This window comes from Mustela nivalis (genome assembly GCF_964662115.1).
Source record: "Mustela nivalis genome assembly, chromosome: 7".
In the NCBI taxonomy this organism is placed as follows: domain Eukaryota; kingdom Metazoa; phylum Chordata; class Mammalia; order Carnivora; family Mustelidae; genus Mustela; species Mustela nivalis.
Window position 1 is genome coordinate 120536465 of NC_139026.1, and position 71584 is coordinate 120608048.

Below are 71584 nucleotides of genomic sequence, written 5' to 3' on the forward strand. Positions count from 1 at the left end.
TCCCCTGGCCCTAGGGACCTGCTCCCTCCCATAGTCAGGAAGCCTACTTCCCTGGAGGGAATTCTGAATCTTCCTGGGCATCCATAACTACAGCTCCCTTTGCCTGCTCTCATTTTTGTCATGTCTGTTCCCTACTGTGTAGAATTCAGGAGCTGAGCAAAGCTGGAGGCCCAGGGGCTCCCTCTTTTTTAAGCCTCCATTGATGCAGGAATGCTGGGGAGAGCATTAGCAGGAGGTTCTAGTTCACTTTTTTTTCTAATAAATGTTAAAACAAAAACATCACTATTAAAATAAAATATTGTTTATGTACCCCCTAGGCTCACTCAACTTGCTTCCAATGAACCACCATATTTAGGGACGTGCCAGACCGGGAGGATTTTTTGTTTTGTTTTGTTTTGTTTAACATATAATATATTATTTGTTGCAGGGGTACAGGTCTGTGATTCATCAGTCTTACACAATTCACAGCGCTCACCATAGCACATACCCTCCCCAATGTCCATACCCCACACCCATGTCCCACTCCCCTCCCCTCCAGCAACCCTCGGCTTGTTTCCTGAGATTAAGAGTCTCTTATGGTCTCTCTTCCTTTCTGGTTCCATCTTGTTTCCTTTTTCCCTCCCTTCTGCTATGATCTTCTGTCTTGTTTCTCAAATTCCACATATCAGTGAGGTCATATGATAATTGTCTTTCTCTGACTTATTTCGCTCAGCATAATACCCTCTAGTTCCATCCATGTCATTGCAAATGGCAAGATCTTTGTTTTTTGATGGCTGCATAGTATTCTGTTGTATATATATATATAGATCACATCTTCTTTATCCATTCATGTTGATGGACATCTAGGCTCTCCATAGCTACAAATATGGAATGTTTTATGAATCTGTATGTCATCCTTGCACAGGAGCCATACTACTCTTCTCTGTATTATTCCAATTTTAGTATATGTGCTGCCAAAACGACTATTGGGAGGGTCTTTAGAACCATCAATCTTCCCTGTTTGAGAAATGAGTAAGCTGAGGCCCAGGACAGCAGAAGGGTACTCTTGCAAAACAGGGCCCCACCCAATATTGGCCCGAATGGAATCTTAGTGACCTGCTGATTTCCCACTGCACTGGCCCAGGCCCACCTGAAATTTGTACTTTCTGTCCAGGTTCCCAACTCTCATACCCAGAGGCCTCTCTCCTACTCTCCCCAGTCTCCTGAACGCTGTGCATATGTACTGGCTTGGGTACCTCCTCCTTCATGTCCCTCTGACCATCTTCCTGTGATCCCCTTCCGTCCTACCCCACCCACATTTACAGATGGCTCTCTGAGGCCACCCCGGAGACCCAAAGGAGGAATAAAACCCAGCCCCAGTCTTGCAGCAGCAGCCCTTGGCCACTAGGGTGACCCTCTGACCTCAGCCTCTGACATCACTCTCCCAGGGCTGGTCCAGAATCTTAGGCAGGAAGAATTGGAATTCCAGATGCGAAAGGTCTTGGTGTCTTCTTGTGTTGAGAACCAGACAGCAAGGGCAGATGTCCTCCAGCTTTAGGGATTTTGTTAGAATCTCTGAAGCTGGGGCTCTTTCAGCTGGTCTCAGAAATTGGGATCCATGGAATTCTAAGTGTTCCTTGAGATGTTCAATAAAAAGCAGGCTCTGTCTGTGCTCAAGGAAATTTAAGAAACACTGCAGACAATTTTAAACCTGTCTATCGTCTATCTATCTATCTATCTATCTATCTATCTATCTATCATCTATCTTATTGAGATAGAGAGTGCATATGCAAGTGGGGAAAGGGGCAGAAGGAGAGGGAGAGAATATCCAGGCAGACTCCTGCTGAGCACTGAGCTTGAAGCGGGCCTTTATTCTACAACCTGTGAGATCATGATCTGAGCCAAAACCAAGAGTCAGACACTTAACCAACTGAGCCACTGGGACGCCCCAGCATGGCAGATTATTGGTGACTATTGGAGCATTACAGCTTTATTAGCTTACGTCGACTCTAGGAAATCCTATAGTAGACAAATTCGTGTAGCCCAGCATTTCCTTGACTTCTCTGATCACAGAATCCTATCCTTGAAGAATGCAGCTAGAGATGGTGGAAGACCCTGGATTCTATTAAGGTCCTTCAGCCCCTCATATCTTGTCTCCTCTGGTCTGGTGGTGAGCTCTCAGTCAACATTTGGGACAAATTGAGTGATTTTGTTGGTGAAGGGTAACAATTTCTGATAATTGCATGTTAGAGGCCTTCCTTCCCCCTCTCCCATAAGAAAGTTAACCACAGGGGGAAAAAATAAGTTTCTGGCCTCAAATGGAAGTAAACAGCTGGAGCTGATGAATTCCAGAAGTGAATATTCTTTTCTCCTACAAGCATTTGTGAAAGAGAGAAAGAGAGAGAGAGAGAGACCACAGAGGCTATGTAAATATAATTATTTCTAAGTAGAGTACCTTCAACATTTTCCATTAGGTAGCAGGGAGGTCACTGTGAGGCCAGCTGTCCAAATATGGCTGCTGATTCCCCTGAGTCAGCAAAGTCTATAAAAAAATGATCTTTGGGACAGAAATTTCTTACCACACATTCTAGTAAGTATCTCCAAATGTATGGGATATTAAATTTAGGGCTGTGGTTTTCAAACTTTTTTTCAAAGCATGAAAACCTCTTTTTCAAAGGAAATCTTACTCAAAACTCTTCACACAATCCCAGGCTAGCCCCTGGAATCTAGTCTGGAAAACTGTGGTCTCGAGCCATGCTACTCAAAGCCTGGTGTTCAGACTAGAAACTTCTGCGTCACCTGGCCACTTGTGAGGAAGGAGTCCAGCATCCAGCCCACTTCAGACCTGCCACTCCGAATCTGCATTTTCATACCCTCTCCAGGGGATTTGTGTGCACATTAAAATTTGGGGGGCAGATCTAAAAGGATTTACTCCCAAATATTCTTTCTCTCTTGGGTCATCCCAAATACCTGGGTGAGGCTTTTGACAATGAGTCTGCCACGAACTGAGCCCAGCTATAGCTTCCAGGAGGGCAAGCACAGTGTGGTCAGGTCATCTGCACAATTGAATCTGTGCCCCTCTCCCCCACAGAAACGTTGAGAAAAGCGAGGGCTGCTTAGAAAGAGACAGGAGAAGAGAGCAAAGTGGTGAAATGCAGAGACTATGGACTAGATTTCCTGGGCTTGCGCCAACACTACCTTACCTCTGGGGAGGACTCTGGCTGGTGAATTAAGATTCTGTGCCTCTTTGTCCAGTGTCGGACAGGGGTAAGGGATGATGATGATGGTGAGGGTGATGAGAGTATCCATTGAATGAGCTGATGGGCTGGAAGCACCTAGAATCTCTAGGTGCTTGGTTGGGGCTTTCATTCCCAAGTCTGTGGGAGCTCACCCCAGCAAGGGGCTTCCCTTTAAGGAATGTGCAAAGGAGCACCTGCATAGATCAAGCAGATTAAATATGGGTCACACAAGAGTCACCATCAGGTTCTCTCAAATAATCCCACCACTTAAGTACGATTGAAAGAACAAACACTACAATCTAAACCTTTTGATATATGGGCAACTTCTTTTTAGTCTTAGATTCAGAAAAACTTATGTTTCTATTGGGACTTTTCCATTTATTATCTCAGAGATCTTGGGCAAGCTCCTATAGCATTTTTCTCATTTTCTGGGCCCAGGGTCAGGGAAGTAATCCTACCGTATCAAGCACACAGGAACCCTGGAGTCTCAGGGGTGTGAACTGACACGCCAGGCTGTAAGTCTGAGGAGCTCCCAGCAGAAGAAAATGCAAGAGTCATCTACGCCCTATTCTAGTGTGCACCCCTCCCTCTGCCGTGAACACTTTCTCTTTCTTCTGTAGGATACCAGTGCAAGTCACCTGCACCCCAGCTTTGAAGGTAAAAACGATGCCCCCCCCCCCAGAGCTGAGGGCAGTTTGCTGATGGAGCCCAGAGTGGTGGTTGTCGTGCACCTGAGCTGTGAGCCCTGGTGAGCCGGGGTGCAGGACCGACACCAGTGGTCCCATGGATCTGCATGCCAGGCCACCGCTCAGTGGGGTGATGCTGCCCCTGAAGGCCCTTCTGCAGCGCCCTTGGAGCCTCAGCAGCTTCCCTGGTTTTTTGGCATCATGAACCGCTTGATCTCAGTCCAGCAATTCGCTCTTATAAACAAGAGAGGGGGAAAAAAATAGAAAAGTTGTGAAAAACAGACACAAGGAATTAGGTCACCCTAGAAATTCTAAGACATCAGCAAAACTCTTGTTGGGCATGATTTTAATGCAGCGACCTCTGACCACAGCAGGGTCTGGGATGGATAGGGTAGAAAGAAAAAGTCAAGAGAGAATGGGTGGGCAGAAAAGGAGGTCAAGGTGATCCCTGGCTCTGGAGATCTGCTGAGGACTTTTTCTGCAGCCTGGGGCATACCACAGGGCCTTCTACAGTGGTGAGTGCCTTTGACTTTCCGTTCAATCTGGGAGTTTGGGATCCAGACACACCTTTTCATACTCAACATTGAGCTGCCCACTCCTCCTCATACTCCTGCGTCCTTGCTTTTGATGCCTATTTGGTGTTTGCGTAGAGGGTGGACAGACACTAGTGTCGCCCCACAGAGCCACCTCTCATGATCAAAGCTAGCCTTGCACTCGACAGCAAGGCTTTAAGCCACTTAGAAGACAAGTCTTCCTCTAAATGCATCTTTCCATAGACAGTCACCAACCACGGGGACACACGTGCACCTTAACGCAGCAGAATGCATTTTAACTGAGTGAGTAAGAGTGGAATAGGAGGGCATACAAAAGGTCCACTCCTGTGACATGAAAGGTGGCTGGAAGAGCCGAGGGCAGCAGACAGCCTATCCCCCAGGAGCTGAGGACAGCAAGAACCAGGACACTGCTATGGATCCTGAGTGAGAAGGAAGTTGCCTGTCGTCTAGCTGCTGGAGCTTGCCAGGGAAGGGGGCCCATTGGGGGTATTTGGGTTTAACCAAAAAGGGAACAAAAGAAAACAGAGTCTTGGTGCAATGGAATGAGCCCTAGTCTGGAGACTGGATTTGCAGCAGGCTCTTTTTTTTTTAATCTTGCAATGGTTATCAATTTTTAATGGTTTTCTATATACGATTCTACTTGCAGTTAACACTGACAAAGTGGTGTGTCAGAAATTTGGTTGAGTAGCAGGACAGGTTGCCCAAAGCCGTCCTTTTTCCTTTTCTTAAAATTTATTTATTTATTTTTATTTGCATATAATGCATTATTTGCCCCAGGGGTACAGGTCTGTGAATTATCAGACTTATACTATTCACAGCACTCACCGTAACACATACTCTCCCTATGTCCATACCCCAGCCACCCCATCCCTCCCAGCCCCAGCAACCCTCAGCTTGTTTTCTGAGATTAAAAGTCTCTAATGGTTTGTCTCCCTCCCTGGTCCCATCTTGTCTCATTTGGTACCTCCCTACCCACAGCAACCCCCCTCTGTGCCTCTCAAATTCCTCATATCAAGGATATTATATGATAATTGTCTTTCTCTGATTGACTTATTTTGCTTAACATAATACCCTCTAGTTCCATCCACATCATTGCAAATGGCAAGATTTCATTTTTTTGACCGTGGCATAGTATTCCATTGTGTATATATACCACATCTTCTTTATCCATCCATCTGTTGGTGGACATCTAGGTTCTTTCCATAGTTTGGCTATTGTGGACATTGCTTCTATAAACATTTGGGTGCACGTGCCCCTTTGGATCACTACATTTGTATCTTTCGGGTAAATACCCAGTAGTGTGATTGCTGGGTCATAGGGTAGCTCTACTTTCAACTTTTTGAGGGACCTCCATGCTGTTTTCCAGAGTGGCTGCACCAGCCTGCATTCCTACCAACACTGTAGGAGGGTTCCCTTTTCTCTGCATCCTTGCCAACACCTGTCATTTCCTGACTTGTTAATTTTAGCCATTCTGACTGGTGTGAGGTGGTATCTCATTGTGGTTTTAAATTGTGTTTCCCTGATGCCAAGTATTATTGAGCACTTTTTCATGTGACTATGGCCATTTGGACGTCTTCTTTGCAGAAATGTCTGTTCATGTCTTCTGCCCATTTCTTGATTGGATTATTTGTTCTTTGGGTGTTGAGTTTGATAAGTTCTTTATAGATTTTGTATACTAGCCCTTTATCTGATATGTCATTTGCAATTATCTTCTATAGTGTCCGTTTTCTCTTGGCTTTGTTGACTGTTTCCTTTGCTGTGCGAAAGCTTTTGATCTTGAAGCCCCAATAGTTCACTGTTGCCCTTGCTGCTCTTGCCTTTGACGATGTTTCTAGGAAGAAGTTGCTGTGGCTGAGGTCAAATAGGTAGCTTCCTGTGTTCTCCTCAAGGATTTTGATGGATTCCTGTATCACATTGAGGTCTTTCAACCATTTTGCTCTGTCTTCCTTAATTTCTTTCATGAGTATTCTATGGTTTTCTGAGTATGGATTCTTGTTTATTCCTAGGTATCTTATGGTTTTGGGTACAATTGTAAATGGGATCAACTTCTTAATGTCTCTTTTTTCTGTCTTGCTGTTGGTGTATAGAAATGCAAGTGATTTCTGTGCATTGATTTTATATCCTGCCACTTTACTGAATTCCTGTATGAGTTCCAGCAGTTTTGGAGTGGAATTTTTTGTCTTGTCCACATAAAGTATCATATCATCTGCAAAGAATGAGGAGTTTGACTTCTTCTTTGCCGATTCAGATGCCTTTTGTTTCTTTTTGTTGTCTGATTGCTGAGGCTAGGACTTCTAGGACTATGTTGATTAGCAGCGGTGATAGTGTACAGCCCTGCTGTGTTCCTGAGCTTTATGGAAAAGGTCTCAGTTTTTCCCCATTGAGAATGATATTTGCCATGGGTTTTTCATATATGGCTTTGATGATATTGAGGTATGTACTTTCCATTCCTACATTTTGAAGAGTTTTGATCAAGAAAAAATGCTGTAATTTGTCGAATGCTTTATCAGCATCTGTTGAGAGTTTCATATGACTCTCGTAGTTTCTTTTTTTAATGTATTGTATCACAATGATTGATTTGCAGATGTTGAACCAACCTTGCAGCCCAGGAATAAAACCATCTTGGTTGTGGTGAGTAACCCTTTTAATGTACTGTTGGATCCTACTGGCTAGTACTTTGGTGGGAATTTTTGCATTCATGTCCATTAAGGATATTGGTCTGTAATTCTCCTTTTTGATGGGATCTTTTTCTGGTTTGGGGATCAAGGTAATGCTGGCCTCATAAAATGAATTTTGGAAGTTTTCCTTCCATTTCTATTTTTTTGAACAATTTCTTCTTTAAGTGTTTTGTAGAATTCCCCTGGGAAGCCATCTGGCCCTAGGCTCTTGTTTGCTGGAAGATTTTTGATAACTGCTTCAATCTCCTCACTGGTTATGGGTCTGTTCGGTTTTTGTTTCTTCCTGGTTCAGTTTTGGTAGTTTATATGTCTCTAGGAATCCATTTCTTCCATATTGTCAAATTTGCTGGTGTATAGTTGCTCCTAATATGTTCTTATAATTGTTTGTATTTCTTTGGTGTTGGTTGTAATCTCTCTGCTTTCATTCATGATTTTATTTATTTGGGTTCTCTCTCTTTTCTTTTTGATAAATCTGGCCAGGGGGTTATCAATCTTATTAATTCTTTCAAAGAACCAGCTCCTAAGTTTGTTGATTTGTTCTACTGTTCTTTTGGTTTCTATTTCAGTGATTTCTGCTCTGGTCTTTCTTTCTTTCTTTCTTTCTTTTCTTTTTTAGTTTCCATAAATTGACATTTATTATTTTGTAAACCATATGTATGAGTCATTTAGATTTTATTCCATATTTACATTTTCTTCTCCTGCTGGGTTTAGGTTTCCTTTGCTGTACTTTTCCCAGCTCCTTGAGGTGTAGGTTAGGTTGTGTAGAGACCTTTCTTGTTTCTTGAGAAAGGCTTATATCGCCATATACTTTCCTCTCAGGACCGCCTTTGCTGTGTCCCACATATTTTGAACAGTTGTGTTTTCATTTTCATTAGTTTCCATGAATTTTTAAAATTCTTTAATTTCCTGGTTGACCCATTCATTCTTTACTAGGATGCTCTTTAGCCTCCATATATTTGAGTTCTTTCCAACTTTACTCTTGTGATTGAGTACTAGCTCCAGAGCATTGTGGTCTGAAAATATGCAGGGAATGATCCTAATCTTTTGGTACCAGTTGAGACCTGATTTGTGACCCAGGATGTGATCTATTCTGGAGACTGTTCCATGTACACTAGAGAAGAATGTGTATTCTTTTGCTTTGAGATGGAATGTTCTGAATATATCTGTGATGTCCATCTTTTTTTTCTTTTTTTTAAAGATTATTTATTTATTTATTTGACAGAGAGAAATTACAAGTAGTCAGAGAGGCAGGCAGAGAGAGAGAGAGGGAAGCAGACTTCCTGCTGAGCAGAGAGCCCAATGCGGGACTCGATCCCAGGACCCTGAGATCATGACCTGAGCCGAAGGCAGCGGCTTAACCCACTGAGCCACCCAGGTGCCCCTGTGATGTCCATCTTATCCAGTGTGTCATTTAAAGCCTTTATTTCCTTGTTGATCTTTTGCTTAGATGATCTGTCCATTTCAGGGAGGGTGGTGTTAAAGTCCCCTACTATTATTGTATTATTGTCGATATGTTTCTTTGATTTTTGTTATTAATTGGTTTGTATAATTTGCTGCTCCCATGTTAGGGGCATAGATATTTAAAATTGTTAGATCCTCTTCTTGGACAGACACTTTAAGTATAGTATAGTGTCCTCTGTCATCTCTTATTATAGTCTTTGGCTTAAAATCTAATTTATCTGATGGAAGGATTGCCACCCCGGCTTTCTTTTGATGCCCATTAGCAGAGTAAATTGTTTTCCAACCCCTCATGTTAAATCTGGAGGTGTCTTTGGGTCTAAAATGGGTTTCTTGTAGACAGCATATTGACAGAGCTTGTTTGTTTGTTTGTTTGTTTGTTTTAATCCATTTTGATACCTGTCTTTTGATTGGGGGCATTTAGCCCATTTACATTCAGGGTAACTATTGAAAGATATGAATTTAGTGCCATTGTATTGCCTGTACAGTGTCTATTACTGTATACAGTCTCTGTTCCTTTCTGGTCTGTTACCTTTAGGCTCTCTTTTTGCTTAGAGAACCCCTTTCACTATTTCCAGTAAGGCTGATTTGATGTTTGCAAATTCTTGTAATTTTTGTTTGTCCTGGAAACTTTTTATCTCTCCTTCTCTTTTCAATAACAGCCTAGTTGGATATGGTATTCTTGGATGCATAGTTTTCTCATTTAGTGTTCTGAATATATCATGCCAGTCCTTTCTGGGATGCCTGGTCTCTGTCTATAGGTCTGCTGTCAGTCTAAAATTTCTAGTTGTATGTTACAAGTATCTTCTCCTGAGCTGCTTTCAGGATTTTCTCTTTGTCACTGAGACTTGTAAGTTTTACTATTAGATGAGAGGGTGTGGACTTCTTTTTAGTGATTTTGAGGGGGTTTCTCTGTGCCTCCTGGATTCTGATGCTTGTTCCCTTCACAAATTAGGGAAATACTCTGCTATAATTTGTTCCAATATACCTCTTGCCCCTCTCTCTCTTTCTCCTTCCTCTGAGATCCCGATTATTTTAATATTGTTTCATCTTATGGTGTCACTTATCTCTTAAATTCTACCCTCATGGTCCAGTAGTTGTTTATCTCCCCGCTTTTTTATTCTCCATCATCTGGGCTTCTGTGTCACTAATTCTCTCTTCTGCCTCATTTATCCTAGCAGTAAGAGCCTCCATTTTTTATTGCACCTCATTAATAGCTTCTTTTATTTCAACTTTGTTAGATTTTAGTTCTTTTATTTCTCCAGAAAGAGATTTTATTTCTCCAGGAAGGGATTCTTTAGTATCTTCCATGCTTTTTTTGAGCCCAGCTAACATCTTGATAATTGTTATTCTGACCTCTAGTTCCGATATCTTATTAATGTCCATATTGATTACATCCCTAGCCATTGGTACTGCCTCTTGTTCTTTTTTTTTTTTTTTTTTTGAGGTGAGTTTTTCTTCCTTGTTAATTTGTCCAAATAAGAAGATGATGAGAGAATAAAATACTGAAAGTGTAGCAATGACCCTAGAAAAATATACTAACCAAGGCAGAAGAGACCCAAAAACAGAGGAAGAAGAAAGGAGAACAAAACAAAGAAACAAAGACTATATACATATATTAGATGGGTGAATAAAACAGAGCCACACACTTTGGTTGTATTTTGGTCTGTTAGAAGAAACTGACTCCCACAATTTTAAAGAAAGAAAAATGTATATATACAAAAATAGGATTAAATACAATGAAAGGATGGAATGTGGCATAGAGATGAAAATTTTAAAAGATTCTAAAAAAGGAATTGATAAGAAGTTGGTTGAAAATAGAAAAAAAAAAAAAGAGGAAAGAGTATGATCAGGCTGGAGACTAAAACAAAGCCATGAGCTAGTGTTAGGGTATATTTTGATCTGTTAGAAGAAACTGTGTCCCAAAATTGTAAAGAAAGAAAAACCTATATGTATACAAAAAATAAGATTAAATACAATGAAAGGATAGAATATGAGTATAACAATGAAAATTTAAAAAGATTTTTAAAAAGATATTGATAGGATGAAATAGTTAAAAAAAAAGTTAAAGTAGGAAATAAGAAAAGCTAAAAGAAATAGAACAATAAAAAATAAAATAAAAAGAAATTAACTTTGCAAGACTAAAGGATCATGGAGGGGAAAGCCATGAATTCTATGCATTGCTTTCCCCTAGCTCTGGAGTTCTGCAGTTCTCGTTGATTGGTGAACTTGGTCTTGGCTGGCTGGATATTCTTGTTGATCTTCTGGGGGAGTGGCCTGTTGCAGGGATTCTCAAATGTCTTTGCTCAAGGTGGAATTGCACCACCCTTTCCAGGGGCCAGGCTAAGTAATCTGCTCAGGTTCACTCTCAGTAGCTTTTGTTCCCTGAATGCTTTTCATAGAGCTTTGGAGGATGGGAATGAAAATGGCAGCCTCCCAATTTCTGGCGTGGAGGAGCCAAGAGCTTGGGGCCCCACTCTTCAGTGCACCCTCAGAGAAAAGCAGTCAATCCCTCCCATCACCCTGGTCTCTGGCACTTCGTGCTCACCTGCCCTGTGACTGAGCATTTCTATCTCTGGTGCACAGCCCTTTTTAAAGTCTCCAAACCCAGCAGATTCCTGCAGTGTGCTCCTGCTCTGCTCCTTCCAGAGGAGGAAGGTGAGTCTCCCCAGATCTGTCACTTGTGGGGTCCCCACTCAAAGAACAGTGGCCTATGACTTGGATCACAGTTTAAAGTAACCCTGAGCTGAGAGCCCATTGCTCGGCTCTGTCTCTGTATCCAGCTTCCCCTGTTCCAATACCTGGGAGCTCTACCACACTCAGATACCCCAAGTCTTTCTGTGACCCCACACGTACTGAGACCACACTGTCCCTGTGAGGGCTCCACCCCCTGCTTAACCTCTGGAGCAATGTCCCTCAGTGGAGCAGACTTCAAAAAGTTCCGATTTTGTGCTCTGTTGCTCCACTGCTGCTGGGAGCTGGCCCCTCCTGCTATAGTCTATCTTCCCATCACTTCAGATTCACTTCTTCACAGGTTCTACCTTCCAGAAAGTGGTCACCTTTCTGTTCCTAGAATTACTGCTCTTCATCTCTTTGACCTCCTGTTGAGTTTGTAGGTGTTCAGAATGGTTTGATAACTATCTAACTGAACTCCTGGGACCCAATGATATTTAAGTCTCCTACTCCTCTGGCATCTTGCTCCTCCACATGAAGCAGGTTCTTTAACCTCTCTACTTGCTCATCTGTAAAATGGGTGTCATGGTCTCCATCTCCAAATGTTGTGATGAAGACAAAGGGAGAGGGGGTTTCAGAATTGGTAAAACACTCTGTGGCATGATCTCATTCTATAAAGGCTGCTGCTGCTGGTGCCCTGGCTCAGAGCCAGCATGGTACCAGTACCTGCAGGGTATTGTCTCTCTTCGTGTTTACAGCAAGCCTGAAAGGTTGTCACCCTGTTCTACAGTTGAGGAAGGCAGAAGTTAGTGAACTTGCCTGGGGTTCATGGCTTGGAGGTGCTGGTGCTAAATCTGAAGGTGGGGCTGCCCGGTGACATTCTCACCTGTAGGGGAGGGTGTGTGCCTCTCTGCTTTCACAGTAACCATGTAAAGGGACATGCCCATAGGCCATAGCAACGGTGGCCCATGTCCATGACACAGCCCCCTCCTCTCTGTGGCTACATGCCCACCCCCTTCCCTCCCTCTAGTTCCCACCACCTGGCAATGGCATGGGCCCTGGGCTCACTCCTTGTCTAGCCCTGAGCCAGGGAAGCACTGGGCTTCACTTGCAAAAGTCCTTCTTCCTTCTAGAATCATGCTCCTGGCTTGGTTAGACTTCACATGGTATCAGAGCTCAGAGTAACTCTGAGAGCCAGCAGGAAGTCTCATCCAGTCCCTGAAACCCAGCTAGCTCCTCTGTGGTCCACACTTCCCAAGACAAGAATGCAAACCTCCCTCACATCCATTCCAGGAGTGGAACAACTCTTTGTCCCAGTGACTTCAGTCACTCCTAAAGTACCCATGAAATCTACTTCTTCTAAAGGGACTTAGTAGGAAGAGACTCTCATCCCCATTTCTGTGCAAGGACATTGGGAAGCCACCTCCATCTTTTCTCTAAGTGCAACAACCCTGTCTCCTTATCTGTGGGGCTCATGGGGCCTGGTTCTCAAAAAGCAAAGCTAGTAAATTAACACAAAGGCCACTTTCAGCTTCCTGCACCCAGAGTCCCTCTCCTTACGCTGTCTACTCCCAATCTACTGTCTATCCTTACCACCCACCTGCTTGAGTGACATCAACAACTTCTCTAAGCTTCAACCACCTCTTCTGTAAAATAAGGATATTCACATATGGAAGGAAGGTGGGAGAACTGGGGAGACAGTGGGCAAAGTACCTGCCACAGTGCCTAGCTCTAGGTGAGTTAGGAGATCCTGTCATTGTCATGTTCATTCTTGTATTATTCATTATTATGTCGCCAGTGATGGAGATGGGTTTTTCTATAACTATCCACTTTCTATTGATTCTAGATGGTTCTTCATCTGTATTTGCAGACTCCCAAATTCCTGGAAAGTCTGGACATCCTAAAAATCTGAACTAGAAATGGGTCAGCCATTCCTTTTCCAGGGCCCATGAGCATGGAAGAACAAAGCCACCGGCTGGTCCCCATGCTCCAGGACTGTGTGGGAGGTATGATTCTTGATTGATTGTCTTTTATGGGAAGGGGAAGATGCTGGGCAAGAGGCAGACAGAGAGAGAGAGAATCAGAGACAGACAGAGAGACAGAAAGATTTGCCCATGAACATGTGAATGATGTGGACTCAAATCCAGTGGGACTCAAAAGCCCAAGCCATTTGATCCCTTCTCAGCCCGTCTGGCCTTTGCAATCTGCCCATCTAACCAGGGGCCTCAACCCCATTTCAGGTCAGAGAGGCGAAGGCTCTCCCCACCCCTTCCTCTCCACCACCTTTTTCTTCATGTTTTGTGAAAGTACAATTATATAATTAACATACAATAAATTTCACACATTTAAATTGTTCAGTTTGGTAAGTCCTGTGTAGCACCCAAGGGCCCTCTCCTGGACCATCCGGGTGGCAGGCTTGGTACTGGTTTGGTGTCTGCCCTCTGAGAGCTGTCCTCATGGAGCCTGAGGTCCTGGAGGGAGCTCATGAAGGGCTAAGGCCTGGCTGGGACTCCTTGGGAACAGTTTCAGGGAATGCTCCAGAAGCAACCATATTTTTGCCCTATGTTCATTTTTCTAAGGTTTCTGAAGGAAACCACTCTCAAAATGGAAGCCAAAAGTCAGGGGTCAAGAAGAGACGAAAGCAGAAACCAAGAGAAGGCCAACAAGAAAGCAAGCAAGTGGACGTAATGTGGATTCAATTAAACTCGAGCTTTAGTTTTGGTCAAATTGTAAGTTAATTCCTGCCTCCTAGACTATTTAATTAAAGGCAAGTCCCACAGGCCGCCTGTTATTTTAACCGTTTTTCTTCTCTGGTGGAGACCCTGGGACTATGCAGAGGGAGCAGGGAGCAATAACCTGTGATTGGATTCTCCTGGGGGAAATGAGGGAGAAAATGAATGATAAACATCTTGTCTTCAGAACATCATAAATTTTTCAATAGCAGCCCCCCAAAAGCATTAGATTTTCATCCTTAATTTGAATGCAGGCTACTTGGTAATAGCACACGCTAGTTTACATTCCCCACATGTGTGTTTTATTTTCTTTATGGGGTCAAGAAGGAAAAAGGAAGACAGACCTATCCCTCATTCTGTTTGTGTCTGCACAGTGTTACTGCCGAGCTGACTTCCTTTGATTCCGTCGCAATCTCCCCTCTTTTTGCTCCTCAGCAGGGAGGGCCACGGGTCTGGTGTTTCCTGGTCACCTCTGTGACGTCCCAGTGACAGTTTGCATGTCTATTCTGCTGTTTGTCCTCCAGCAGCTGGAGGCCTGGAAGGCAGGTCACCAAACCAGGACGTCCAGGAACAGGCTCGTGGGCTGATGCCCATCCGGCCTCCCTGGGACTTGGGGACCAGGACAAGTGGCCACAACATTGGTGTTTGCACTACTTCGCTTTGGGTTGTTTGTATTATCATGTTAGGAATGAGCAGCTACTGAAAACCCCAAGTGGTAAAAGTTCTGATCCCAAATGACAGGGACTTACCAGTCCAGGTGTGTCCAGGAGGGGCAGCCTGTTGGGCCATTTTATAAAGGCAGCCCTCCTGGTCAGCAACCACAGTGAGCTATAAGACCAGCCAGTCAGGTCCTCTGTCCTGGCCTCTCTGGAAGGAGCTGGGCCAGCCCCTTGACTTGGACTCTGGGACTCCCCGTCCATCAGAAGCTTTGCCCACTCCGCTCCTTCGTGGATGATTCTTTGCGCCATGGCCCCACACCACGATGTACTCTCTTAATCATGTTTGCCATAACCACATACCTCCTGTAGTCTGCTATCTGCTCCATCTTGTTTCCCTCAATGGACTCAGTTTTACTTCTGTTAATGAGTTTATAAGGAAATGTCTTAGTGCAATCCTAAATGTGAAAAATAGTATCATTCATGAGACATAGAAGATAACCATACTACGGGAACCTGGGTGGCTCAGTGGTTTAAGCATCCGACTTTTGATTTCAGCTCAGGGCATGATTGCAGGGTTGTGAGATCAAGCCCCGTGCTGGGCTCTGCCCTGGACGTGGCACCTGTTTCAGTGTCTCTCTCTCCCTCTGCCCCTCCCCGTCACAAGTTCGCTCACTCTCTAAAGAAAAAGAAAAGGAAGAAGAAATAGAAGAGGAAGAGGAAGGAGAAGGAGAAGACCGTACTAATGCAATGAAAACAAAACAGGGTCATCCAAATTTAGCTGTTGCCTGCGGATGTCTGTAAGACTGGGCCCGCTCTCTATTCCAAAGGGAAGATCAGCCAGCAGGGAAGGGGCGCTGGGGGCCCATGGGTGTGAGACAGAAGTGCTCTCTGGCATCACTAGGTGGAATGGAAGGGAATGGAAAAGGGAACTGTTTCTTACCGGGAACTCAGGGTTACAGGGGGGCAGCTGGTCTTTCTGGATGGCTAGTGCTGGGACACTGTCTGAAGGTCCTCCTCCCGGGCCTTCCTGTCCTCCTCAGATCAGCTTCTGTCCCTTCCCGCCACCAAGACCTCTGTGTCATCCAGTTCTGTAGCCTCATCATGGTCCTCATCATACTGTACCTCCTCACAGCATTCAACTCCTCTCTCCCCTAGAAATCCCTTTTCTTGGTTCTGGCCTTGTTTCCCTGCCTTCCAGACTGTTCCTCCCATTCACATACACTTAGAATTCCTCTCTCTCCCCTTCATCTGTGTGCTGGTGCAGTAAGGGTTCAGAGCCAGTTAGACACCTCTAGTCGCAAGAGACTTCCTGACCTCTGTCCTTGGATGTCACCTGTAGGTCTGTGCTCCAGGTAGACAAGCTGGATCAGAGACCGCAGAAGTGGTGTCACTTTGCTGGGATCTGCTCCCTGGTGTCAGTCAGTGGCCTTTCCGCTCAGACAAGTAGGAAAGCCCAAACCCATGTCCTGTGTCTTTCAGGGTGGGAGATTTGCAAAAGTAAAGCTCCCCAAGGACCCCTGTGAAGGATACTGGAGTGATTGTCAGACCACAGATAGACGGTCCCATGGTGCTGTGCCCTGAGCCCCCCACCTGCATCCCCTCACCGCTATCCCATGAGGGAGCCTCATCCCGCTTGGTGTGAAGACAGTGGGCCCCGGGTCACCCCACATGACTCTGCAGGCCTGGCTGTGTCACTGTGGTACACATAGATGAGCTCAACACCGAGGTCCTGTTGTCACACCTACTTAAATGTGAACACCTGAGATTAGCTTACAATGCTAAGGATTAGCTGAACTCCATTGTTCCTAGGCCAGCGAGTTCTTGGGTGAGGCTCTCCTTGGCTCACGGGGCTCAGGCTTCCCTCACAAAAGAGAAGAACAAAGGCCAGGCCTAGAGACGCAACTCTCCTCTTTGAAATTGAGACTTGGAAAAAAACAAAAACCAAAAAGATAATGACTTCTCCCACCAGATGTAGGTCAACCACAGGCAGAGAGCTGGTGTGGGGGGTCAGGGGGCTCCAGGAAATGTCGGCGTCCGGACATCTAGCAGACAGCTGTAGGGCCCTGTAGAAGGGCCATTGTGGCCACCCCTGCCCTCTGTGCGCTCACCTCCGCCTCAGCAGTGTGTGCCCTCAGTTTACCCCAGAGAGACTCCAGGGGCACCCTGCGCCACCCCTAGCCCCTGAGGCTTGACTGTGTCCCCCGGCACACAGACGGGGAGGGAAGACGCGCTGTGGGAGAGCCTGATTTACCCTGGTAAGACTTGAACGAAGCAGCCCTTTGACACAAAACACAGTCATGGTTCCTTGGATCTGTTTCAATCTATCGTGTCACTCTCTGCTCTTGGAGATGTTACAAAGCTGTTGTGGATGGGGTCCAGAGTCTAGTTTTACTAGTTTGTTGCTTAGAAATGCAACTGTGTGTTGGCTCAGCTAATGCTCAAATCTTTGGAGGAGTTTCGGGGAAAAAAAGATTAAAGCGACTATAAAACCACGAACTATGTTAAAAATGTATTATGAACTTTAATTTGTGGGTTGTTCCTCTTCTTCTTCTTTTTTCTTCTTTTCCTTTCTTTCCTTTTCTTGTTTTGCCTCATACAGCTTGAGGCAGTGGTTTCCAGAAGGGTTTCTTGTTTGTGTTTAAAGCTGCTTTGTGGAAAGACTCCATTTTCAAAGGTTCTGTGGGTCATAAAACAATTAGTGTTCATCCTGCCTGGGCCCCCAGAGGCTGGCTCCCTGGGTGATCCAGGCAGGGCCGGAGGCTGGACTGGGGGCTGGCAGACTCGGGCCTGGGTGGGGACAGGTCTGTCAGTGTCAGCCAGGAAGCGGAAAACCTGTAGAGCCCCAAATCCTCATGCATGCCTCACCTGCCTCCCTAACTTGCAGTTAGGGAAACTGAGTCCTAGGGGCTTACTGACGGCCTTGTTTCATCCTAAAGAGTTGGCATTTCGCTATGGCCTTCAGGCACAAACCTCATCAACTACCCGCCTCTTCTGAGTCTCCAGGTGGTTCTGAGCGTGGACTGGAGTGTTGTGAGGGTAGACAAGGACGGGGGTCTCTGTCGTCTGCTGTTGGTGACAACAACTCACGCTTCTCGATGTATCGTCCTCTGTGTTTCGTGGGTGGGGAGACCACTGTTGCCCACCTTCCTGGGAATACGTCGTGCTCTACGCACAGAGGGTAACCTCTACCAAGCCAGACACCAGCCTGTACAGCTCCTCTCTTTGCCCTAACGGTAAGCATACTTGGTACATAATCTGGATTGAATTAAAAGTCCCGGACTCTGTGTTCTGGCCTCAGACATCTGTGCCTGGAGGAGGAATGTATGAAGAGCCGCCAAGCGCCTGGGATAAAGGTGCTCGTCCCAAACTTGCCATTTTAGTCTTAATTAGAAACTCATATAGTCGAGGACAACACAAAGCCTTTCAAGCCTGCATCCTGTGGTCCAGGTTCTGCCATCTGTCAGGCCTCACACTCGGGTAAGGGGATCGTCAGCACCCCTTTCCAGCCACATGTGGACCCCAGAGGTATAAGGTCCTCATGACCCTTCAAGTTCAGCTCAACTTCCAACCTCAAAGCGTGGAATTCAAAACAAGTTCCGTCCTGAGCATGAAGATCGGAAAACCCTCCACACAAGAGAGGGTCCAAGAGTTCACTGAGTCGGGAAACTTCTCCTAGATACGATGCAGTATGTTTAAAAGCTTCGCACTGGGCTGGGAGTTAGCACTCCTGAGTTCTAGGCCTGCCTCCCACCTGCAGTAGTTCACTAAGGCTGCTCTAACCGAGTAGCAGCTAACGTAACAGCAATGGATTGTCTCGCAGATCTGGAGGCTACAGTCCAATATGGCGGTGTGGGCGCAGGATTTTTTCCTTCCATGGGCTGTGAGAAAGACTCTGGCTCAGGCCTCTCCTCCAGCTTTGGGTGGTTTGCTGGCAATCTTTGGTCAATCCTTGGCAAGAATCCTTGGCTTCTGGAAGCATTATGCCAATCTCTACCTTTCATACTTACGTGGTTTTTCTCTGTGCGCATGTCTGTGTTCATGTTTAAGATTTCTTTCTTTTCTTTTTAAGATTTCTTTTCTTCCAAGATTTTATTTTTAGGTAATCCCTTTACCCAATGTGGAGTTCAAACTCACAACCCAGAGATCAGGAGTCACATGCCCCACCAATTGAGCCAGCCAGGTGCCCTCAATTTCCCCTTTTAATAAGAACATCAGCCACATTGGACGAGGGCCCAACTGAATAACCTCATCTTCACTTAATCAATTATATCTACAATGACCTTATTTCCGAATAAGGCTATGTCCTGTGGAACCAGGGGTTAGGAATTCAATATATGAATTTGGGTAAGGAGACACAATTCAACCGTAACACTACCCTGACTTTTGGACCTTAGGTGAGTGGATGAATACTTCTGAACCTTATTTTCTCCATCTGTGATATTGCTAATCTCTAAGACTCCTTTCAGACTTAAGCTCAGTGATTGCAAGCATCTATCAAATATGATAGCCTATTTCCTTTCTTTTGTTAACAGTTTTCAAGTAATTCTTTTCAAAGCACTTTACATAGACTTTAAGAAATGTGTCACTTTCTGCCTTTGACCATAGTTATTTGCATGATATTAAATATTTTATTTTAAAGGATATTAAATGTTTTTAATGATCCATATATCAAGGCCCTAACCAATCAAAAGGCCATGAGACATAATAGCTGCACATACTGGAGTGTACTGGTGTGTACTGGTGTGTACTGGTGTGTAATGACTGTACAGCCCTGGGCCTTCCTGTATGTGTCTTCATGCTCCTCTTAAATTTAATATTCTTCTTCCAATTATTTTTTTCTGATTTTGAAATAAACTTGTAATCATTATTAAAAATTTTAAGGGATAAAATTTTTGAAACCGAAGTAACCCTTCTTAGTGATGCGCCGTAGTATTAAAACAGGTTTTCGTGAGTATTCTCCTTTTCTCGTATTTTATCCTAGATACTTCCAGTACCTTAAATATGTTTTGAAAACGTGATTTTTATTTTTGCAAAATATTCTGTTCTGTGGATGTGCTATTTCCTTATAAATCACCCTGTCTCTAACATAATGATGTTAAGTTACAGTAATATGTAATCTTGGTGCGTGTCCTAATTGCTTCCTTAGGTGAAACTCCTTAGCAGGGAATTCCTTAGTGTGGAATTACTGAACCAAAGGTGATACATATTTTAAATGTGTTTTGTTAAACTGTGCCCCGGAACAGTGGTGACTGGCTATTCTCAGCAACAGCATCTGAAATTACCTTCGTTTCCTATAGGGATGTTCATTCTTTTCTCATTGATCTGTAAGAGCTCTTATTATGCTTAAGATATTAGATCTCTTTCTACCACACATATTGAGAGTATGGACTTGAAACTTCTTAACGTCAAGATCTATGCCTTATTAAATCTGAATCTCATAATATTGAGTTCTGTGACTTGTGCACAGTATGACCCAATCAATATCCAAAGGACATAGAGGAATGATATCTGCCATCAGGAAGCATCTATTATAGGCTAAGGAATATAAACAAATACAAAAGCCAAAATGAAATAAATGCTAGAATGGAGGCACTAGATAACTACTGGGGGATCAAAGAAGAACATGTGATCAATTCCAATCAGGAGAACCGGGAGGCCCAATGTCATTTAGATTTTGAGTGTGAGTTCTTTACCAGAGAAGACATTCTAGGCTGAAGAATCAGCATAAATGCAACACATGGCATGAAAATGGCTGGCCTGTTTGAGAAAAGGATGCGTTTACTGCCTACCGATGCTAAGAGCGCCCTGAAGGCTACAGGGCTTTATATGGACAATAGGGCCAAATGGAAAACTTGTGACTCTTTCTTGTGTTTAGGGAAGATGGTGCCAGTAGCCGTATGAGTGAGAGACGGGAGAAGAGAGAGACTGCTAACTTGCTTTATTTATTTTTTTAAGATTTTATTTATTTATTTATTTGAGGAAAAGATAGGGAGAAAGAGAGAAAGAACATGAGAGTGGGGAGGGGCAGAGAGAGAGGGAGAAACAGGCCCCCCCACTGAGCAGGGAGCCCCATGGAGGGCTCAATGCCAGGACCCTGAGATCATGACCTGAGCTGACAACAGACGCTTAACTGACTGAGCCACCAAGGTGCCCCTGCTAACTTGCTTTAAAAGAGGGTTTGTGGGACTAGCCAGGATGGTGAAACAGTAGACTCCTGAATTCCCCTCCTCCCATGGATTCATCAAATTTATAGCTACACAGGAAGCAATTCACTCTGAGAGAGATCCAGAAACCAGTTGAGTGACTCCTACATATTGGGCAATTGAGAAAATACCCATATTAAAATGAACAGAAAGTGGAGTTTTCCTTGGACAGGGCTTTTTCCTACTGCATACTTTATAAGCTGCTGCCAGGGAGTCCCAAGTAGCATGCATCTAGGTGTTTACTGTGATCATCCCTGGAGCCTGAGAGACCCAATAAGAACTTCCCATGCCTTCTTTTTCTGCCTCACTTCAAAATAAAACCAAGTCACCAATATCTCCCTGGAAAGAGCTTTTCTATACATCTAGCACCCCCAACTTTTATGGCTACTATCCAAAGGATGGGCCTCCAAATCACCTAGTTTGATGGGTGATTTACTTACATTCATGAGTCCCATAGGGTTATAGAAAACAAAGAAGCAGTTGCTATTGTTGTTGTTTTTTTAAAAGATTTTATTTGTTTATTTGTCAGAGAGAGAGAGAGAGCACACAAGCAGAGGTGGCAGGCAGAGGGAGAAGCAGGCTCCCTCCTGAGCAAGGAGTCTGATGTGGGACTTGATCCCAGGGCCCTGGGATCATGACCTGAGCTGAAGACTGACACTTAACTGACTGAGCCACCCAGGTGTCTCCAGAGAAGCAGTTTTTAAATGGACACAGGAAGACCCCCTCTGGCTATACACCCAGACTCAGCACAGATGGTGCAGGCAAAAAATGTCCATCTTGTGGTATCTCCCTGAAATGGGTTTGCATTCACAGTTTTTCAGCTGTTACCTGAGAGTCCATTCTGTAATCATCTTTCCTCTAGGTTGGATGACTGTGATCCTCCCCTTCAGGGTCACTAACAAGTCTTGGTACTCTCTCAACTACTAGAAGCAACTAGGAACAAAGTCAGCAACTTGAACAATCACAAAGATTTGATAGGCAATCAGGAGCTCAAGCCAAGTGGACTGATAAGATTCTTTCCCTACGTGAGACCAGTCTGTCAAGACTGGGGATAGAAGGCTGCTTTACCTACTGCACAAAAACAAACGCAGGGAGTCAAGGAAAATGAAGAAATGGAGGAATACATTTAAAAAAGATGACATGATAAATGTTCAGAAACTGATCTTAAAGAAGTGAAGATAAGTGATTAACCTCAAAGACAAGGCAGTAGAACTCATCAAATCAGAGGACAAAAGAAACAAGAGTGAAAAAGAATAAAGATATCTTAAGGACTTACACAGCACTGTGAACAGACAAATATATACATTACAGAGTAAGAAAATGAGAGATAGAAAGGCACAGACAGGTTTAAATATAATAATGGCTGGGGTGACTAGGTGGCTCAGTTGTTTAAGCATCTGGCTTTTGATTTCAGCTCAGGTTATGATCTCATGGTTGTGAAATCGAGCCCCGCCATGGGCTTTAAGCTTGGCATAGTGTCTGCTTGAGATTCTCTCTCTCCCTCTTCCTCTGCCCCTCCCCCTAAACTCTCTCTCTCAAAATGAATAAATAAAATCTTAAAAAAAAATTCCCCCTAGTCTGGGGGGAAGAAACAAACATCCAGATCCAGAAACCCTAGAGATTTTCAAATAAAGGGAATTCAAACAGAGGCATATCAAGACACATTATAATTAAACTGTCAAAAGTTAAAGACAAAGAATCTTAAAAGCAGCAAAAGAAAAGCAACTTGTTACATACGAGGGGAAACCCTATAAAGAATATCAATGGATTTTTTTTTTTTTTAGCAGAAATCTTCAGGCCAGAGGAAGTGGGATGATATAGTCAAAGTTTTGAAAGGAAAAAAAAAAATAAGCATGCCAGCCAAGAATCTTTATCTAACAAAGTTTTTCTTTACAACTGAAGGAGAGATAAAGAGCTTCTCAAACAAAAATTGAAGGAGTCCATCACCACTAGATTGGCCTAAAGAAATGCAAAAGGGAGTTCTTCAATATGAATTAAAAACACTTATTGGTAACATAAAAATATATGAAAGTATAAAACTGGTAAATTCAGAATACTCTAATATTATAATAGAGATGGATAAATCACTTATAACTCTAATATAAAGATTAAAAGACAAAAGAATTAAAAGTAACTCTAATTACAATAATTCATTAATGGATATACAATATAAAGATGTAAGTCATGACACCAAAAACACAAAATGTGGGTGGGGAGTATATAAAAATGTAAAGCTTTATATATATATATATATTTGAAGTTAACTTGTTATCAACTTAAAATATACTGTTATAAATATAAGATGCTACATGTAAGCCTTCTGGTGAGAAAAAGGCAAAAAATTATAGTAACTACAGTTGAAGAGATAAAGAGGTAAGAATCAAAGCATACACTACAGAAAATCAACAAATTACAAAGGAAGAGAAAAAGAGAGGAAGAAAAGAACAAAGGAATTATAAAACAGCCAAAACCAAAAGCAACAACAATTAGTATCTGAATGCATAAAAGAAAAACAAGACCCAATTATATGCTGCCTACAAGAGATTCACTTTAGCTTTAAGGACAATATAGGTTCAAAATAATAGATGGGGAAAAAAATATCCCATGCAAAAGAAACAAAAGAAAGCAGGGGAAGCTGTATTTATAGCAGACAAAATACACCACAAACTAAAAACTGTAACAAGAGGCAAAGAAGGGGTCTCTGGATGGCTCAGTTGGTTAGGTGTCTGCCTTTGGCTGGTTATGATCTCCAGGTCCTGGGATCAAGCCCATGTCAGGCTCCCAGCTTGGCAGGGAGTCTTCTTCTCCTTCTCCCTCTGCCTCTCCCCCTGCTTCCACTCTCTCTCTCTCTCCCCCAAATGAATAAATTTAAAAAATTAAAACAAAAGAAGCAAAGAAAATCATTAAATAATGTTAAAGTGGTCAATTCATTTGGTGGATATAACATTTGTACTATTTATGTACCCAACATCAGAGCACCTACACATAGAAAGAAAATATTAACAGAGCTGAAGGGAGAAATGGACAGCAATACACTAATACTTCAATACACCACTTTCAACAATGGATAGATGATCCAGACAAAAAATCAATAAAGAAACATTGGATTTAAAGTACACATTAGGCCAGATATACTTACAGACCTATCGGACATTCCATCCAAAAGCAGCAGAATACACATTCTTTTCAAGTGCAACGTGGGACATTCTCCAAGGTAGATCAGATGTTAGGCCACAGAACAATTCTTAATAAACTTAAGAAGACTGAAAGCTCATCAATATCCTTTCAGAGCACAATGGTAGGATACCAGAGTTCAATTAAGAAAGAAAACTGGAGGGGCGCCTGGGTGGCTCAGGGGGTTAAGCCTCTGCCTTCAGCTCAGGTCATGATCTCAGGGTCCTAGGATCAAGCCCCGCATGGGCTCTCTGCTAAGCAGGGAGCATGCTTCCCTGCCCTCTCTCTGCCTGCCTCTCTGCCTGCTTGTGATCTCTGTGTGTCAAATAAATAAATAAAATCTTTAAAAAAAAAAAAAGAAAGAAAACTGGAAAATTTGCAAATATGTGGAGATTAAACCACACGCTCCTGAATAACCACTATATGAAAGAAGAAATCAAGAATAAAATAAAATAAAATCTTGAAGCAAACGAAAAATGGAAACACGAGACATCAAAACTTACCATATGCAGCCAAAACGAGTTTAAGAGGGAAGTTTATAATAATAAATACATTAAGAAAAAAAGAGATATTTTAAATAAACAACCTAACTTTACACAGCAAGGGACTAGAAATACAAGAACAAACTCAGCCTAAATTAGTAGGAGGAAGGAAATAACAAATATCAGAATAGAGATAAATGAACTAGATACTAGAAAGACAATCGAAGAGATCAATGAAATTAAGTTCTGGAAAGATAAACAACATTCACAATCCTCTAGCTAGACTAAGAAAAAAAGAGAGAAGACAAATCAGAAATGAAAGAGAAGGTATTACAAATGATAACACAGAAATACTAAGCACAAAAGAAATTACAATGAACAATCACATGCCATCTAATTAGATAACTTAGAAGAAATGGATAAATTCTTAAAAACAACTTACCAAGACTGAAACATGAAGACTGAATATCTGAATAGACCAAATTGCTAAGAAGACTGAATCAGTAATCAAGACCTGCCAACAACGTCCAGGACCAGATGACTTCACTAGTGAATTCTACCAAACTTGTAAAGAAGAATTATTCCCAATCCTTTTCAAATGCTTCCAAAAAACTGAAGAGGAGGAAACACTTCCAAACTCATTTAACAAGGCCAGCATTATCCTGATATCAAAACCAAACAAGAACACTACAGAAAAGAATATTAAAGGCCAATACCCCTGATGAAAAACAAAGTATTAGCAAAGAAAATTCAATAGTACATTAAAAGGATGAAACACCATGATCAAGTGGGATTTATTCCAGGGATGCAAGGATGATCCACAAATCAATGAATTTGATGTACCACATTAACAAAGAAAAGTATAAAAATCATACGTGCAGCCCAGCATGTGCAGAAAAAGCTTTTGATAGAACTCAATACCCTTTCATAATAAAAGTTCTCAGCAAATTGAGTAGAAGGAATGTACCTCAACATTTCAAGCCCACATTAACATCATACTCATGGGTGAAAAGCTAAAAGCTTTTCCTCTAAGGTCAGGAACAAGACAAGGATGCTGAATTCTTGCCACTTTTATTCAACATAGTATGAAAGTCCTGGACAGAGCAATTAGGCAAGAAAAAGAAATAAAAGTCATCCAAATTATAAAGGAATAAATAAAATTGTCTCTGTTTGCAGAGGACATGCTATAACATGTAGAAAACCCTAAAGACTTCACCAAAAAACCTGTTAGAACTAGTAAATCCACTAAAGTTACAGTATAAAAAATCAATATAGAAAAATCAGTTACATTTTTATGTATTAATAACATATTATCAGATAGATATTAAGAAAACAATCCCATTTATAATTGCATCAAAGAATAAAATCCTTAGAAATAAATTTAACCAAAGAGGTGGAAGATCTGTACAATAAAAGCTACTGAATCTTGATCTAAGAAATTGAAGAAGACACAAACAAATAGAAAGACAATCTATTGTCCACAGATTAGAAGAATTAACACTATAAAAATATTCACAGTACACAAGATGATCTACAAATTCTGTAATATCCCTATCAAATTCCAGTGGCATTTTTCATAAAAATATGAGAAACAATCCTAAAATTCCTGTGAAATAGCAAAGGACCTATATAGCCAAAGAAATCTTGAGAAGGAAGAACAATGTGGAAGGCATCATGCTTCCTGATTTCAAACTATATTACAAATCTACAGTGATCAAAACAGTATGGTATCAGCATAAAGATAGACAATAAATCAGTAGAACAGAATAGAAAGCCCAGAATAGAAAGCCCAACCATGCATATATGATCAATTAATTTTCAACAACAGAGCCAAGAATATACAATGGAGAAAAGATAGTTTCTTCAATAATGGTGTTAGGAAAGCTTAAGAAGGAAGTTGGACCCCTGTCTTAACCATATAAAAAATCAACTCAAAATGGATTAGTGAGTTGAATGTAAGAATGAAACTACGAAACTCCTAGAAGAAAACATAGGGTTGAAGTTCCTTAACATTGGTCTTGGCAATGATTTTTTGAATTTTACACCAAAAGCAAAGGTAATAAGAGCAAAAATAAACAAGTGTGACTAAGCCAAACTAAACTAAACTAAACTAAACTAAACTAAACTCCTTCTGCATAGCTAAGGAAATCATGAATGACAGAAAATGCAAACTACAGAATGGGGGAAAGTATTTGCAAGCCATATATATATATACATATTTTTAAAGATTTTATTTTTTTATTTGACAGAGAGATATGGAACACAAGCACGAGGAGGGGCAGAAGGAGAGGGAGAAGCAGGCTTCCCGCCCAAGCAGGGAGCCTGATGCAGGGCTCGATCCCAGGACTATGGGATCATGACCTGAGCCAAAGGCAGAGCTTAACAACTGACCCACCCAGGAACCCCAAAAAGCCATATATTTGATAAAGGTTAAATATCCAAAATATACAATTAACTCATATAACGCAATAGAAAAAAAAAAAAAACCCAAGTAATCCAATGTAAAAATGGGCAGAGGATCTGAATAGATATTTTTCCAGAGAAGACATACAAATGGCCAACAGGTGCATGAAAAGTTGCTCAACATCGTTCATCATCAGGAAAATGCAAATTGAAACTACAATGAGCTATTACCTCACAGCTGCTAGGATGGCTGTTATCACAGGAGATGACAAATGCTGTCAAGGATATAAAAAAATGGGAACCAGGGTACATTGTTGGTGGAAATGTAAGCTGGTATAGCCACTATGAAAACAGTATGAAGGTTCCTGAAGAAGTTAAAAATAGAACTAACATATGATTCAGCAAGCTACATTCTGAGTATATACATCCAAAGGAAAGAAATCATTATCTTAAAGAGGTGTCTTCACTCCCATGTTCACTGAAGTATTCTTCACAGTAGCCAATGTATGGAAACAACCCAAGAGTTCATTGGTGGATGCATGGAGAAAGAAAATATTATATCTATAATAGAATGTCATTGCACCTTGAGAAAGAAAGAAATCCTGACATTTGTGACAACACAGATGAACCTGGCGGACATTGTACTAAGTGAAATAAGACAGACAGAAAAAGACAAATACTGCATGGTATCACCTAGATGTAGAATCTAAACAAACAAACAAAAAAACCATTAAACTCATAGAAACAGAGAATGGCCTGGTAGTAGCCAGGGAGGGGAATAGGGAGAGATGGCTTAAAGGATATGAATCTTCAGTTACAAGAGCAATGTGGTCTGAGGATCTAATGTATAACGTGGTGACTACAGTTGATAATGCAGGTGATGTCGTTGAAATTTGCTAAGAAAGTAAAACCTAAGTGTCCTCCCCAAAACCAGATCATCTGTGAGGTGATGGATGTGTTAATTAACTGGATAGGGGAAGTCCTCTCGTAATATATATGTATATATGTATATATGTATATCCAATCACCACACTGTGCCCTTCAGATAAACTACATTTTTTATCTGTCAATTGTACCTCAGTAGAGCTGCTGGAAAAAATCGAAAGAAGCTTCGTGACATCCAGGGCTTGCCTCAGTCACCTGCTGTAGCACTTACTCATAAGCCCCGTGCTTCTGGATGCGAGAATGCGTGGGTCTACCATCATGGCTCCTCGGCTCAGACCTAAAGGTGGATTTCCTGTGCACAGCGCTAATAAGACCTCCATGGATTTGCAGTCTAATCTCCAAAGCTCATCTCAAACATCTTCTCCTTTAAAAAAAAAAAATAGTTTCATTGAGATTGAAATCACCATACAATTCTCCTGCTCAAAGTAGATCATTCAGTCCCACGATTCAGAGCTGGGCAACCATCACCATGATCTATTTTAGAACACTTCCATCACGGCTCATGAGGAACCCGGCCCTTAGCCATCACCCCTCTCCAACCTCCCCACCTCTCCTGGTCCTACACAACCTCCACTCGAGTTTCTGTCTCAAAGGATTTGCCAATTTTAGACCTATTGTATAACCGGGTCATACAATATGTGGTCTTTTGCGAATGGTTTCTTTCACTTATTGTGCTGTCTTCAAGGCTCACCCCTGTTGTAGCACGTGTCAACACTTCATTCCTATCCATGGCTGAGTAATATTCTGTTGTGTGACTATGCCACATTTTACTTCTCCATTCATCAGTCGATGGACACATGGGCTGTTTGCACCTTGGGCTCTTCTGAATAGTGCTGCTATAAAACATTCAAAACACCATCTCCTTTTGAGGGTTTTTTGGGTTTCTTACCCTTCAACCAAATGTGATTCTCCATTATGTGTCCCCCATGGCCCGGTCCCTCTCCCATGATGCTTAGCACCGCCATACTTACACCACAGTTATTCGTGGGCTCTTTCTAAGCCTGTGCTGGAGGCTCAGTCCCATGAAAGAGTGCATTGTATCTCACTCCTCTTGACTCTTAGCTTGTCTTACTCCTTTTGCCCACTTAGCTTGGCAGCTGGGGATTACCAGAGGATCCTTTCTCAGGGGCTATGGGAGGGCAGCGTTGTCTCTCTAGCTTTGTCTTTGGGAGAGGCAAGTGGCAATGTCTATATGGAAAAACAAAAGCGAGCTGTGTTGCAAGTTACTCTATTCATTATTTCAAGTTCTTTCCACATTCAAGGAAAAGAGAATCATCCAAATTAAAATCAATGCCATCGAATGTAAAAGATGAGCATTCAAAGAATAGGCAAATATGGTTTCCCCTGGCTCCCTGATGAATTGGGTTAAAATAACCATGACATTAAAAGTAGTTCTATTATTAATCACACAGTCCATAATGCTCAGAAAAATACTGGTTTTAGGCTTAATCAAAATTTTAATGAAGACTTTCAATGTTTAGGTTCTAAAGAAAATCCTCTTTTTTTTGGGATATGATGTAATTGAAATGAGTAAGTTGTGAATTATGAATTTTAAATAAGGGCACTTCTGTCCTAGCCTCTGATGATCACTCCAGAATATGCATAGGTCAGAAAAATGTGCTTTTATGGACTTCAGATTTCTCCTTAGTTACCCTTACTCTAAACCTCAGCGACCTTTGCCCCTAGTGGCTCCTCGTGCCTCTGTCTCCCTCCCCCCTCCCCAAAGGGGCTGAGAAATAAAGTCACAGTAAGATGTAACTGACACTCAAGGCCATGGTGTCACCACCCTAGGGAGCTGGCTTTTTTATAGAGTTGGGATCCCTTGTCACTAGGAAGACGCCCGCCCCCTGCTGCAGTCTCAGCTGTCCTTTCTTTGCCAGGAGCCATCTTATCCCTCTCCTTCCTTTAGGTTGTGTCTTCATTCTAATCTTCTTCTGCCCCCTCCCAGCCCAAAATATAGTGGATAGGGGACAGGGGAGTAGATGTGAGGTCAGAGCGCTGAGATTTGGATCTGCCATTTTCCAGCCATGTGATCCTGAGCCAACTGAATGGCTCTGGGCTTTGGCACCTTTCGCTGCAAAGCGGGATAACAATGCGCCTGACCAGGTCCTGCTTATACCTGGCAGTGGGTGCGGGGCCAGGCACAAAAGAGGCAGGCACGCTGGGTGTCCCCCCTTCCCTGTATTTCTCCCAAATGTGTAATAACCTGTCATTGAAGCTTCCAGGAGACATTTAGTTTATACCCTCTTGGGTTATTGACGATTGTCCCTGCGGGCACAAACCTCTCCTGTGCTGATTACCTGTCTCCCCCCGCTCCCGGCAGAGGTCTGAGCACCCGGAGGATATACAGGGCCCCTGTGCGCACTGGATGACAGATGACTCTCTTTTCCTCTGTCCCAGGGAGGGGGACCACTGCTCAGTGTTACCAAACGTGAAGAGTATTGGTGCGTAATGACCAAAGCCACTGCCTGAATCAATTATTTGAACAGGATCTAACGTCTATGCATTCTTTCCCACCCTCCTGTTATAGCTAGGAGAGGGAAAATTTCCTAATTCATCTGCGTGCCGTTTTGTGCCGTTTCGAGGAGAATGAAATTGATAAACGCACTGCGGTTCCTGTAGAATAAATAGTTCTTATAAAGCCAAACTAAGTAAGGTGATTTGCAATATGGATTTTTCCCTCCGAGTTATTAGAATATGTTCAGTCAGCACATTCGGCCTCTTGTCTCCAGCAATACATTAAATTAACAGCCCTCACCTCCACCCCCATCTCAGGTTGTGGATGGCGCCTTGCGTTTGTCTTGGCAGGTCGGGCTGAGGGAAGCAGGGACGAGTAGAGCAGGTTCTGCATGTGTGTACTCACGGAGATACTCATTGGCTTACTGCTCTCTCGAGGGCATGTCCACCAAGAGCTCTGGAAGCCCCTGCAAGGTGCACCCAGGGGCCACTGTGCCTCCCTCCAACCTACATCTCCCATGGGTGCTGCTCCCATGGGGCCCTACAGGGCCTTTACGGTGCCTTGCACACAGTAGGTGCAACTGCCCAACTCCCTCTGTCTAGCAGGTCTGCCCAAAGGACCAAGTGACTGCGGGAGAACTCTTACGGGACCTGGCCCAGCTTGGAGGGACACCAACACACTAGAGTCAGGCTGGGCATCTAAAGCGGTGGGCGTGAATGAGGTGGGCAAGGGGTCAAGTACAGTTTGCAAATGCTTAAACAAGAAAACCTGATGTAGTAGTTCTGCTTAACTTGAAGATAAACCTCTCTGTAGCGAATTATGGAATCTGTAAGATATAAGGAACCCAGATGCTAAACAAGGGGGTGGGGCGGGGAGGACATGGGAGCTTCTCTCTGGGGTGATTACCCACCCAGCTCCTCATCTCCTGCCTCTCTGAGCGGCCCGAGCTTGGGCTCTGATCCCAATGCATTGATTCACCTAGCTCTTGCCACCTTCTAGCATTACTGTGTTCTGTAATAAAGTTTTGGTTCCCCTGGCCAGTCAGGTGCCTTCCTTTGCTTTCGGTGAAATGAGACAACAGTGATACACTGTGTGACACATCCTGCTGGAAAAACCAGCTCTTACTTGAAGGGCCCAAGGTTTGAGGTATCCCATTTATTAAAGGATTCAGGGAGCCCAGCTCGTACCTCCTGGGTCCGTGTGGGTTATACTGTGCTCCTGTCCTCAGGATCTAAGAACATGAGAGCGCCCTATAAGCAAGGATATTTTTAGAGTCTTTGGATGTGGTAGCGAGGACCTTTTCCCCCTTGCACCACATCCCCCATTATCACAGCCACTGACTCAACACCCCTGAGCCTTCCGATCGCTTCCTCAATAATATGCAAGGACATAATCCCAAATCTTTCCCTCATTTATGAAATTCTACCATTTACACCCAAACTTCAAGAAGCCTTCTTAGCACTGTGTGGACTGATTCCAAGTGTCCTTGCCAGGCACTGAAACCCCAGTCCTGAGTGATAGCCCCATATCAATAAATCCTCTCCTTTTCAAGCCATTCTGCCCACGACAGGTGAGAACCGTCTTCTTCAATGCCGTTATAGAGGCCCCTCTGTCCTTCACCATGTGCCTTGAGCTGCTACCTGGCTGTCCCGAGCCTATCAGGTAACACCTGGCCAGCTCTGGCGTCCTCACTGTGACCACTGCCTCCAGGCTGATCAGATGCCACAGCTTCACGTATCCCCATGCTTCCCTTCCACGCACTTCAGCCAAAGGGAACGATCAGAGTAAGTAGGATGCGATTGCATATCAGACGTTAACACCACCCACTTGCCACATGGCCACCAGTACAGGCCACTGGTCCTCATTCCTGAGAGAACTGTAGCATTTATGAGTGGTAAGGCAGAACTCTCTGCTCGGAGACAAAGGGTAGAAGGCTTTACCCATCAATTCCTGTCCCCTGCTGGGTGAGGATGGACCCGTGGGCATTAAGCCCCGACACTTCCAAGTTGCACAAGTGTAAGAGCCAAGCACTTTTCTGCAGGCAGAGGAGACACCAGAATCGGGAATTGAGAGGTGGGCACGCTAGAGGAGCCTGAGGCAAGATAGGGTCTCGCTGTACCCGTCAAGGTCAGTCGGCCTCCATGGAACAGGTCTCTGCAGCAGGGGCTGGATCCCAAGGTCGGGGTTGAGAGTATATGAAGTGAGGCTTGAGGGTGTCCTGCACAGCTGCCTGTGCTAATGGAGGAGGAAAAAACAGACCACACAACATGTTTGATTTGAGAATATCTTTAATCTTTCTACAGATTCTACCTTTCACATTTTGTTTAGCTCAAGTTAATGTTGACATTGCTTTCCCTAAGCACCCCTAAAGCCCAAACTGTTCCTTGAAATGCCCTGCATGGAAAATCCACATGTGACTCATTTGTTCAGGGGAGGGGGAAACTGTTCTAGGCACTAGAATTACAGTAGTGAACACAACAAAAGAAAAATCTCTCAGGTAGCTTACAATATGATGGAGGGGAATAAGGCAAGAGGAAGGTAGGGCGTGCAGGTGGCAGGGGAGGGTTTGCTATTTTAAACACGGTGCTCAGAGAGGACCTCCTGGCCAGGCAAAGCGTGAGCAGAAACTCAAAGGAGGGAGATGCATGGATATGCAGACGCAGCATTCCAAGCGGGAGGACTAGCAAATGCAGAGGCCTGGTGGGACCATGTCTGCCCACTGGAGAAGGGCCTGGTGGCCAGTGGGCTGGCATGGAGTGGGGGAGTGAGCCGGAGGGCTGGCAGGATGCCTGGGGCTTTTACTTGGAGAGAGGAAGGAGGGGAGTCTTCGGAGGGGTTTTTGAGCAGAGGAGCAAGTGATGCTGATTATATTGCAATTGTGTACAAACTGTCACAGTGATGGGAACACATCCCAGCCTCACCACGGTTCAGGCTGGTATTCTCAGGAAAGGCAGCCAGCAGGTGCGGCGGGTGAGTGGAGTTGCAGGGAAGGCAATACTGAATGTCACTATCCAGGCACAGAGACAATGGCGGGGCTTTGGTCATAGATGAGACAGGACTGGTGGTGGAGATCAACTTCCAAACTGTAGAGGTGGTCCAGGCTGGAGGACCCAGACCCCTAGAGGTACACGCCAGGGGGAGCCCTGGCAGCACTTCACATGGCGCTGACGCAGGGGGATGCCTGTCCTCCCAGGCAGGAGGCTCCTCTGTCTTCCACTGTCCTGTACAGCGAGCCCACTCGTAAACCACGCCATTGACAAGCATGGCAATAAAACTTCATTGTTCCTGATGGCAGTAGTCTATTTTTTTAACCTTTGGCTTCCCTTTTTCCTGGTACTTTTATACATCTGGTTCTGGTAAAATAAAAAGATTCACTCCATTTACAACTGGACTTCCTGCTCAGGCCTGGGCTTCCCTCCCCACCCCCTCCCCAGCAGAGGTGCAAATAGGAGTGCTCCTCCTGGAGGGAACCATCTCTGGGCTGGACAGTGGCACAAACGTCCCCACGGCGATCAGAGGCAGCTTCTCCCTGGGCCTGCTGGAGAGCCTTCTGGAAGTTACCGTCTGGGAAGGGACTCTCTAGGAGACTACCCCGATGCAATCCCAGCACCCCAGATGGGACTCAGTACCGAGTGGTGGTCCACAGGACAATGACACCTCCTAATTATTTGGATCCTTGGTCCTGGGTGGGTTTTACTTACTACTTTCTACCTCAGCTGTTTTTGCTTGTATTCAAGCAGGATGCAAACTCTTCAGGGTGCGGGTAGCCTCTTACCTGCACATGTGCCAGTCTGTTGGAGAGAAGGAGGAAGACAGCTGACAGAAGAACGGGGGGCCCCTTTGAGGCCCCTGGTGAAAGCTGCTCAGTGGGGCAGGGCAAGGAAGAGAGAAGCTGAACACAGGTCCTTGTCACCTGATGAGGGGCTCGATTTCAGTCCCTCTAACTGCGAGTGAGCACAACTTCTCCTCTGGACCGTGAGGAAGGCAGGACAAAGACAAACTCGCCCCCAGCCAGGCCTCAGGTTGTTCTTCAAATCTCACCATGCAACAGGAAATCTCACAGCCAGCGGACACCAGACATGCACCCGAGAAGACTCTTGGGGACACCACTACGGAGTACTACCCACGACCAAATATTCACCCTGCCCACAGCAAGCCTCACTGTGAGCAACACTCCGGGCACGGGCTTTGTGTCATCTGCCCTCATCCTCTGTCAACACGAAAAAGGCTATTTCATTATCTCCAGTTTATGGAGGGAGAAAACACCTCAGAATTTGCTCAAGTTTCCAAAGTTCCTCATGACTCCAGACCCCTATGACTTCGTGGGTGTAGGTGGGCAATGGACACAGACCTCCTCACACACCCACACTCCACTCCATAACCCCCCACCCGCATACTGCCCATGGGCACAGACACACACACCGCTCACACACACTCCACACACACTCAGACACGCATGTCTACTCACCACATGCACCCACACACACATGCAGACACCACACACCTAAACACACAACCCAAGTGACACTGCATACTGAACACTCCGCACACTTCGCCACACACGCACGATACGCACGTCCAAAAATGTGACAGAAAAGAAAAAAAAGATTAAAATATTCAGACTTACTAGTGTTCAAGGAAATACTGATTTTAGAAAAATCTGAACTCGGCCACATGAGACCAAACACTGCTCTGGGAGCTGCGAGTTCAGACTTCCTGGGTGGCCATGTCGTCAGTACTGCTTCTGTGCTGGGTGACAGCAGGTGGGTCACTACACCTGTGTCTCCTCCAGCTCCATGACACTCTGGAGATAATGACGCCTACTTCAGAGTGCTGTTGAGAGAATTTAATAAGTACAGCACGGGAAGTGCTTAGAACAGTGCCCACCGTGTCAGGAGAAGCCACGCGCGTTCCACTGTTACTACTGTTGTCACCGTCACTGCTGCCTTTCAGGTGGGAACGCCTCTTTGGAAGGTGGTTTGGTCAAAATCCTTAAAAACTGTCCCAGCAATTCCTTGACCCTGAGAACGTGAACAGAGAAGCTCACACAATCTTCTGGGGAAGGGTGTTCACTGCAGCATTATTCATAGCCAAAGGGGGAAAAATGGAGACAATCTGAAGTTCTGACACCAGGAGGTTGGTCACGGTGCCCTCTGCCTGGCCACTCTAGAAAGAAGCCTTGAAGCCATCCTTTGTTCCTCCCTCCCATCGAGTGTTGTCACCACCTCCTCCCTCAGGAATCTGACCACTTCCTGCTTACACCCCTCAGAGAAGGCCTGCCACCGCACTGCCCACCACGGACCACCCCTACTGCTCCCGTGCTGACCTGATGCTCTGTCCTTTCCTATGGCGCTCATCACCCCTGTACTGGCCAGCTCCCCACTTCTGCCTCTCCCACCAGATGGTGAGTCTCCTGAGGGCTCCATGTGGCTGTCTTGTTTCCTAAGAAATCCCCAAAGCCTACAACAGTGCCTGGTACACATGATACTTCCTGACCCAGGAATAAGCAAGTGAAAGAAGGAATGTGAAATGTGATTCAGTCTCTTTTTTTTTGGAGAGAGAGAGAGAGAGTGCAAGGGGCAGAAGGAGAAGCAGGGAGAGTCTTAAGCAGGCTCCATACCCAGCGTGGAGCCCAACACAGGGCTCCATCTCATGACCGTGAGATCATGACCTGAGCCGAAATCAAGAGTGAGATGCCTAACTGATTGAGCCAGCCAGACGCCTCAAGAATGTGATTCAGTCTTAAGGCTGAATTCTCAATGAATCCATATATCCATATGATACAATATTCAATGAGAAAAAAAGTCTACAAAACTGTATATATTACATGACATTAACATTATTACATAAAAATATATGTGTAAAGACCCAGGCACTAAATTGTTAGCTATGGTTATTCTTAGGCATTTTAATTTTTTCTTTATATTTGCATGTATTTTCAAGATATTTTATAATAAACATCCATTGCCTTTATAATTAGGAAAACAAGGGGTAAGACAGATATTGCAAAGGATCCAAAACTTTTGAAATAAACCATTATAGCGAGCAAGATCTGAATGGTTGAGGTTTCCTGGGAAATACCCACATTTGAACTTGCCCACAGCAATCGTCTATTACAGCTGTCATTTTCAGAGCAGCTCTGCCCGGTCACCAGTGACTCCTCTAATAATGGGCTCCTTCCTTTCTCGTGGGGACACATTAGGCCAAGTCCAGCAGAGATGACAGGTAGTGGTTTCAGTAACATGACATACATTTCTTTCTTCTTCCAAACAGAAAAAGTCAGGGTAAACGAGTTTGTGGTTTTTTTTTTTTTTTTTTTTTTTCTGAGTTATCCTACTCACACATTCACAGGAACGTTGTAGAGGCTCTCATAGAGAACTTGTTTCTATGTTCCCATGGCTGTGTCTTTTACTGATTGCAGGAACTGTTGAAAGGTACCGATGTGACAGCTATCACATGGGGACATCAGAGGGCCACTAGAACAGACCTCCTCCAGCTTGGGAATCCAAGTGAGCCCAGCGTGCCAGCACACAGAGAAGGAGCCGCTGGATGGAACTAGGGAGGCTGTGACCGAGTGGCGACATGCCTGTGGAATTCAGGACAGTGGTTTCAAGTGCTGATCTAGACCCTGGATTTCTTCTATCGCCCGATTTCTTGGTGCCTTAGTTTTCCCATAGGTTAAACTGGAATGTTTATGCACCTCTCTGAGATAGTTTGAAGGACTAGTGAAATTTACAGCACTACCACTGGGGATGCGTCATCCCAACCTTCTGCCCACAGGCCTCTGTTAAGCAGATAGCCACATGAGGAACCGACTGGAAAGAAGTAGGGCTGCGCAACCTGGAGCAGAGTAAAGAAATTATGGGATGGTGGAACATAAAAATTGCAGCATGCTTGGAAGACAGATTTGTTCCAAGTGGCTTCCCAGCAGCAAAAGTTCTAGAAAGCCAGATTTCTGCATCACGTAAAAAAAGCTTCTAAGAACAAAAGGTGACCGAAAAGGCTACCTTATAAGTACTGAGTTATCCATCACTGTGACTATTTCAGTGGGGCTGAGTGATTGTGGGCAGTTTCGGTAGAAGGGATTTGGAGTAAAGTTGAAGACCAGACAGATAAGCTCTCACATCACTCCCAATTCCCAGAACCTATGTTTCTGCCACTTGGCCTTTTTTGCTTTTGGAGCTATTTGAAAATAATTTACAATTCATCCTCAACACCATTTTATCCAGGTCCAGCCAGAGCACAATCGCCAGGAGGCCTCCCTCCCTTTGCTCCTCTGATGGTGGAGATTTGTCTCCTTCCTGGCTATCTCCTTGTTACAGGAAGAGCTCACAATAGGAGTCCAGCCTTCCGAATGAGAGCCAGAACTCAAATTCCCAGCATCCCTTGAAAGAAGGATGAAGTCTTGGCCCTTCAAATGCTCCCATTCAAGACTTGAATTTGGAAGTCAATAACCTGAAGGGGAAAAACCCGGAGGAGGAAGTTCCACTTCCTTAGACTGGGGTCTAAGGCTGGGTCTCGAGGACCTTCCTGGAAGGTCAGCCTCAGCTCTGACTCCCACCTGTCTGTGACTCTCCATGCTTCTTAACATTACTTAAAGAACAGCTAGATATCAACTATTTTCTTTGTCCTTGGACACACACAGAGCTGGACCCGCTTTCCCACTCTTCCTTGCTCTTGCATGAGGCAACATGGCTGAATCCTGAGTAATGGAAAGTGGGCATAAGTGACAGACTTCCGTGCCTGATCCCTAAAACCTATGGCACAATGTTCCATCTCTTACCTTCCAGTGTAGTGCAGAGGATCAAATGCAGGACAAGATCTCTAGAAACACCGTGGAGCCACTGGAAGGAAGAAGTCTGGGCCCTTGAATTCCCCAGCTAGACTGTGATGCAAATGAAAAATAAGCTTCTTATTGCTTAAGTCACTTTGATCCGGGGGTTGTTAAAGTGTTAGCCTTCCCTGACTAATACACTTATTTTTTTTCCCCTGAACTAGCCAAAGTTAAATTGATATTCATATACACAGTAGGCTCCCCTTCCCTCAGAGGCACTGTGCTCCAAATACACCTCTCCCCATCAAGCAGGATGGAGGGCACGCGCCAGTGCCATAGTCCAGAAATCCCATCCTTCCTCAGGCCCAGGCCACAGAAGTTTCTCTAAGGAGAGTTGGCTTCTCCTCTTATCTGGGATGGCAGGGCTCCTCACACCCTACTAGATGCTGGGAGAAGTCATGTTCTTCCTAATGACCCTGAACTCACTTTAAGGAATCCTACCCTTCCTCTTTATTAAAAGGTGAAGCCAGCTTCGGGTCTGGAGCCCAAGAGCTATCGCTAAGGAAATTAACTTGTGCCTAGCAGAAACCAGACTTTGAGTTAGTGCAGTAGCCTTTGGCAGGTCAGGCCGGCTCGCCCCCTAACTCCCGTCCCCTCTCCAGGTGGAATCCTCTGGCAGCCATGTTGTGGCATGCGACCGACCCTCCTCTCACATTTTATTGGACTAAGGCTCGGCACGTGACCCAAGCTGGACCAATCGGAGATTGTGTCTCTGAAATCTGGAAAGGCTCTCAGACCAGCAGCCCTTAGCTCATCTCTCAGTTGAATGGGGCTCTTGTAAACTGATGGAACAGTGTGGGTGGGACCATCTTCTATGCTGCGTGGATAGAGGAACAGGCCTAGGGGAAGCCAGTCGGCTAACAAAACCAAAACAGCAGAAAAAGAGAAAAGGTGAGTGAAGGAGAAAGCAGGAGCTTTTTGAATCTGGCTGCATTCTGTGTTGTGGGTCCATGGGTCTATCCATAAAAGAAAATTTCTCATGTGGCCTTAAGCTAGGTCCAGTTAGTTGGTAACTGGAATCAGAGGTCTGGGCTGCTACAGGAAGGAGTAGGAAATGTCATCCCGCAGACTGCACCTTGGGGAAACCAAGGCACCTCCTAGCTTGTCATGAGCTGGGAAACCTAAAAATACTCTGAGCGGAAAAATATGGTGCCCGGATAGATCTCTTGGGATTTGTTCCTACGTGAAAAGGATGTGACTGTTTCTTCAGTGCGGCAGCCTCACATCAGAGCAGGGCAATGGCAGAGAAGCCCAAAGAATTGGGGTGACTTACCCACGCTCCCACAGGCAGCCGGAGTTGGGACCAGAATCTTGGCCCAGAGCCTCCAAGCTGCAAAGTCAAGTGAAATCCCCAACCTGAAACCCCCCCTTTAGAAAGAGCATCCCTTTCTCACAATTGGCCCGGGCGGGCGCTAGCCGGTTAAGTAAGCACGTGTTGCTAGGCTGGCGACAAATGACGCGGCTAATTCCCCTCGCCCCGCTGGTCCCAGCGCCGCGGTGACGCCGCGCTCCCCGCGCACACGTGCGCACTCGGGCGGGCGCGGGAGCAGCTGCAGAGGCCCGGCCGCGGGGTAAGCCGGCGGGGGGTGGGGGTGGGGGCTCAGGAGGCCTCCTGAGCCCCCACCCCACCCCTCTCGCCCCTGCGCTGCGGGGAGGGCCCAGCCAGCCGGGCCTTTCAGAGTTAATTAGCCTTCATGAATATGGATGCCACCGCCGATTGAATACGGTTGAGAGGTCATAACCTGACCCCGGCGAGGCGTGCATAAAGAAAAGACTACTTTTCTCGGCTCGGTCCCTAATTGAAAGCCGAGTTGTCAGGCGCTGCGCCGTGGGTGTGATCGCCGCCGCCCCGCTTCTCCCGCAGAAGAAACACTTCGCGGGGCCGCTCTCCCCGGCGCCCGGCCCCCATTAGCAGTCCCTCTAATGACCTGCAGGTCCGTGCAGGCCGCCCCGCCACCGTCCCCCTGCAATGTCGCCCTAATGATATCTGCGCTGGGAATTCATTCCGAAGCGTTCCTTTTCCACGATGGTTTTCATTTCCTGTCATTTAGAGCTGGAAGCATTTATGGAATATCACATGGTTTTCGTTTACACAGGAAATCAGCTGCAGTTGTGAGAAGATACCGACTTACTTTTGGTGTTTGTTTTTGGAAATCCACCCCCGAACTGAGGGGGGGGGGGTGGAGGAAGAGAGAAAACTAGCGTGTAGCATTTTCTTTGGAAACAGTTTTCCTTTTTGATCCAGAGTCCCTGTTCTCCCAAGTGGTCTGTGATTATTCAGAAAGCAGCGGTTTATTTCTGACACGTGGTAATCACTTTATGCGAAGAAAGCCAGCCAGAAGAAGAGACGCTTTTGCTTTTCGCAGAGCGGAGGCGGGAGCAGCGGGCCCGGCGGGCGCGGGGGCGCGCAGCTGTGCCCAAGTCCCGCCCAAACCCCGCCTCCCGGCCTCGGCGCGGGACCCGCTCGGTGGTGGGGGTGGCGGGGGTCCGTGGGCCCTGCGGTCCTCGCAGCGCTGGCCGCACCTTCCGGGCACCACGGCCCTTGCTGCCCCGGCCACTCGCCGGCACCGCTCCGCTTGGACCCGAAAAAGAGCGGTGTCTTGCGCCCACCCCCTTCACCCCAAGGACCTGGCCGAGTCGGGCCGTTCTTGACCCAGCCGCGACCCATCACCCCAGGAACCAGAGAACTGCAGGAGCTGACAACAGAGATGCGGACTAATGTGGGAGAGTTTGCGATTTGTTCTTTAGGCTCCGCCCTCCGGTGGTCACTGAGTTACAGACTCCAGACTCGCCGCACCCCACAAAGACGGCACTCTCTAGTGACACCCCCCGCCTGCCCCCCCCCCCCCCCCCCCCCCCGCCTCGCTTCCTTCCCCAATGTGGCTCCAGCGACTTCTCCCTTCTCAGCCCGGGTTCGGAGGGCAACTAGACGGTCCTGGGCAATAGCGCCACCTTGTGGGCATCTCCTCTGCACACGTCTCCTCCGATCCTTGGCCAGGATGCTGAACAATCTGCGTGGAATGGAGACTGCCTTAACAGATCCAGGGGCCCCAAAACGGATCCAGGGCTGCAGAGGACCCCCCAACAGGATTTTTAATGGAAATGGTCTCTATCCCTAGAATGAGCTGCAAACAGGATGACAGGTTCTCCTTTCGTGTCATGTACCAAGACATTCCCACAGTAAGAAACCCATTCTTATGATTTAAGGCTGACCCCCACCCCAACAAAATGGAAAATGTCCTAGTAGAGATAGGATTTAGGCACTTATTTCAGAGTGAACTGGTTTATTACATTTTCTCAAGGGTAAGAAGGCTCCTAGAGAAGGGAGAAAGCAGGAGTCCCCCCTTCCCCCTTCCATGTCCAAGAGGAGCAGGAGCCAGCCCTGTGACCACCCTTCGAGGGCAGGGATCACCCATATGGTGAGACTAGGGGGTGATGAGATGGTGCCTGTGGGAGACAGGGTGAGACAGAGTCCTGTGCACATTCCGGGGGTGGTAAGGGAGCCTTCAAAGAATAATGAGCCCCCCTTGGGCCCCCAGTACCCAGGTGTCCCTCTATGGTTGCTGGTTATCTCTGGCAGCTGAGTCCCTTTTAATGGAGACTCTCAGACAGCCTCACTAAGGCCATCCTCTTCCGCTGCTCTCCCCCGCCTCTGTAGCCCGTAAAACCAACAGCCATCTGTGTGAACATGAGCCCCACGTTTTTATAGTCTGTCTACTGGCGGCTGCAGGACAAGTAGGGGACAAAAGCTTCTTGCTCCAGCCCTTTCTGTCTCCAGTATTAAACTGTGTAACACGACCCGTGCTCTGAAACCAAATATTCGAGAGGACACCCAGAAGCCACCTGGCTACCACATCTCTTGATCAGGCGGGTCACTGGTGCTGTGAAAATCCCACCTGGGGAATTTTCTGGGCTTCTGAGAGGTCAGCAGGCAAAGCTCCCTCCCATGGTACAGGGAGCCTGGCCTCCCGGCTGTCACAGGCAAGTTCCAGATCTCGGGGTGTGCAGACTCCGTCTCAGTGGGGCCTGGGAGCAGACTGGGGGAGATGCTGCTCCTTTCCACAGCAGGTGGTTCTGGTCTCCATCTGAGGCTCTCCACCGCCTTCCTCCCAGGAACTGCGTTCACCTCATGTTGCTTGTTACCTAACTGATGAACTATCCGAGTCAGCGTGGTACTTCTCTGAGGCTCTCCAGCTCTGCACTAGCTGGGCCCCTGAGGAGCTCCTGAGAGCAGCCCATGGCAGGCCCAACGCACTGATCTGGTATATTCTGAGATCCATCTTCTTGCTCTCTTGTCTCTCTCTCTCTCTCTGTCTTCCACACAGCGCTCCTCTTTTTTTCTCCTCTCTCTCTGGAAGTATGGAGTTTATTGGCCTCTGCTGGAGGGAAAAACAATCACAAACTTAATTACTGTAAGATCCAAACCCTGCCTGGCTGTTTTTGGTTTCAGGGTGGTTCCCAGTGAATCACTAGGGCACACCCTCTCTCAGCTTAGGGCTCTTCTGGGTCCCATTGGCTTGACCACCTGGAAAATGGGAGGATTTTCTGAAGGAAGGGCAAGTTTTGAAAGGAAAAACCAGATGCCTGAGAGCTTCTCTGTCTCCCAAGCCCACAGGGGCCCAAGCCAAGCCCAGTCTCACAGGAGAGGGCTGGCAGGAGGCTGTGGCCTCTCCCAGAGAGCGCCTTCCCCTGAAAAGGTGAGTGGCTTCAAACCCCCACCCCTACCCCCATCCCCCCAACCTATGGCTTTACTGTCCTGGATTCAATTTTAAATAGATCAGCATTTCAATATGTATGTATTCCTGCTGCATTTACAAAAACCCGAACCCAACCTTCTGGTAACATGCCAGAAGAGATATATAATGATGTTGTTTAGCAGCAACTGTGTTATTCAGTGTTGTTGACAGTAAAATAAATTAACATAATAAACATAATTTGCTCAAAAAACGGCTAAGGAAAAGCAGATGGTTAGCACATTTCGCAGGACCTGTTGGTCCAAGTTTGCACGGATGTTTAGACGCTGTGCTGCCTGCAACAGATGCTCGCCTGGGTCCCCACGTGATGGGCACAGGCATGGGGGAGGGCCCTGGAAAAGGAGGTACAGGGCAGCCACATGGGACAGGGTCCCAGCCAGGGCCAGCCCAGGGCAGGAGCATCCACAGAAGGGCCCAGAGAGGTCTCCCAGCGCCGGGCTATTAGCATTCATGGCCTGTCCCTGCCCAGAGCCCTTCCTTTGTGCGCCTGGAACAAGGGAGCTTTCTTCCGGGGCGGGCTGGCGCTGAAGCCCTCAGGCTGCTGCCTCCCAGTCTCACAGTGGCTCCCAGGCCAGTGGGCCTTGCCTGGATGCTCAGAGTAGTGCCTAAAAAAGAAGAAAAAGTCATTTTTTTAGGAGGAGGCCTGGGGAGCGGGGGTTGGGACGGTTCTCTTTCTCCCTAAGTTGGAGGGGAGGGGGCCCACGGGTCACTGTAGTCGAGGTCCTGGTGTTCTGGGGATACCAGCTTCTCCCCCCTTGCCAGCGTTCAGAAGAGCTTGAGAAGCTTCTGAAGGTTCCTCTACTGCCTGGGCACCTGTAGGCAGAACCCTGGGGTTCATACTGGAGATTCTGACAGGAAAGAGCTCAGAGCAGGAGGCTCAACCCTGTAGGAGGTGACTAGAAAGATGGATGCTTGTCGTAGGATGACCTAGGGGCCCGTAGTGCCCTAGCCTGGCTGTGAACTCTGCAGTGATCCTGAGTCCAGCTTCTTGTTCTCTAAGTGGAATTGTTATGAAGGCCGGATAGAATGGCTGTTACAGCGTGCCCAGCATGCTGCCCCGTGTGCTGTCCCCATGAGTGCTCTCCCTAAGTGGCAGCCATCTTTAATCCTGATGGCAACAGCTAAGATGGTTTCATGCAAAAAGCAGCATTCCCCCTGGATCCAGAAGGTAATGAGGAACCCATGCAGGGGTCTAATGGGCCACTCAAACAGCATGACCAAGACTTAGCTGTCCCCAGCAGCTCCTAGCTGATCTCCAGCTCCCTTTGTGACCCTACATGCCATCTTCCATCCAACAGTCCCCGAAGCAGAGCATGCTGTTCCTCTGCTCCAGACCCACTGTCAGGCCAGGTTCTCTGGGAAGCAATTGCAAGGCAAGATTAGAAGCCTCATGGGGGCGGGGGGGATGTGCAAGGGAGAAAGGGGTGAGACAGCAGTAGGAGTCGGAGAGTCTTCAGACCAGGATGCAGGTCTGACAGCTGGGAAAGGAGAGACTGAGGAAGAAAGTGGGTAACAACAGCCTTGGACCACAGTGCTGCTCTAGAAAGCCTGTTCCAGCCCAGCAGGGAGTACACTGTTGGGGTCCCAGCTCCAGTAATCCTGTATGGGTCAGTCATGGGGCAGAGCGTGGCCTCAGCTTGAGTGCTGGGTGGATCTTGATGGCATTGCAGCTGGAAGCTGTCTGACCACTGTCCTTCCAGAAGGTTCTATCCTGAAGGGAAAGTAGAGCAACACACCCAGATGATACCGCACTGACATGTGGGTTCCCACCGCACTTGGGACAATATGCCCCCGCTCTCCAAGCACCTGCCTGGCTGTCACACTCTTCTGTCCTCCACCTCACCACCATTCCCAGCCACTGTGCTCCAAGCCCTGGATCCTCCGCAAGGCCAGCTTCTCCCAGTGTTGTGGCTTTTAGGGCTGCCCAGAATGCTGAGCTCCTCCTCTTCCCCTGGTGGATTCCTCTTGCAGTCTGAGTTCAGATGTCATCAAGGCTTTCTCGGGACCTGGCGCTCTGAAGTCGCCCCCATCCCCGTCTTCACAGTGTCTTATTTCAGCTTTGCACAGTCCTTTTCCCTGTCTATATTCTGTGTGTTTCTTCTTGTTGTTTATGTGTGTGGGGATTGCATCACTTGTGGAGATAAGGGGCCTTCTCTGATTGCTTACCACTGGTTTTCTAGAATAGTGGCTTGCTGCACAGTAGCCATACAATCTGTACATGATGCAGGTGCGAATGCAAGACCCAGAAAGGCTGGGGCACTAGAATCTGGTAGCTGAGTGCTCTGAGCGCGGCTCTGCCCATTTTTCAGAACAAAAAAAGAATTAGATACTGAGTGTTTGTGGGCCTCAGCTCTGCTCCCCTGGGACTCTTAGACAGGTCTAATAGGAAAATCAAACAGGGAAAGTGCTCCAGAACCAAGGGCATGAGACCCATTGAAGGTATTTATGCTTTACTGAAACCTTTCAGGACTGTTAGCATAACAATCACTGTGATGTGCTGACATGCCAGTGAAGGGTGGATCACAACCTCTTCCCCCAAAATCCCTTCTCTCTGAGGAGGTTGTTTTTTTTTTTTTAATCCTTTAACATAAAAGACCTGCTTTTCCTAGCCCAGGCTCAACTGTTGGCAGTTTAGTTATTACCAGCAGAATGTTCTAGAACATTCCAGTAACTTGCTCTATGACCTTGGGCACTTTTCAAGCACAATTCTTCAGTCATTTTGCAGGGACCGTGGGAGGCTGTAGCTATACCAAGTTCTTCTGGCTGACGTGTATAAACAAATGTTTGCAATTGATACTTCTACACCAAAACCAAGCAAAACGTCCCCCTAGAACCACACCCAATAACAACCCTGAAATTTCCAATTATCCCAAATCCTCTGGACTCGCAGAACATAGCCCTCTCAGGACTGTGCGTACTGTGCTAGCGAATCATCCCCAAACTATTACAAAAATCTCCACCAGGGCCATGGCAGCTGCGGCACAGATGTTCCTCAGAGCGGCTTGGGCATTGTTTAGTATCAATAAACACTATCTCTAAGGCATAACACATGAGCCGCGAGCTAGAAATAGTGATAACAAGAGCCCTGCCGACCATTTGCAGGGAAATGGGATCCGACTGGGGACTCAGGGCAGACCCCTCCCTCCCGCATGGAATGCCCAGTTTCAGAGCACACTGTGATTTAGGTGTTGAGCGTTGGCAGGCCTCAGGCTCGGATCTCTGTGCCAAATGGCCAGTTTGCTCCTAGAGATGGATGCCTGGAGTTTGTGCTAAACCTGGACACCCCAAATTTGTGGTTCTCAAGCCCTGGGCCCGCCCTTTGGAGTTTGCCTAGCAGATGTCTCAAAAGATTTAACTCTAGGTGTGCTGATTTCTGAAACCACACAGGTTGTGGTCGGCTCAGCCACCACCAGTTTAAAAGAAGTAACTCCCAGCTAGATGCCATCCCTCTGGGAGAGCCAGCTACTATGCCCCTGTTCTCATTTCTGCCAGAACGGGCCCCCTGCAGAGATGACAAACCATAGTAGACCTCAGAGCTCTCCAGAGGTCCCTTGAGGTGTGATGCTAAAGCAGTGTGCTTGCCCACCAGCAGGAGGTGATGGGGCCAAGGCCATGTTCAGGGCATCCCCATATTGAGTCTGGAAGGGGACCTTAGAGATGGGCTAGCCTGACCCTCATTCTGCAGATGTGGACCCATGGCCAAATCACTGACATGATTGTTTCAGGTCACATGACCAGGTAGAAGCAGCTAGAACTGGCCCAAGGTGCAGTTTGATGATTGATGTCAATATCTACTTCCATCTAGTCCTTCTGTGGTTGTGCCTCATCTTTTAAGTGCAGATCATTGCGGGGTGATTAGTATACCCTCAGCTAAAGAGAAATTCTTCCATAAATAACATTTGTTTAAAAAGTCGACCAAAGCAGCTTATCAGCCTGAGGATCTGAGTTCAAAGTTTCCTGGCCCTGCAATATGGGAAGGACACGGGAGAAGGACATGAGATTTTAGACTGATCCAGCCCAAGGACATTTATTCTTAGTAGGTAAGAGTCTGGGGGTTCTATATGGTTCTAAAAGTGCTAAGAAAGGGTGAAGATTCTAGAAAGTCTTGCTTGGGTCTTTTCTAGTCTACACCAGGGTAAGTCTGATCACTGTGTGAGTCACAGTGTCATGTGCTGCTCTAAGTGTTAGGGGCAGGTCCAGGGTGGACACCTCCCGAGGACTGTCTGCACCAAGGACAGCCTTCTCAGACCACCTGGAAAAGACCCCCTTCCACCTACTCTGGTCTGGACCAGGGTATGCATGCTCCCCAGCCTGTTACAATGTGACTTGTCTGAACTGACTGTTCCAGGAAAGGAATGAATTTCAGGACCTTTTTGGCTGTTGAGGGGGAGTCTGCCAAGTTCTCCACTAAGTCTCCCTCTCCCTATTTCAGAGGAAGAGTGTTTTTTCCAACGTGGCCTGTAGCGACTGTGGGAGGCAGGGCCTGGTCAGGAACCCAGACCTTCAAATCCTGGCCGCCGTCCCTCTGCCCCGGTGAGCCAGCATTAATGAACGAGAACACGCCCTAGCTCATCGGAGCCTACAGAGCAGCTGGCGAGGGGTGGGAAGAGTGGACAGCTGCACACGGATAGCCTTCCAAGTTCTCCAGGCGGGCTCAGAGTGTCACGGGCGGGGGCCCCGAACCACGGCAGTGGACGCTAGGCCTCATGGAAGGCAGGTCTGGGAGCATCTGTTATCGGTAGACCAATCTTTGTTGAACGTCCACCACTTGCCGGGCACTTTGCTGGGCACCAGGGCCACGAGGACTGGGAAGCCAGCTGCCATCCCCAATCTTGGCAGATATAGGAGGGAAGCTATTTCAGGTCCATCAGACAGATGCCCCAGTACAGGGGAGGTGTGTGTGTGCTTGACAGAGAACACCTCGGGCCAAGAGAGTCATTCCGGTCAGTCCTGGCAACGGTGCTAGAGGCTGGTGGCTGAGCATGTCACACCCATTTCTCTGCTGGTGAGTGTGGGGACAGAAGTGCTGCCCTAGGCTCCTTGTCACTCCATTGTGTATTTGTACCTGGCTGTTTTTCTAGCACTGACTTCAGTAACTGCCCGCAAGATAGGGTCCCGGGAAGACAGTGGGAGCAGCCAGAGCCCTGCTTCCTCTCTCTGCTCAGGTGAGCTAAGGCGGGGCTCGAGTCCCTGCTTTAGCGCCTGTCCCACCTTCCTGAGCTTCTCCTGATGGTGGCTCCGAAGGGCGCCCCAGGTATACCTGTGCCACACACAGGTCAGGCATGTGCTGGGGGTGCTGGATTTTCAGGCATGTTGGGTTTAAATGGGGCTGAATTATTAATCAAGCCCTGTGGCTGGGGCAGAGCCTGAAGGGAGATGGGGCTTCAGTGTTGAACAGGGGTTGGCTCAGGTCAGAATCTCCCTCTCCCGGCTCTGCTTTCTGCTCTGGAAATCCAAGCGGGTGCTGTATGGAGCGCCCAGGTTGGACCAAATCTCCGGATGCATCTCAGTGGGGATCCTGAGAGTGGCTGAGGGAACACCCCCCCCCAACACACACATTGCCCCAAGCGTTGTGGATTAATAAACATCATTTAAAAATAATTACAATAATTAATTTCAGAAATAGCCTTTGCCAAATAACTCATTAAATGTAATCTCCCCGGATGTCAGCTCTGCTCATCGTCAGGCCTTTGGTGCACACGGAGAGCAATGCAGAGCTTAGCTTAAGTTTCCCTTCAGAATTGTTGCCATCTTTAGCTGTTTTCCTGATTTGTAGCCGGTTGATGTCCCAGCAGAGTCCATCCTGGTTCTCTGCAGTCCAGGACCGTGTTTGTGTGGGGGGGGGAAGCGGGGGGTTCTGGCAAGATATTTGGTTGGAGGGCACCTTGGGCTTCTCTCTGAGGCAACCACAGGCAAAGGTGAGAAGTTCTCATTTCTGTACTTAGATCCTCCCTGATCTTTTTTCTGAGGTGGACTTACACCACAAGTGTCCAGTGAGTGAGGGTAAAAGAAGGTGGCATGGTGGGCAGCATATGCCAAGAAGCCTGCCAGGGACCAAACGGTGGTAGCTTGGTGAATGGCATTTTCTTCCCCTCTTTCAATTTAGGTCAGCAGTTGGCTCTGCTTTGACTGTATGGGGGGGATCCGGGCAACAAAGCTGGCCGTGACTGGCTAGACACAACAGACCCAAAGAGCTGTGACACAGGCCCTTGCCCTTTGGCGACTCATAGTCTCCTTAGAGGATTGAGACGTGTGTGTATGAGGGATATAAAACCAATAGAACTCTCCATTGATGGTGGAATGTGATGTCAGATGAGGGATTTGGAGAATGATTCCTTTTAGAGGTCCCAAGAGAAGGAGCTAGCCCTTTCTTGGTGATCCTGGGAACCCTTCACAGAGGAAAGGAGATTTAAATGCTGTCCTAAAAGCATGGTAGAATTTGAAAGACATGGGGGTGGCAGCAGAGGACAGCAGACATAAAGGCCCATGGGCAGGACCACACAGGGCACTTTGCTCAATGGGTTCACTGGCCGGGTGGGCTGGGGAGGAGATAGGACAAATCAGGCTGGAGAAGTGGGTTGGGACCAAATTGTTCAGGGTCTTGAATGCTAAATTTTAGTCTGACAGAAAATTTGTTTTGAAAGAGGTGATGAGATCAGGGTGGGAGAGGTTTTATAGTGGAAGGTATTGTAGGGGAGATTTTTCCAGCCCCCACATGTGGTATCTCAAGAAACTCTGGCTATGGGATACAGGATGAATGGTTCAGGTACAAAATATTCTGGGTAATCTGCTACTCTGAGAATGGGTGGTACCCCAAGTGACAGAAAAGCCCCAAAATAACACCAACTTAAAAATGGTTGGGTTCTCTCACATTCTAAAACTTCAGTAGATAGTTCAGGGATTGGATAGTTTTCTATGGTGTCAGCAATCCAAGTTGTTTCCAGCTTATGGATCTGAAGTACATGACTTTTCTTCCCAATAGCTTCTCATGGGCCAGTATGGCTGCTGCAGCTCCAGCCTTCACATGTCATTCCAGGCAACAGAAAGAAAAATGGAAAACTAAACATGGCCATGAATTCCTTGACAGTTCTCCCACTGAGAAGTGGAGATTATGTCCTCACCCCTTGAGTAGACTACTTTGTGCTCTAGAAGATGGCAGAAGTGATGTTACACCAGTTTCCAAGTCTAAGTCTTAAGAAAATGGCAGCTTCCACAGCCTCTAAGAACATTCTGGAAACCTTGGGTTGCCATGTGACACAGCTGACTATCCTGATGGCAGTGTTGGAGAGGCCCTGTGTAAGAACTGCCTTTGACAGTTACTGTTGAACCCAGTCTTCTAGCTTTCTCCACCAAGGTGCCATCATGGCCACCATTGGCTAGCTCACCCACCAGCTGAACATCACCAACAGACTCTGAGAAGGGAAAAACATACCACCTAGTGGACTGTATCTAAGTTTTAAGGGAAAAATTGGGAAAGACAATAAAAATGATTGTTGTTTTAAGTCACTAAATTTTGGGGTGATTTGTTATTCAACAATAGATAACTAGAACAAAATTTGGTACCCAGAATTGGGTTGCTGCCATAGCAAAAAGCTAACACATGGCCGTGGCTTTGGGATGAGACATTGGGAAAAATCGGGGAGGACCTTGTGAGAATTGTTAATAAAAGTTGGAGGGATTTCAGAAAAACTACTGTGAAAGCCTGGAGGACAGTAAGGAAAATGTTATTGGAGGCTACAAGGAAGTTTGGCACACTGTTGCCTATGGTCACACCAGCTCATGCTCTCTCTCTCTCTCTCTCAAATAAATAAATAAATAAATAAATAAATAAATAAATAAAATGAATGAATGAATGAATAAATAAATAAATAAAAATCTTCAAAAATAAAAATGAAAAACAAGAATGTTAAGGGCATTGTCCATAATAGCACTTGACTGAGAGCTGCTGGGAGCCACTCTCTGAGAGCAGGACATGGCTCCAACCAGGGAACTAGAGACATGAGCCTGGCTGGATTTCAAATTGCTATGGACCAGTTGCCCACACAGGCTTCCCTTCCTCTCTGCTTTTGAAGGGAGGGTATTAAATGGAGCTTTCTTATCCTGACATCCCCATCACTTGTTGTAGGTGTGGGAGCCACGGAATTCTTTCTCGATTTTGGTCTTCGGAATATGGTGCACTAGACTTGAAGAGCTGCTCCTGAAGAAGCTCCTGGACAGACCTGCCTGAGGTAATGAGAGGCAAGACCTTACATCCGAGCCTCAACTGTAGTGGAAAGAGACCTTTGGGGGTCCTGGAATTTTGTGTTTTGGAACAACTGTAAGTAATCTGCACTAGAGTATGGCCTGTGGTGGACTAAATATAGCGCACGTTCTTTGAGGTGTGCCCACCACGCTTTGGGCTTGGGTCACAAACCAGCTGGATTCGAGGACCCGTTCATTTGAGGTAACCTCACAGTCTAGTTTGAATGCAAACAAAAACATTGTAGGTTAATCCTCGGGGTCTACAAATCCTCTGTCAGCACTTCACCCATGCTGGACTCAGGGATGATACACTAATAGCACCAAATGGGGGGTGGTGTGGAAGGAAGTGGGTGAGAGAGAGAACCACTAAAGAGAAGAGTGACCACACTCCAGGCCCACCAACATGTGCCCAGTTTTCCACAAGGCTGTGGAGGGCGCCTCTCTTTGGGGGAGGGGGAGCAGTCTAAGAGGCTTCTGGGGGACCCTCCTGGCAGGTCACATGTGGAAGGGCAGAGGCAGTTACTGAAGAACCACACTCGGGCCTCAGGACACCAAGGAGCCTGTGGTGAGACGCCGCTCCCCAGACATGCGGCCATCGAGACCCAGTGCTTCGTCCGCTCCCTCCCAGAAATTCCCGTTCTCTGCTCTACAGCTGTCAGAAACCTTAACTAACTGAAGGAAATGGATTCTATTGCACACAATCATAATTGCCTCCAGTGAAACAATAAAAAAAAATTTTACTGCTCTTCTGCAGTTGAGTTGTTAGAAAGTAAAGTGGAGTGTGCCAATTTAAGAGCCCGGAACGTAGTTTCCTTTGGGGACAAAAGCCCGAGCTGTCAAATGCCTGGTGGCTGGTCAAAGCGGAGCTTCCGGTGGCGGTAGGAATGTGACAGCAGACGCCGAGAGAGGGAGTGGGCAGAGAGTGGCTCCTGGGAGCCCAGTCCTTCTTTCCCCATAACTTTTTCCTAAATGAGCAAATGCCCTGCTATAGAAATGTCCAGCATTTTCCAAATGATGTTCCAGGTAGAGCCAGTTGACTCGCCTATCTGAGGAAGCACTTAAAACCAAGCTTCGGGGGCAGATTCCAGTCCCCCCTGACGCTAGAAAAGGGGCAGGTGGCGACTGGCCCTGGGGAACGGATGAGGCAGGGGCTGGCCTTGGCCGGGAGGCAACGCTGCTCACCATCCCCTAAAACCACCATCAGGGTGAGGAAGGAAGCCTGGAGAAATGAGACATACACTTGAAAACACACATTTTTATTCCGGATTAGGTGTGTCTTCCCATTATAAGAGGGAACAAATGACCCAGGCTGCTGCTTAGGACTCCTGGTGACAGGACCCCAAACTGGGCCAAAGAGCCTGGGCCTAGGGCTCACCCTTGCCTTGGCCTCACCGACCTTCCAGATGGTGCCCGGGACACACCACATGGATGGCTCCCCCGGACCACTGAGCTGAAGGAGTAGAGCAGCGTGGGTCCCCCGGGTGGGAGCAGAGCCAGTGCCTTGCCCCCCACCCCCAGCATCTCTGCGCATGCTCCCTGTGCTCCCTCCATGAGCCGCCCTGTCCTTGTCCCTCCCACACCACGGTGGCCAACGTGTCCGGCCGGGAGCGAGGGGCCACGCCACAGATCTTGTTTCAGGAAGCAGCGTGGCCTCTGGCCTAATTGTAGGGGTGGGAGCACAGAGGCAGCCACAGGCCTTTCCTCTGCCAACAAAAAGGCTGAAGTTCAGTCCTCCTAGGTTTCATTTCAAAGAAAGCTAAAACCCCCTCATTTCGCCTAAGTGCTGCCTTCACAGAGTGGAAATGGAGACTTTTATTTGTCTCTGCCCACTGCTTTCTGCACCCCACCTGCTTCGGAGGTGGTCTAATGGGTAAATTACTCATGTCCTGCTAATCAGCTCCAGGGCCTGTGACAGGGAAGTGAAGGGAGCCAGTTACCACAAGGGCTCCTCCTCCCTGGAGCCGCGAACCCGGCAAACTCCCTGCTTCCACTTAGGACCCAGGCTCCCTCTGAGCGCCTTCTGGGAGCCCTGATCTGGGTTCAGCTGGGGCTCCTTTGGATGAGAACTCCCAGGAGAGCTTCCTACTCAGGCCTCTTGAAAGGGCCAGCGAGGTCTGACCTGGGGTAGGAGGAAGCTGTTCCTGCCCCCCCAACACCCCATCCGTTCCCAGGGGGCACAGTAGGGCCCAGGAATATTTTATTTATTAAAGAAATATTATATTTATTAAAATTAGAAATGTTAAAAACTCAGTCTTTCTTAAGCTTGTAAGTTCAGCTTCCAGTAAATCTAGCATTCACTTTGAACTTGAAATGTTTGATCCTACTTTTTTTTTTGAGAGAGAGAGGAGAACGCGCAGGCACACAGGGTTGGAGGTGCAGGGGGAGAGAGTGGGAATCTTAAGCAGGCTCCATACCCAGCGCAGTGCCCATCCCGGGGCTTGGTCTTAAGAGCCTGAGCCCATGACCTGAGCCAAAATCAGGAGTCAGACACTTAACTGACAGAGCCACCCAGGCAGCCCTGTTTGGTCCCATTTTGAGTTCTCATCTTACCCAGCTGTTATACTTAAAAGCTTGGAGGGCTTTGTGAAATCTTCCATAATAGTCTTAGATTTCCATACAGTTCAGTCCGGCCAGTTTCCCTCTGACCCCCTTCCCATCCAAATGCCCCATCGTCTTAGGGAAAAATATGACCTGGGAATTAGTGTTCAAATGGGATGTTTCCTCAGATGTAAATATTGGAGACTTGGTTCTCAGCAGACTCCAGTTGCCCTACGTGCTTTGACCACATGGCCTATGGTATTTTCGAGCCTGGAGCCTCTTTTTCCACATAGACCCGAGTATTTCAGGAAGCCGCCTCTCCCTGTGTCCCTTCTGCTTCTGTCTGGAAGGCTGGGTTGGACCATGCCTGCCTCAGGGTGGGCTGCTGACAGGGCACAGCGTCCCCTCAGCAGGCTGGGCACATCTGGGCGCTCCCCCTCGGTCCTGCCCCGGGCCCGCCTCCATCCTCCACTGCTCCCGTCTCATCCTGGGCCTGGGAGGGAAGCGAGGCCCCTCACTCACCTGGGGCACCACCACGGCCCACCTGGTGAGATACTTCGGCACCTCAACTCACAACTGGATTCAGTCAACAAACATCAACGGTGAATTGCTAATCTTTCAGGATTTCTCCAGTGGCATATTCTTTATTTTGGAAGATTGGTTTTGTATTCATGGATAATTTCCATGAGAAGTGAACTTTCAGGTGTGACTTGGAAGAGAAAGTCATTGCTGGAAAATTAGAGAGACGTCCCATTTTAAACACACACACACACACACAGACTTTTACAATAATAGATTTTTAACAAAGGACGTCTTTGGAGAGTTTTAAAGGAGTCCCCTCCCTGTGTTGTCCCTGGACTATGAGCGAGGGTGGTTAACAATGATCAGGGGCTCTTGAGTCACCAGTCCTCCTGGCTGTAGCTCACCGTTCATGGGCCTGAGCGGCTCTAACAGCACGGGGCTGGTGTCAAGCAGCCTTCGCCTGGCTTGTTGAAAACCAGTAGTTGTGTAACACTCCGACTAGGTAATTTGAAAGTTGCCCTTGGGGATCCATATATTTTAATTTCAAGGCCTTAATTCATGAGCAAGTCTATTCAATAAGGAACAGGCTTAGGGAATTGCGCAGAGGGAAAGAAAATGTCCACGAGGCCAATTACACCAACTCTGGACCTTTCCCAGCTCTGGGGCCGGGTACGACCCGCCTGTGAGAAAACATGGGCCGTTTCCCTGGTTTGCGTGTGTTTCAGGGAGTAGGGATTTCTGCTTTTACTCAGGTTGATTTATTTTTCTTTTCCTTGGTAATTGTTGAAAAACAAAATAAAACCTCCTGTGAGCCTTTTAGAACTTCTGGAAAAGTCCCTTCGCTGAGGAGCTGACTCTGAGAATTGTGGAGAGCAGAGCTGGAAACCACTTCTCCGCAGCCCTTTCATTCCTGGGTGTGTCTGGGAGACATGGGGCTCCCCAGGATGCCGTGAGGGAGTGGGTGCTGCCCGGGGCAGTCAGCAAAACTGGGTTTGTGTTGGCTGGAGGCACAAGAAAACCTTGCTGATGGCACAAAAAGATAACTGCACCATAAGGGGAACAAAATTTTCCTCCTCACCTCGAATGAAAAGAAAGAGAAAAAGGTGACCAAAAGAAAAAAAAAAGAAGCTTACAATGGCTTCATATGAGTCCTTTTAACTCAGAGCTACTGTCTGATGCTTTGAAGGCCACTTTGAGGCAGATTCCACTTGTAACCTGCCTTGAGGGGCATTCTGTTCCAGGGTAAGTGTCCTTCAGGCCTGTGGGATGGTCGCACTTCCTTAGGTGGGCGGATGGCTCTTCCTAAAAACGAGGGAGAGAGTCTGTGGGGTTGGTTCAATCGGGGTAGAAACTGCCATGGATACCCCTGTCAGGGTCACTGCCAGCAATCCCTTGGCACCTGCGCCGTCCCCTTCCTCAGTGGCCACCTCGCCTGGATCCCAGTGCCTGCCAAACACTGCCAGGGCCATAGGGACATGGGGACTTCTTCCCCACAGCTCTCTGGGTCTGCCTGGGCCACGGAGGGGATGAAGGACCCCTACGTTGTTGGGCACAGTGAGGACTGCTGTGCCCTCCAAAGCCTGCAGACACACTGGGCTCCATGTGACCCCCTGGGATTCGGAAACTTTCCATCCCTGCAGAATCCCATCTCCTGTTTTTCTAGGATGACCCCATCACCTGGCCCTCAGCCAGACCCTGGGGAGACCGTGGGTCACAGGAGACGGGACTCCCATGGAATCTACAGGTGCTGGGCAGAAGAGGACTCGGGGTCAGTGACGGTCATTCTTAGGTATTGGCTGAGCCTCTTGGGCAGGTGGGGGACTTTACAGGGTCCCTCATGCAGCTCATTTGCATATCTTTGACATCATCCTGAGCCCCCCAGCCTCTCATCTTCTGCAGTCCTGCCTTGCTGTTGTCATTGCTGCACATGGTGGTCCAGGCTTCCCTGTGCTGTTTGGGGTCCATGTCACATCTCACTATGCGACCGTGTCCCGCCCACCTTTGCCTTCCCACCCCAGCTGCCCACAGCTCCTCAGCTCTCCCAGAGAGCTTGTGCTGAATCGCTTTTTCTAGAAAGCACTTAAGGTAACTCAGAAGATACGTAAAAATACAATCAGATGAGAAACATTATTTTCTGACTCAATGGATTTCAGTTCTTTCCAGCCCTGAGAACCTAGGGATTGATGCATCTAAATCTCTTCGATGCAAGGGTTTACCCAGAAACTGCCCCAAAGTAGACACAAAGAAGCAGTCCTGGGTTTGGAAGGAAGACCCACCAGCTGGCTCTTCTCGTTCGGTTATGTGGTGATGGACGGTGATTCCAGTTTCACGCCTGTAAATCTTTTTTTATTTTCTGGAGTGTATGACCCTCAGTGAGAGGCGTGATCAGTCCCCTCCGTGGCTAATGTTTGGGCCCCCAGCATGTAAGAGAACTTCAGCCTGATTTGAGCCCAGCCCTGAAGATAGTTGTTCATAAAGTCTACGGCCTGTGATAACACATTTTCCTCACCCCCTAACCCCCTCACAGGAGGGGAGCAAATCGCTGCCTGCCTTCGAGTCTTTTTAAACCTCTGTAGCATTTAGTGAACTATCCAGTGTCTGTACTGGGTTTTTATTTATTTTTTTAAAAATTTTATTTATTTATTTGAGAGAGAGAGAGAGCACAAGCAGGGGGAGTGGCAGGCAGAGGGAGATGGAGAAGCAGGCTCCGCACTGAGCAGGGAGCTCAATTTGGAGCTGAATCCCAGGACCCCGGAATCATGACCTGAGCCAAAGGCAGACGCTTAACTGAGCACCAACCCAGGCACCCCTGTACTGGATTTTTAAGCACAGAAACAGACCCTGGGGAGTTTCTACAGAACAGTGATTTCGTGGAAAATCACAGGTAGCTCACAGAATGTGTGGAAATCCTTGGAGTCTGGAAGTATCAAGAGCAAGGATAGGGGATGTGTAGCAAGGTGACCCTATCTGGACTTGGTCTCATTGCTGCTGCTGACTTGCCACCACATGGGTCCTTGCTTTCGCTATCCTGGAGTTGCAAAACTGCCACTTCCACAGCCATTTCTCGGTGGCCTTAGCCCTGTGCCTCTCTCTCTCAAGAATTAAGCCCTGGGGGTTGCAGTCCATGCCTTGAGAGGCAAAAATACTGATTTGACTTCGCTTTCCTCTTTAGCTGTCCAGTTCCATTGTAGACAGCCACTTTGCCCCATAATCCTTGCATCCTTCATGCCCCAAACATCATTCTATGACAGATCCAGCCCTGTCCCCCAAGCTCTGCCCTCAATGAGCATTCATTTCAGGCAACCTCAAGTAATAATTTAGCTAGCTATTTTCCCGCTGTGGCCCATGGTCCCATCTCTGAACAATGGGATTGCTCTGCCCTCAGCCAAGTAATAATCTGGTCTAGTCGCCATCTCCCTTGGAGTCAGTTAGTGGCAGTCTGCTTACAGTGAGCAATGCGGCCCCCCACTAGACTGTCAACTCCGGGAGGGCAGGAAATTAAGAAATGATTGCCGTAGCCCTCTGTACCATAGGGCCATGCTTAGGAAATTCTTCTCTGGAATTCTGAAACTTTCCACTCACAGCCAAGATCAGCCATCAAAGACTGTGTATGTTTCTTCAGGGAACAGCAGCATTGTAGGTGGGAGCCTTGGTCCTCTCTTAAAGGCCAGGGAGGAAGCAACCTGGAGTTGTACTCCTCCAGCCCATCACTGTTTCAAGTCAGCGATGGAACAACGGGTGGGTTTGATTACCCGGATCCAACCGTGCTAACTTGGGGTGGGGGGCCCAGAACAGGGGTTCCTTCTTCTTGTTTGCCTCCTCAGTGAAGTGGATTCAGGTGGAAACCCTTAGATCTTCCTGTGAAACTATGACCTCTGGGTGACCACCTGAGATGGAGAGATTCAGGTTTGAGAATATTCGAGATAGCAATTATTTACCAGCATTGCTTAGAAATTTAAGATTTTGTTTTGATTTTTTAGAGAGAGAGTGCATGTGCAAGAAGGGGGAGGGGCAGAGGGAGAGAGAGAGACTCTCAAGCAGACTCCCTGCTGAGCAAGGACCCCCCCCCCCACCCCGCCCCCCAACTCAGGGCACGATCCCATGACCCTGAGATCCTGACCCGAGCCAAAATCAAGTTAGATGCTAGACTGATTGAGCCACCCAGGTGCCTGGCTTAGAAAGTCTTATAAGTGAATGATGGACTGAAGTGTTTGAGTCTTTGCTGAGGGACAATTTATGAGAAACCACTTAGAAATTGTGCGGACAAAATTCCCTCAGTTCTGAGCACACCCTTGTTAGTCTCTGTACTGACGTGACAAATAGCCTTCATTGGATCCGTTGGCGCCCCCTGTTTTCATTTCCTGGGACGCCTGTGTGTGAGATCTACCCAAGAGGAAGCCGTCGTGTGTGAGTGCGTCTCGGAGAAAGCTGCCTATTTGTAAAAGCATCATTGCCCAGTTGAGCTGCTCTTAGACAGACCCGCCCTGAAAGGGGCCTTCAGCTCTTCCACTCCCGCTTCTGCACCTGAAACAGTCCTGGAGGCCCACGCTGGCCTGGAACTCTCCTTTGCCTCCCCTTTTAAGAACTCCCAACACTCTCGATGCCGGTTCTGGCCAAGGAGACGGAGAAGTTAATGACTTGAACCTGAAGGCTGGGGGGTTCTCAGGCCTTTCTGGGGCTCTGTGGCTTTTCCTCTTCTGACTGGACACTTACTTTCCTGAGGGCTTTCCCTCATCGCGAGCTAGGCCTCCTGGTTTTGAGGAACTATGCAGGCTCTGAGGTCTTGGCTGGGCCCCCTGGTGCAGAGCCTGTGTCTGGCGGTGACCCACCTGTCCTCCCGCCTGGTTCCCGGATGTCCTGCTCTGGGGGCGGGGGTGGGGGGGTGGTTGGCGGGCAGCTCTGTCCCCCGAGTGGGCGGGAGGCAGCCTGAAGCCACACAGCTGGGACTCATTCAGGCCCAGCCCAGCATGGAGCCTCGTTCTCTGTCAAGTGCTGGCCAACTCCATCTGCCCCACACCTTCTCCACACGAAACATTCTCCTGGCTTCTTTGGAAAGTAACTTTACCCGCACCCATCCAAGCTGAGGCGAGGAGCTGAAATTTTAGCAGAGGCCCATTGGGAAGCAGGAACAAAAATTAAACAGCTCAGGATAGGATCCTTTTTACCCATTCCAACACTGATTACATGGCCTCCAGCTGGAATGTGGAGAGTGTAGCTCAGAGCACACGCAGACACAGCTGGAATTTATCAGTGGACCCCATATTAACCCATTGGCTCTGGGACGTGGGATTTCCTGGACCTAAAGCACGAATTTTTGCACATTTTTGGGGGTCTTTCCTTTCTGACTTTTATGGAAGCAGGGTGTGTGTGTGGGCAAACAGGCCGACTCGAGAAGCAGCAGGTTGCTGCCCTGTTCGCTTCCCATCGCCGACAGAGGAGCCCGGAGAGAAAGGAAAACATGTTCTGGAAGGCCATTGGTTTATTGCTCCTCGCAGGTATGCTGAGGTCCCCATGTCCCTGCCCCACGCTGTACCTTTGGCCTGTAGCCTTTGGTAAATAAGACCTGACATAACACTGATCCGCATCACCTCTCCCTGCACCGATTCAATAGACGTGGGAATGTCGGACCGGAGAGGCACAACTGCCCCTCTCAGGAGGGGTGCTGAGAGTCTCTGAGCCAAGTCCTACCACCCCCACCACCTTTAGCAGGACCCCCAAGGAACCCAAGGAAGAGTCACGAGAGGCAGTGGTGCCTGGGCTGGGGGGGAGGGGACAGAAACAACGGAAATCCCTAGGCAACTTCTCGCAGGTGCTCACAGTTGGCTTGCTGCTCCTCCCTGCCCCTCTTCAGAGCTGCTCGGAGCTCACCCCCAGGAGCCTGCCGGGAGCAAGACCCTCATTGGAATCTAAACTTCAGCGGTACAAGACAATCCCCTCGGACCGGCTTCCCCGAGGGCTGAACAGGTGCAGCCCCTCTAGTGTGCGGGACCTGGGGGAGCCCAGGAGTAGGGAGGCCTCCTCCAGGGCCAGGCACCACCGCTTCCAGTCCGTGCATAGTAGCTCCTGCTGCCCGCTCGGGCTCTTCCACATGTCAGGCTTCTGCAGAAACTTCCCTGCAAAGATCGCCAGCCGGTACGTATATGTTGCTCCACGATCTAGTGGCTGGTGGGGAAACAGCGCCGGCATTTTCCCATGAGTTGCGAAGCTTCAGAACTCCGGCGGCCAAGTCTGCGCACCACCGCACGCTGGCCCCCCTCGACCACGGCTGCTCCTTTCCCGAACACCCTGACCCTCCCAGGTGGATCCCTGCCTCAGGCCAGCAGATCGGAGGCCTGGTTTCAGTCAGCCCACTGGAGGGGTGGGACTGCCCAGAAGACCCTCCAAACATCCCTCCAAGGCCCAGGGCCATGGGGGAGGGGCCCAGCATTGAGAGAACGCAGAAGCCTCCATACTGACCTTGCAGAGTCCGAGGGGAGGGAATGTTCTCTCAACATGGAGCCTTCCCGAAACTGTGACCTGGCGTCTTAGCGTTTCAGTACATGTATGGGAAGGGAAGTCTGGAGCCCGGGACTGAGGTAAAAGCAGTGGACGGACGCCCCATCTTCAGGCTAACAGGCCAAGGAGGTGAAGGGAGGGAGGGTGGCTCAGACAGCAGGATGTGGACAGACGTTGCCAGGGGGCCTATAACAGAGGCCTCCAGAATATTCCAAAAACTGTGATGCAAAGGGCCCAGGAAGCAGCGCCACACTGCTCTCCAGTCTAGAAGTATCGGTAGCATTTGTGGGAGCTAGGCCGTCTCCTAGCCTGTGAAACGCAAATTCCCCCAGGATGGGTGTACTTTCAAGAGTCTGTGGGCCAGTTTCCTGGAGGACAAGGGGGTGCTGACAAGCAGGAGGAAAGAAAGCAAGGGGAGGAGTGTGGCCATAGCTCGTCTCCTTTACAATTAGGCCCTGAGTGGCCCAGACAGCAAATGGTGAAACAGTCTTTTAAAAAAATAAGGAAAGGACACAAAAATAGTAAGAGCCTTGCCCTTAGACTTGACTCTCACTCACAAAAACCCTAGAAGCCAGCGCAGCTTTGTTTGAAAGACCTGGGTGGTGGTTAAGCAGGTGGGCGAAGGGGATCTCAGGCAGCTGTGGAGAGGTGATGGAAGACACCGGACCAAACCGCTGCTGGCGGCCCCAGCTTCCGAGCTGTGGGCCTAGGAGTCCTTCCCCGCACTGGGATGGGAGGCCGGGAGATGGTGGAGGGGGTACCCAGGAAGGCGGAGGGCCTCCAGGCTGACTGCACCCCCACAGTCTCATTCCTGGACTCAGCACGCTGCAGGGAATGCGCTTGGATTGTTAATAGAAAAGAAAGGTAGAGAATATTGAATTTCTGATTAGGCCTGCTGCCTGCTGCTCATCAGATCAGCTCTGAGTCCTTATGGGCCACGGTTTGTTGTTATGACTGGTGAATAAATGATTATTATCTACATAATATCCCAGGCAAAAGCGGCCTAGGCTGCCAAGGCTCCAGTGCCATCCCTCAGGGGTGGGGAAGGGCTGGGCCCGGGCAGCCGTTCTGTGCTCCGTGGCAGCTCTGGGACCTCCCAGTAAAGCTAGACCTGAGAACCCAGTCAGGGCAGACACCCAGGGCCTTGAGGCCAAGCTGGTGGGCTGAGCTCAGGTAGGGGCAGGAAGAGATGGGGGTGGCCCGTGTGCCCTGTAACTGGCACCAAGCCCACTCCAAGCCATCCTGGCTCTGCACACGCTCCCCACACCCATGAAGGAGGCTGCAGGCTCCCAGCCCCTTCTGAAAGGAAGGAACAGAAACCCCATCTGAATGACCTCTCTCTACAGCAGACCCCAGGTCCTGCTGCGTGCAGGGGTGCAGAGGCAGGGCCTCACCTGAGTTGAGCTGGAGTATCAAGGGGCTGCTTTAGTGTTTGGTGAGCACCTTCCTAAACGCAAGCCTGTCACAGCAGTTTCTTTCCCACTCTCCCTCTGGGCACCGTCTCCAGACCCAAGAGCCATGGAAGCTGCAGGCCCCCTGCTGGGGCCACATAACGCAGGCACGGCTCGGCAGTCATATTTAATTTTCCTAAGCTGTCACATCTCCGCCTCTGGATGGCACGGCTCCCTGGAGAGGGGATCTCAGCCTTGCCTGCATGGTCCCCGCTTCTGTGTACCAAATGGCTTCAGCGCTTAAGGTCCGCAGCGGGCTATTAAGTAGTGCGGGTGGACTGCCAGCCTGCAGGGCCAGCGCTCCTGGAGGCGTCACTCTCCATCCTCTAGAGACCCTTCCAGCTTCAGGATGACCAGCCTCAACCTGGTACGAAGACCAGAGCCGGGCCGGAACTTCCGATGGCCAGCGTGAGCCCCGTGGGCCTTTGGCACCTGCTCAGATGCTGGCTCTAAGAAAAAGCAGTGCTTCCTGGTCCCCGTGGGCCCCTCCCGCCTGCAGTTTCCTTTCTCTGGTTTTGTAATCTCTGCTCATTGCCAGGCACTTTCCATTGTAAGTGACTTCATCGTGGACTTAAGTCTCCGTCAGTCCGGCGAGTGGAGATCGAGCCAAATGGTGTTCTGATCAACTCATCCTCTAGTGTGTTCTGGGCTCGCTCAGCAGCACAAACACACACCTTTGCGTGCAGCCGGCTCCCCAGATGGGCCTGAGGCCCCCTCTGCCGGCAGCCGGCCTCCATGGCACCCGGCAAGAGGCCCTGCCAGGGGTGGCCAGCCAGGCCATCTGCACTATAGAAGCAAACTCGGAAAGTCGACAGGCATTTTCCTTAGCATGGTGAGATGACTGATAACAGGAAGGAAAGAGTTTGTCCCGCTGGCCGCACTTCGTGTGGTAACACTCGCTCTCCTCACTTGACTTAACTAAACTTCTGTGCTTGGGGGTCACATCCACAGTTTAGATGCGTGGCCCTTCGTGGCATGTGGCACAACCTCCCACAAGCTCGGGAGAGCTTTATGGCATTGGGTCTGTGCGCTGTTGGCTTCTTCACTCCGAGATCTCGCTGAGATCCCACATTGGGCAGAGAACCCTGCTCATGGCAACGGTATTTCTGCATAAATGTGTGAACCACTCTATGAATGACTCAGTGGGTGGCTTGTTGCTATGTGGGAGAAAGGTCTGGTCACTGAAATAGTAAGAAATGAAAAAGGCCTATTCTAGAGCTCACGAGGCCAGTCACCAGGTGCTCTCAGAAGCTGCCCAACCTGGTACCCCGCCCCAAGGCCGAGGACCCATTAGCCTGTCTGAGCTCTGTCAACAGTCCCCCAGAATTCATAAGCTGGAAGTTCTCAGAACATCTTCCTGAACATACATCATGTTGAAATCCTCACAGGTAGACGGAGGTACGGGCAGATAAGCATCAGATCAGGCCACATAGAATAAAAATAGACTAATGACCCAATGTGTGTGTGTGTGTGTGTGTGTGTGTTTCGTTGCCTCTTGGGGCGGATTTCCTGAGGAGTAGGAGTGTGAAGCATTTGCCCCTTGCCTCAGGAAATCCTGACTCCCCAGATGGCGGTTAGAGCAAACACCTCTGTCACCTCCGCCTCAGAACCAGGAAGAGGCCTAAGCAAAGACTTTTAGTTTGGCTTTGGAAGGTCAGGGGACAAGGACAATGGCTCCTGTGATAACTGGCCAGTCTTAAGGGAGAAGTCATTTGTCACAGCTTCTGAGCACAGTGAGGCCCAGAACATGGCCTGGGTCCATGTAGGGCAGGCAGGTGGCCCACCGCCCACGTAGTCCTCACCGAAGTTTGAATACACAGCACCTCTCTCTCTGAGGCAACTTGCTTGTGGTCCGCTCTGACAGGCTGGCTGTCAGAACGGCTGGTGGCAGCCAGGGAAGGCCTCTCCTCCAGGTCGCAGGGGCTCTTTAGTCCCATCCTGAGTAGATGTCCTCATCTGAGCCTGAGGGCACACGCCTCTAACCCCCACCCTTGGGACCAGGGACCACCCTGCCAAGACCTTTGCTAGTTAGCTCCAAGCTCTTTGCTAGTTCCCTGAGGCCTGGCTCCATTCCCCTGCCCCCTGCCTCTCCCCACAGTAGGTCCCTCTGTCCTCCTGGTGTCCCATGCGTCCCCCCAACTCCAGCCTTTGCCCTTCATTCTCTCAGCAGCCACACCTCACCTGGTCTTCCCTCAGCCTGCAGCTCCCAGCCACATTCCGTCTCCTTCCCTTGTCCGTCCTCATCTAATAGGAACCCCCTCCTGCATGCCCCCTTTTCTCAACCCCCATAGCCCTTGAGTATCAGGCAGAAGTTGCTGGTGTTTTTGTCTCTGTGAGTCTCTAATAAATCCTTTGAGGGGAGATACTGTGGTGACAGAGGATGGGTCATCTACAGGCTTCGGCTCTTGGGCTCTGGTCCTGGCTCTGGGCTCCTCTTCAGCTCTCTAACAAATTATCCCACCTCTGTAGCTCCCAACTTGGTTGGGTTGGGGGGCATGGTTTTGCCATGTTTGGAGACTTTTGGGGGCATCAAAAAGTGCTGGTCAGCAGCGCCATGGGATGGCGCTCCCCATCTCTGTCATGCCAAGGCTGGGGATGGTGCTAAACGTCTTACACTGTACTGGGCCGGCTCTCTGGCCGAAGATTATCTGGCCCCAAGTGCCAATAGTACCAAAAAGTGAGGAACACTGCCTGGCCTCCAGTCCCCTCACCTGTAAAGGAGGGGGATTGTGAACAACCCCCCTGAGCCAGCATCGAACGAACACTTCTTAGGGATTATGTTCTTTGATTTTCATGGAAACCAACTGCATGGCCATGAGGATGGTCCCTGCTTTGCAGATGAGAAAGTGATGTTTGCAGCTCCGAGGAGGTCGCCAAGAGCACACAGGGGCCCAGCTGGGTCTTCAGAGCTCACACTCTAACCGTTGCTTGTGCCACCTCAAGACAATTTTTGTGAAAGCGTTTGGAAACCTAGAAGGACCCTATAACTGGGATCATAGTTCTCTCTCAGTGCAGAGGCAGGCATGTAGCTGGGTTGTGATAAATCCTTGCAAGTTAATTCAATATGGCTTCCTCCAGTGTGTCAGGAGAGGCTGAAAAACTGAGCAAGGCTGCGCAGCCTGCAAGTTAGATTACTAGAAACTTGGAAAGTGCTAGAAGCTGGTAAGAGTCTCAGTGTGGCCCCAAAGGAGACTGAGACCTTGTGAGTAGGACAGTTCACAGCCCACACCCAGCCTGACCGCCATTCAGAAGACACATGGCCACTATGCATTTTCCCAGGGCACCTGTTCATACAGCTGGCAAACATACCTGTCAGCCAGGGCCCGGGGCAGCCTTCTCTGCAGGGGCAACAGAGCTGTCACCCACGGTTGCCGACCAAGAGCTTGCAGGACTGGGCAGGACAGGGTGATGTCCACAGCATGACTGTCCCCTGCATTGATGCCTTGTTCTCCATTGAGAAGGATTTTAATCTCCAGGGAGAGGTTACCATGTTCCTTGTGGGGAGCACATGTCCACAAGGACGGAAGGCTTCGCCACAGCTATAAACTCTTTACCAGGTCATGGTTGACCATTCGTCTTCCTATACGTCACAGCACATGAAGTCATTGTGGCTTGCCTATCCTGACCAGGACAGCTTTGAAGAGCAAAGGTCCTCGTCACCATTCATCACTTCCTCTTTGTTTTTCCATCTGAGAAGTACAAGATGAAATTCATTTCTGGAAATCTCTTTCCTAGGTTCTTCTCTGAAAATAAGTCTGAGCTCAGGAGTGGTTCTTCTCAAGCCCTGGGCGTTAGAGCCTGTAAAACTAATGACATCAACAAAATTCTCTGAGCAACACGCAGGAGGCAACATAGTCCTTCTGGTAGGATGAACATCAGTCCAATAAGAAGATGACATATTGCCCCTTCCCCTGTAAATAGAATCGGGCCACATCAATTTCTCTTCTGTCTGTGAATGATGACCAGTTTATCAAGTATACACTGAATAATGATTTCCATGGGGACAACAGCTCTTATGATAAACTGCGACTGCTCTAGCTGCATTATTATAAACAGCATCCAATTTATGGAGTTAGGAAGCAGATACATTTCTCTGAAATGTGTCACCATTATCTAGAACCAACCATAAAATCTAGGCTGTCATGTATTTTCTGGCTGCAGACTTGAAGCAATGAATATTCCTATAAAACAGTCTTGATCACAAGCCCAATTTAGAAATTAGTTGTTCAATATGATGATTACATTCCAGAGCTGGAACTTCCTATGGCCGAATGTGAGTAGCCAAATGTGACAAATCTTATACAGCTTTTCAGACGGAAGGAACTGTTTGAGACATTGGGGGTTTTGGGTGAATTTCAAATGAGGCACCTTCACCTTAGGAAAGGGCCACAATCTTGCTCGGCCATCCAGAGGAAGATGAGTCACCGGTATTTTCCTGCATCAAATACCGTGGCTGTTCCCTAGGTGTGAGTCAGTGTTCTGGAGGCAGTGCACGCATGCCCAGCTGGACACTGCACCAGGATGGATGGTGGAATTTCAACTCCGCTGTCCCTAGGAGGGCTTAGATGGCACCCCGTCTTCTTCCTTAGCCCAGGGATACCACACAAGATGAGAACTAGGAGACATGAAATGGTGGGAGAATAAAACTTGGAGTAGTATTTAAAAACACAACCCTCTAGAGTATAGAGCCGACGCTACCAGAAACTAAGTGGAGAGAGTGACAAGCCTTTGGGACATTGTCACTGGCTAATCAGTCATTTTAACTATATGGACACAGTCATGGTCAGAATTTTAATCCCTAATATGTCAGCAAAGAGTTTGTTCTATCATTTATTTTGCAAAACCGAATTCAGCATTCAGTTCACGTTGAGATATGTCATTCGTTTCCCTGGTCATTTCAGCAGGCCTGTCTTTTGTGTATCTGTAGGCTACCCAGGATGGCGATGAATTCCAAAGATGAATTTCACTGTTAAACATGGCCCGCTGTGTTTAAAATGAAAGAGGCAAGAAGAAACCACCACTGGCTGATGGTAAGTGTTCAGGGGAAATGAACACTCGTGCACTCTTGTGAGGGAGCATACTGTAATGTTATGAAATTTGCAAGAGACCATTTGGCAGTAAGTATCAAAAAATGGATCCTTTTTTTTTTTTAAAGATTTTATTTATTTATTTGACAGAGAGAAATCACAAGTAGATGGAGAGGCAGGCAGAGAGAGAGGAAGGGAAGCAGGCTCCCTGCTGAGCAGAGAGCCCGATGTGGGACTCGATCCCAGGACCCTGAGATCATGACCTGAGCCGAAGGCAGCGGCTTAACCCACTGAGCCACCCAGGCGCCCCAAAAACTGGACCCTTTGACCCAGCCATTTCACTTCCAGGAATTTTTCCTAAGGGAAACCGTTAGTAGGGGAGATCGTGAGGGGAGCACTGCTCGTGCTCACAAATGTCTGGCATAAGGGGATTGGTTAATGAGGGTTGGGACAGCCATGCAATGGAATGATATACAGCCATAAAAATCATGTTATGCAATGTATAATGGAAATATTGTTCAATGCAAAGAGCCAGTTAAAAAGTAGAATATATCATAAGATCTCAATTTTATATTAAAAAGAATATATTATATATGCTTGAGGGAGAAGAGTCACCAAACCATTAGCATTCTCTGTATGGCGAAAAAATGAGTGATTTTCAATTTTTCTTCTTTGTGCTTTTCTGAACATTGGGTTTGTTACCAAAGGAAAAGAAATAATGTAATTATTGAAGATTAGGCAAAAGTGTGATTGTTGAAAAACATTACCCATCTTATAAAGACCATAATAATTTATATGATATATGATACTGTATTCTATTAGACCATATTATACTATAAAATTCTATTAATCATGAGGGGATGCATTAAGTTGACAATTTTTAAAATTTTATTAAAATATAATTGACACAAATAAAGTGGTATATTTGTTTCGGGGATACAACATAGTGATTCAAGATTTATATAAATTATAATTATAGTAAGTCTAGTTCCCACCCATCACCATACAAAATTAATACGATATTTCACCGATTTTGTGTACCCCTTTTCAAATCCCTTTTCTCTGGCCACCATGGGTCTGTTTGAGTCTGGTTTTGTTTTGTTTGTTCATTTCTTTTGTTTTTTTTTTTTAGATTCCACATACAAGTGAAATCACATGGTATTTGTCTTTCTCTCTCTGACTTATTTCGGATAGCGTAATAACCTCCAGGCCCATCCATGTTGTCACAAATGGCAAAATCTCATTCTTTTTTATGGTTGAGCAATGTTCTGTTGTGTATATATATATATATATATACCATGTCTTCTTAATCCATTCATCTACTGATAGTTCTGTTGCTTTCATATTTTGGCTGTTGTCAATAATCCTGCAATGAATATGGGTGTATACAGATCTCTTTGAGTTAGTGTTTTTGTTTTTCTTGTATATACCCAGAAGTGGAATTGCAGGATCATCCTGTTGTTCTATTTTTAATTTTTTGAGGAAACTCAATATTATTTCCCATAATGGCTGTACCAATCTATATTCCACCAAGAGTGCGCCAAGATTTCCTTTTGTCCACATCCTCACCGACACTGGTTTTTAATTTTTTTTTTTTTCTAATAGCTATTCTGACAGGTGTGCTGTGATATTTGGTTTTGATTTGCATTTCCCTGATGATTGCTGATGTTGAATATCTTCTCATTTTGTCCATCTGTATGTCCTCTTTTTATTTTTTTAAAGATTTTATTTATTTATTTGACAGACAGAGATCACAAGTAGGCAGAGAGGCAGGCAGAGAGAGAGGGGAAGCAGGCTCTCTGCTGAGCAGAGAGCCCAATTCGGGGCTCGATCCGAGGACCCTGAGACCATGACCTGAGCCGAAGGCAGAAGCTTAACCCATTGAGCCCACCCAGGTGCCCCTATGTCTTCTTTAGAAAAATGTCTATTTAGAGCTTATGCCCAGTTTCAATTGGCTTTTTATTTATGATTATGATTTTGTTATTGAGTTGTATGAGGTCTTTATATATTTTGGATGGTAACCCTTTATCAGATATATGATTGGCGAATATTTTCTCCCATTCTGTGGGTTGCCTTCTTTTGTTGATCGTTCTTTTTGCTCTGCAAAAAGAGTTGAGTTTGATACAGGCCTGTTTATTTTTGCTTTTGTTGCTCTTGCCTGTGGAAACCAGTTCAAAAAAAATATCACTAAGGCTGGCATCAAGGTGCTAATTGCCTATGTTTTCTTCTAGTTTTATGGTTTCAGGTCGAATTCCTTTTGAGTTTATTTTTATGTATGGTTAAGAAAGTGGGTCAGTTTCATTCTTTTGCATGTGGCTGTCCAGTTTTCCTAATACCATTTGTTGAAGATATTTTCTGTTTCCCCGTTATATAGTCTTTCCTCCTTTATTGAGATTAACTGATTGTCTATGTGTGGGTTTATTTCTGGGCTCTCTATTCTGTTCTCTTGATCTATGTATCTATTTTGGGGCAAGTACCATACTGTTTTGATTGCCATAGCTTTGTAGTATAGTTTAAAATCAGGGAGTGTGATACCTCCAGCTTTGTTCTTCTTTCTGAAGATTGCTTTGGCTATTCAGGTTTTTTGGTATTTTGTTTTGTTTTGGTTTGGTTTTCTTTTGTTTGTTTTTGTTTTTGTGGTTCCATACACATTTTAATAGTATTTGTTGTGGTTGTGTGAAAAATGTCATTGGTATTTTGATAGGGATTACACTGAATCCATAGGTTGTTTTGGGTAGCATGGACATTTTAACAATATTAATCCTTCCAATCATAAGCATGGAATATCTTTTCATTTGTTTGTGGTTTGATTTCTTTCATCAGTGCATACAGTTTTGAGTATAGATCTTTCACCTTCTTGGTTAAATATATTTCTAGGGAATTTTTTAAAATATACAATTGTGAATGGGATTGTCTTCTTAATTCTTTTTCTGACAGTTCCTTTAGTGTATAAAAACGCAGCTGCCTTCTGTATATTTGTTTTATATCCTGCAACTTTGCTGAGTTAATTTAGAGTCTTTAGAGCTTTTTAACATATAGTACCGTGTCATCTGCAAATAGGGGCAGTTTTACTTCTTCATTACCAATTTGGATGTCTTTTTCTCTTTTTCTTCCCTAATTGCTGTGGCTGAACTTCCAATACTGTGTTGAATAAAAGCGGCAAGAGGGGGCATCCTTGTCTTATTCCTGATCTTTGGAAAAACTTTTAGCTTTTCTCTGTTGAGTATGATAGCTGTGCATTTGTCATATATAGCCTTTATTATGTTGAGATCTGTTTCCTCTGTAACTACTTGGTTGGGAGTTTTTTTTTTATCATAAATGGATGTTGAATTTTGTCAAATGCCTTTCTGCATATATTACAATGATCATATGATCATCCTCTTTCATTTTGTTAATGTGGTGTATCACATAGATTGATTTGTAGAAGTTAGACCATCCTTGCGTCCCTGGAATAAATCCCACTTGGTCATAGTGTATCATTTTTTAATGTATTGTTGAATTGATTTGCTATTATCTTATTGATGATTTTTTACATCTATGTTCATCAAGGATATTAGTCTATAATTTTTTGTGTGTAATACTGACCTGGTAAAATGAGTTTGGAAATGGACCCTCTCTTCATTTACCTTGGAATCATTTGAGAAGGATAGTGTTAACTCTTCTTTGAATGTTTGGTAGAATTCACCAGTGAAGCTGTCTGGACTTTTGTTTGCTGGAAGTTTTTTGTTTACTGATTCAATCTCTTTATTGGTAATTAGTCTATTCAGATTTTCTATTTCTTCATAATTAAGTCTCAGAGGACTGTGTGTTTCCAGGAATGTATCCATTTCTTCTAGGTTGCCCAATTTTTTGGTATATAATTTGTTCAAAGTAGTATCTTATGATTCTTAGTATTTCTATGATATCAGTTAAAACTTCTGTTTCATTTTTATTTTATTTGGGTCCTCCTCTTTTTTTTTTCCTTGATGAGTCTGGCTAAATGTGTGTCAACTTTATCTTTTCAAAGAACCAGATCTTAGTGTCATTAATCTTTTCTATTGTTTGTTTGTTTGTCTCTGTTTCATTATTTCCACTCTGATCTTTATTATTTCCTTCCTTCTACTAACCTTGGGCGTGGCATTTTTTTCTAGTTCCTTTAAGTATAAGGTTAGATTGTTTATTCAAGCTTTTTTTGTTTATTCCTTGATGTAGTCTCAAATTGCTAAGAACTTTCTTCTTAGAACTGTCTTTGTGGTATCCCATAAATTTTGGACTATTGTGTTTCCATTTTTTTTTTGGTTCAAGATATTTTTTGATTTTATATTTAACTTCTTCACTGACCCATTGGCTATTTAGTCTTCATGTGCTTGTGTTTTTCCCATTTTTCTTCTTCTGATTGATTTCTACTTTCCTGCTGTTG

At 46.8% G+C, this 71584-nt stretch overlaps 4 long non-coding RNA genes across 4 annotated transcripts; 2 read left to right on the plus strand and 2 right to left on the minus strand.

Moving 5' to 3' along the window:
- Positions 1-3188: 3188 nt before the first annotated feature.
- Positions 3189-24218, minus strand: LOC309869507. The gene is made up of 3 exons (XR_014314216.1): positions 24001-24218; positions 3950-4138; positions 3189-3412 (listed from the first exon to the last, which is right to left on the minus strand). It is a non-coding gene; the product is annotated as an uncharacterized lncRNA (long non-coding RNA).
- Positions 10986-14049, plus strand: LOC309869506. Its single transcript, XR_014314215.1, has 3 exons — positions 10986-11252; positions 13114-13273; positions 13847-14049. It is a non-coding gene; the product is annotated as an uncharacterized lncRNA (long non-coding RNA).
- Positions 24219-32658: 8440 nt separating the features above from the next.
- LOC309869505 lies at positions 32659-38766 on the minus strand. Its single transcript, XR_014314214.1, has 4 exons — positions 38599-38766; positions 38107-38208; positions 34099-34533; positions 32659-33676 (listed from the first exon to the last, which is right to left on the minus strand). It is a non-coding gene; the product is annotated as an uncharacterized lncRNA (long non-coding RNA).
- Positions 38767-41995: 3229 nt separating this feature from the next.
- Positions 41996-51897, plus strand: LOC309868763. The gene is made up of 3 exons (XR_014313833.1): positions 41996-42854; positions 51037-51139; positions 51647-51897. It is a non-coding gene; the product is annotated as an uncharacterized lncRNA (long non-coding RNA).
- Positions 51898-71584: the final 19687 nt, after the last annotated feature.